Consider the following 61,070-nt stretch of genomic DNA (forward strand, 5'->3'; position numbering starts at 1 on the left):
CCAAACAAGCAGCAAATCCCATCGGTTCTGGTTCCGTATGTAGCGTATAATCCTTCCTTCTCTCCGAGGCGTCCCTCACACGGACAGTCACTGTAGTGGATTCTCCTCGGCTCTTTGGAGAGCTGCAGTAGCAAGTGTCAATAGAAGTGAAGTGTGCGAATGCGAGAGATGATAGACTGAGGTTAAGAGGTGTCAACACAGAAAGAGAGAGGGCTCAAGGACTCTTCACCGGAGACACTGACACTCTCCTCAACCTCCACTCTGATTAACCCACTCTAAAGACAGCATTTAGACACACACACACACACACACACACACACACACACACACACACACACACACACACACACACACACACACACACACACACACACACCGTGCTAGTTCTTGAAAACACACTTTCCAAGCCCCAATGTCTTTCCTCAAAGTCACACACTTCTCTGTGAGGCTAAATCTCATCCGTGTCTCTGTGTCAGACACACATCAGCTCTGAGGTGTGGAAACCTGAAGATGTGTTGTTCACAGGCACAGAAACTCTGAAAGGTTCTGGCAGCCAGGAATGGATTTGTTACACCTCTGATGTGCTGTATATGTTCAGCCAAGTGTAAGACACAACAGTGCCATCCCACAGGGCTTGGTAGCTGTCAGGTGGTCTAGTGCGATATACAAACTGCAAGAACACACACACACGGTTGCATACATTGCCATCACATATGAGTCCACTGAACCACCCACTTCAGTCGGACTGTTTGTGTGACATTGTCACAAAGCTCCCGTGATCAAGTGTGTTGTCCTTAAAAGCGCTACACTCATCTCATCTCGAGAAAACGGAAAGCACAAAATACATAATCTTCATTTTGTTAAGTACCCGTTTCTTGGGAACTTTATTAGAAGATTTTAAATCGGTTCATCTCCTGAACTTGGCTCCATATTATAAGAATACAGTTTGGTGTTCATGTAGATTTTGATGAAGTAAAGTAAACTATAGCTCTGTCCTGCTAGTTTTTCTGAGTTTAAAAGGAGGGTTTGGTTTGGGAGCATTGCAGGGCTGCTTCTCCAGAATAACCCAGTTGTTTAATATGCACACAGTGGAGTTCAAAAGTCTGAGAGCGCTAACGAAGATACGTCAGTTTTTGTTTTAAATTGTATGAAAAAAAGCTTTATTCAATTCAATTCAATTCAGTTCTATTCAGATCAATTCAAATCACAACAACAGTTGCCTCAAGACGCTTTATATTGTAAGGTAGACCTTGCAATAATACATACAGAGAAATACCCAACAATCATATGACCCCCTATGAGAAAAGTGCTTTGGCGACAGTGGGAAGGCAAAACTCCCTTTTAACAGGAAGAAACCTCCGGCAGAAACAGGCTCGGAGAGGGGCGGCATCTTATTGCAATTGATAATATCTGCTTAACAATTTGAGTGAAAAGTTGAATCCCAGAAAAGGAGAGACATTTTTTACAGTATTAATCCTTTTCCACTGAGACGCATATATTTTGAAGATGGAGCATGTCTCGGAAGAACTGAGTGCAGTCAATTTTCCAATAAAACATGTCCAACTCTGTGGTAAAAAAGAATTCCCCGACTTGAATATTCCCACCACCATTTTTTAGTCTTTGTTTAAGTCATTCTCACTTCTGCTTATCTCATATCATATTTTAGCAAACCCAGATCTTTTTGGCTTTGTTTCTCCTCCTGAGAAGTTATTCAGTGACCACCACAAAATCTGTTTATTTAGCAAATTCTGTAAATTTGATTAAGTTATTTTTGATTTCTTCGTGGACGGTGCTTGATATATTTATTTTATGGTACCGAGGCAGCGATTTTCAGCATGCTCGGTGTGGACAACTTTAAACTGAAATCTGATCTAATTAATATGATTTTTTTTAAAGGATAATAAATAAACAACAGTTTGTTGATGCTCTTATACTCATCTTTGATCCAATAAATTTTAGCTTGATTTCTTTATTATTGCTAATGACTGGAGAGTGACTTTCTTGAGGAATGCTAGAAGGAGTTTGAGAGTCACCACTGGAAGCTGAAAAGGACTGCCACTGCAGAGAATAACAGGACTGAAACTTTCTTCTGATGTTTTCCACAATCATGACGCCCTTGTTAAACAATGCTATGCTGGAAACTTTAGGCATGCATTATAAACAATTAGGCTACTGCTGCAGCTTGGTATTTGAACATCTCTCTGACGAGCAAATCAAATCCAAGTGTGTAGTGCCTCAGTGAAGGGAGACGAGTCGAAAGAAATTAGACCTTTTTATACAAAGATTAAACTCTCCTAAAGTAAAAGGATCTGATGGGCATTTTGTTTGCCTGAGTTAGAGGCAGAGGTCACTGATAATCTATACAGAGTCATTGCTTTTTTCTATGATTAAACATTTCAAAGGGCACAAGGGGTCGCTGCACGGCTGATGAGTATGAAAATTATAAGAATCATATTGCAATGGCTTTTGAAGTCACCAGATTTAAATTCTTCCACCAGATCTTTGTGAGCATTGACATGTATTCTGAAAAAATGCCGGTCCAGGCCGCCATCAGATATCTAGATTTCTCTATAAAGAGCAGCTTACATTGGTTGGATTTGGATTCATAATTTTACACAAGACCTAACATAATGTGATAACACAAATAAAATAACCCATGCACGTTGCACAGTGAAACAATGTGCGTCACGATGCACAGCTGGTGCTTCTGAAGATGAGTAAGAATATTTATTTTAGTACATGCATTGCATTTACTACAGATTAATTACTCACTGTTAGCGTTCTCTGCTGTTCATGAAGTCAGTTTTTTGTTTTTGCATTCTGAGAAACAGGCTCAGTCTCACTCGTAACCTTTTTTCTACCAACAGAAAAATAGTCAAGTCAAATTTATTTGCATAGCACATTTAAAAGACATTGTGTGTCACCCAGAATGATGACCAGAATAACAATGTAGTGATAAAAAATATTATTAAATGATTATTACAAAAATGATGACTAAAAAATTATTAAAAGATAGCAATAATAACAATGACACCTATTTTACTGAGTATACAGCACTTGTTTCAGTCACACCACATACTGAAAACCTGCATGCAAATAAAGCGTAGCAGTTATTTAGGACATAGACGCTTTAAACAAATCTATAAAAAGTCCCATTTGATTTTCATTCATCAGGCGAGTTGTCGTACATATTATTTGTGTGTACGTTACAAGGTCAGCGTATTCGGTGCTGCTGGGCTCAGCCCTGCTGTTTTTGTCCTCCTTAGTGTTCAAGCAGTTCTCGTGACGTGCCCTCGCTCCATCACTCTTAAACATGAAAGCAAATGGCAGTTCTCGAGTGATCAGAGAAAACTGCACAGAAATAGAGATATAACACACACACTTGTGAATGCTATAGATCGCAGAATGTGAGAACACTGCATGCGTCAATACCTAAATGAAGAAAGATGCTGATGTGAATGCAGATATATGACTCATATCTGTAAGAGTTGACATGCAGGCAGGTTCATGAATCTTAATAATCAAAGACGAGAATCAAGCAGCTTGAATGGCATTACCAAGATATGTCAGCGTAATGACATGTGAGTATTTAAAACAAATAGTCACGCTGACAGCGATGGACCAACTGCTGACAAAACCCTGTGTCTCTTCCCATCCCCTCCCTTCCTGCCTCAAACCCTGTGAGGTAGAAAATATGGAGATATGAAGAGGTGGGGATGGAGGGAGATAAGCTGAGGCGGAGATAGAGACAGGTGAAAGAGGTAAGGGTCATAGCACATGCTCCTCTTGGCCTTCTCTCGCCAATGTTGTTTTATTAGCCCTGTCAGATTGTAATTTACCCGACGGTAAACATACAGAACGGGCTTAATTAAGAATTTTTGAACGGGGATACGGTCAAGTCCGGAAACATTAGAGAGATGCAACCGGGTGTCGTAAAGATTGATTGAGACAAAGGATGGAGGGACATGGTTGGAAACAAAGGGTGGAGGGAGGGGGGTGAGAGTGGTGAGCATGTTACACCGGAGGGGTATTCTTGTGTTGCTCAGGGCAGTAGGGTGAGATAAGTTTGGAAAGATAGGGACAAACGATTTTTAATGCATTAACAACCGTGATGTGCGAGGCAATAACAAGGACAAGATCGGCGTTAAAATGTTTGACATCCTGCTTCGAGATCAATGCATCCCGGACAGGGCACACAGACATAGGACGCATATTCACCTCAACTACTACAGATAACACACACACACCTTAACAGGGCACAGAGCTTGTGGGTGGGTCCACGAGTTAACAGCCTTCAAACCTCAGGGCGATGTGTAGGAAATAAAAAACAATACCTATATCCACAACAATATCCGCAGGTAAAAGCATCTTTAAATCAAAACAGAGAGAGGGAGCATCTGGAGTCGATTGTTGAGAGCTGTGCGGACCATGTAAAAGGCCAGCAAACTAAAAGAGTAATGAGCCTATCCATATCTCCCCATGGACCTTAAGTTTGCATTCAATACATTATTTACAGCTGAATTTTTACGGAGGTATAGGTTCCTCTCAAGGGTGTTTACTGACCGGTGCTCTAACTGCTCTCCATTGCCTGCAGTTGAGTTGGGTAACGTTTACGAGTAATGCTTGTATCTCCGTGTTTACAAGCCTGCGTGTGTATTTGTAACATGCATACGTGATTCCAATGTAGATCCCGAGCTGAAGAAAATTTGGAAGAGAGGGATAAAATCTCAACTTTTTTTGGTGCCAGATATAAATTAATAAGCCTCGAACAAGCAAAAGGCAAATTTAAACAAAAACTAGCCTCTTTAGAATAATAATTCTTTGGGTTTACTATCAAAGTGTAGATTTAGTTTCTCATTTAGTTAAGATTAATGTGTTAATCGAGCTTCTGAAAGTGAAATGTTTTTAAAATGTTTTGGAAATATATATATCCAGGTGGCTGACTGTTGAGGGGTTCAGGATGAATCGTTGTATAGTTTTGGACTATGTTAAACTTTTTTTGGGGGGGGGGCCTGATGACCTGGTGACCTGATGCTCAATGTTTGAAATCATGTAGCACAAACCAAGTGTAGTATACTGTGTCATTACGGAGGCAAACATGAACAATTGCATTCTGAGCTTTACGTAAGTGACTTGCTTTAAAAGCTAAATTTATGCGATGACCTACAAACGAGATACTGGCAAATAAAATTCCTGCAATCAAAGTACATAGTTGTGTAAATGAAACATGAGATTAAGCGTGATTTCAGATGCAGGATTCTGGTGTGAAATATTTGTCTGCATGCTCTTTTTAAAGCGCCGTCTCTAGATCTGAAGGATTTTTTTTATAATAAGCCCCCTCCTCCTCTTCTTCTAGCCGCCAGAATACACACAAGCTGCTGTAGCCTGAGAAGTCCTTGCTCCCTTTGTCTTTGTAGTTCAGCATCTCCCGTCCAAAATACTGTAACTTCTGGGAAACAGGGAGGTCTCAGTTCTCTGCACAGAGAGCTACACAAGCAGAAACTCTTTCTCCGGCTCTTTATGACGCTATCTTTCTCTCTATGCCTTTGTCTCTCCCTTTTCAAATAGACTATTTGTCATCTCTGAAATAGAGCATTTTAAAAATTCAACCTGGAGCCAACCCCCACCCTAACTCCCCTCTATTCTCACTCTCAATTCCCCAGACTCTGGCCAGCTACGATCAATAGCCTATTGATCAACTCTCTCCATTCCCATTACACACCAGTGCCAAAAGAGCCAACCATTTTCCCTGAAAAGCTGAACTGGGCCACATTTGCAATGGTAAGGTTTCTCTAATTCCAGCGGTTTATTATTAAATGCATACAGCGTATGAGTGCTTTGGTGCTCTGAGATGTTGAGTGGTGAAAATGCCAGAGAAAGGACCTCCGTAAATGCGTTTACCTTTTAATTGAAAGATATTTCACTGTGGTAAAGCAGAGTATGGTTTTCCACTTAAGTAAAATAGGAAAGGTGAGAGCATTACCACATACGTAGAAAGTAATTCTTTTCCCAGTTGTTTCTACTTCATTTCTCTCCCCCGCCCTCTGTCTTTCTCCTCTCTCTCTTTCCCTTTCTCGCTCTCTCTCTCCATAGACAATGCTACGGGCAAAATCAATACTGGAAAGAAAAAACAGAAGGCATATTTTTAGCCTGTTATTATATGAGCTGTATGAGGAAAATAGTGTTTGTGGGAATGACAGAAATGCCAAGGTGCTGATAAGAAGAGGATTGGGTGGGGGAGATACAAAAGAAGTGAAAGAGTGAGAATGATGGTGGTGGTGGGCCGTATAGGGGAGAGTCTAATGGAGATGGATCAAACGAAGGTGGAGATAAGATGGGGTAACTGTGAGAAAATGGCTGATGTCTTGACTGGCGATGTAGCAGCGTGGTCGGCAGCCGAGCGGCTGCAAAAAGATGTGACGGCGAGATTTTTCTTAAGGATTTTTAATGTGTAAAATCAGAGCAATCTGTTCTCTTATTCTTTTATTTTGTTGTCTTGCATTTCATTCATAGTCATATGCTGTTTTCTCTGTCTTTCTCTGCTCCTCACCTCTGAAAATAAATGGTTCCTCTCCGTCTTTATTACATTTAGAAGCAAAGATAACCTTTATTACTTAGAACATCTTCTTATGCAGCCTGACTCCACCTCTGAGCATGTTTGTGCTCTCTGTGGATTGCTTTATACTCAACACAGACTACACCACAGCCCCCACTTTCACTCCTGCTGCCAGTAGCTTTCTGATGGACTCCCCTCTCCCTAACCTTTTTCCGGGCTCGCTGTCAGTCAAGATCTGGCTCTCCTCTCATTGGCTAGAGATGCTCTGTTGATCAAATGGCGGGCTGTCCAATTGGCCGAAGAGCTCAGGGGGGAAGGAAGGGATTGATTTATCTGTGGTATTAGGAGATCAATTAATCCCCATTGTGTGTGCCAGCACAGATAGTCCGATGTGTCTTATTTGGTATGGCTTGTTTCTGCTCAGCCAAGATAAGAGTCTCTCCCATCACTTCCCTCTATGAGCAACAAATCAAATCAAATCGAAAGGGATGACGGCACGGAGAGGGTTCCTCCCTAGGCTGTGGCTGGCTGATCACAATAAGGAAGGGCTATCGATATGAAAAGTAGTCTGTGCAGAATAAATGCTGCTCATCTGAGATGTCTGCCCTGTTGCTATGACAATGCAAGGGGGGGATAAAAACATTTTAAATAACTTGACTTGCCTCGTGACCCCAGTTATGATTGATTAATGGCATTTAATTCAAATAACACAGCGGTAACAAGTTGCATACAGCTAGTCCTGCAATTATTAGTTAGTTAAAGACCACGTGCTTATAAGGCACATTTATCAGATAAAAAAGGTTGTCTCCAAAAGCAGTCTCTGTAGTTTCTTCAGCCTCACTGACAGCAGAAGGACCGTGCATTATCTCTGCTCGCTCATACTGTAGCATCTTTATGAGGGTCAATCTTGACATCTGTGCATACACGTGCAAGCAGCTGACCTACCCTTAACTTAGTGTTCAGCTAGCACAAATGTAATAAATACAGTTTTGATGATCAATCAATAACTTTTCTACTTGATTTTTCGTAATGATCGCATTATTAACTATTCCTTAATTAAAACAAGTCACAGGCAGATGTTGGCCCCAGCTTGTGATGGACATGTTTGACGATTTTCTGACATTTTGTGGACCAAACTCTTGATCAATGAATCGACACAGGGTTCGGCAGCTTAACCAATAGCAGAAATTAGTTGCGCTACTACATGGGGCATATCTGTATATAGCACATGTAAAGAACAGTAAGAAGCCAGGAAACAAACTACTGTTTTGCACACCTCTAAGTGGGAAGGCAGTCATAGCCAGAAGAGGAAGAGAGAAGGGTCAATGGACCGATAGTTGCCGATACTCACTCCACGATGACAATGAAAAGAAAAGGTAAGAGAGACCAGGATAGAAGTGGGTGCTAATTCCTACTTTTCAGTTTAAATAAAGATTGGAGCTGGATAAAAGCCATTAAGGGAGAAATCAGACAGGGCATGCTATGTAGGACAAGAGCTGACTGCAGGGAGGTGAGTGGTGGGATCGATACTCAGTCGATGCGCTCAACACCCAGTTCTGCACACACACAGACACACAGAGGGGCATGTGGTGTTGCCGGGCGTCTGCGTGTTTGTGTGTCCATGTGTGTGCGTGCAGCAGTGACTAATGGAGAAAGAGAGGGAGCCCGGAGAGAAAGAGTGCATGCAATATACAATTAACTCTCTTTTGAGTGAGGGAATATTAAACACAGGCTGCTTGTGCAGACTGTAATTTGTAGTGATAAAAGTATTAAAGTAAAGCACTTGGACAAAGATGGAAGGGTGGACAGCTGCAGAGATGGATTTATTTTCGGAGGCATGGTACAGTTAACAAAGATAGATGTTTCAAAAGAGTGTCTTCAGACCGAACTGGAGCCTCAATACGACTGCAATCACTCTGCATCCTGTCCTCCCCTCCTCTCCTCTAGCTTTCTTCTTCTTCTTCTTCTTCTTCTTCTTCTTCTTCTTCTTCTTCTCTCTCTTTCTTTTACCTTCTCAGTCCCTCCCTTCTCTCTCTCCCCCTTGCCTCCCTTCCTCTCTCACCCTCTCTCTGTAGAATTGATTGACTATGTCTCCTCAATCCATCTCTCCCTCTGTCGCTTAGCAACGGTTGCTCGATCGGGTGTGTAGGGTGGGAGTTTCACTGAGGGAGGGGTGGGTGGTTAGGTGGAAAAGAGGTGTGGGGGGGCACGTATAGTTGTGTATATGGGTAGTTGGGGGGGGGGGGGGGGTTAAACCAAAAGCCAGTGGTTCACATTTCCCTTTCACACTTTGCTTCTGAGGTTTTACAACTTACAGTTTACAAGAAAACAAAATGATACTGGCAGAGAAATATTTCACCATTTACACCGTCTCATAAAAGCAGACATGAGCTGCACTCGCAGTAAACCAAAAAATGTTTGATCTCGGAGCCAGAATGACTGTTTTGTGTTTGTGAATGTTACAAATCCGACCGAGCAGTCCATCACTTTCCCTGAAGCTGTGTCACTGTTTCATACAGTGAGCCGTCTCTGAGAAAATACAAAAGCACAGCGGACTGAGCCTGCACTTTAAATTTATCAACGCCTCCTCTTCCGTGTCTCCACAAAATGAGAACGGAAGAAAAAAACAAAACACTTGCAGTGTTCAGGCTCTAAATACAGCATTTATATTACTTTTTAGGTCACATGGTTGTGCTGTGTCCAGTTCCCTCACTTTGTATCATAACCAGGATTCCTATGACAAGATTTTCATGCAAATCAAAATATTTCCACTATCTTGGGCACAGTTTTTATAAAAACACGGGGAGTGTAAAACCCCTCTGTCCATGAGAGTTAATGTGCGCGTGAGTATAAATTGAAACAAAAGGCTAAAAGGTCTATGTACAATCCCCGAATTAACATGCATGTGGGAATTAGAAAAAGTGTTGTGCGAAAAGCATTGTTCTGTTTTTAAGACCTTATCCTTTTGATCTACACTTAATGTCTGATCCCCTTTGAGGAAGATGTGTAGACTATTCTTTAAGCCTAATAAATCCAGCGTGCGCAGTACTTAAGAGGGGGAAAAGCTGTGTAGTTTAAAACCACAAGGGCAGTGGGAGAAGAACAATGTATAATGCTCTTAACTAGCTTGTGAGATAATACATACACATTACAATCTATAATCATTTTAATCTACAATCTAAAAAGCTGAATAAATGTATGGACGTATTAGCTAAGGCCTATAGGTGATGTAGGATAATACACATCGGCATTGTTGTCTGTTTTGCCTCTAATCCTGGAGTTAAACCACAAAAATAAAAATGTCTGTAGATTAGGGAAATCCAAACCTATATGTATAGAAAAATTATAAACACACCGTACTATGTACTATATACCTTACATCTATTAAACAGGTAGCCTACAGTTAACATATGCACATTTATACACACAGTTCTGCAGACACACACTGACGTGTGTATTGCTCACAACAATTATTCCACCACTTATATCGTCAATCAGATACACACAGCAAAGGACTGCAAACACTAAATAAAATAAATAAATCCAAAGGCACTTGAGTTTGGTTCAAACCGAGTCACTTTACTTGTTGTTCCGTTTATCTATCTATCTATCTATCTATCTATCTATCTATCTATCTATCTATCTATCTATCTATCTATCTATCTATCTATCTATCTATCTATCTATCTATCTATCTATCTATCTATCTATCTATCTATCATAGAAATACATACTAAAATTATACTGCTTCATAAACACAAATATAAAGGCAGCAAGTTTAAATTTAAATTAAGGACTATGGGTTGCAATGGACACACACACACACACACACACACACACACACACACACACACACACACACACACACACACACACACACACACACACACACACACAGATAGTAGTATCACTTACAATCTTAGTCCCATAGCAGTCAGTTACAGATGCGCACACCCACGCAGCCCCCCCAGGCGCTGTGAAGTTCCCCAAATGTTCTCTCAGTTTGCAGATTAATGTGAATGAGTAAGAAGTGTAATTTAAGCGTTGTGCCTTTTCCTTAATGTATTATATATATATATATATATATATATATATATATATATATATATATATATATATATATATATATATATATATATATATATATATATATATATATATATATATATATATATATATATAAAATAAAAGTTTTTTGAAAAACAGTAGAGTTGTGCAGTAAGTTTCATTTAATACTGCAAAATATATATTTCCCCACTTTATATAAATGACATCCTCTCAGAAACGCTGGGAAATAATTTCACGGTGAAACATGAAAGAAATTCAATAGCTTGTCTCTTTTACTCGGTTTCGATATTTTTGATAAGACCGGAAGTGCACAGACTAATATTATATGCACAGCAAATGAAACAAACGAAGCTGTTTAACAGGTTGAATTCTCTCTTGTTTCGTGTTTGCGTGTCGTGCCGTCATCACACGCAGCATCGTGGTGTTGCCAGCAGAAGTTGGATGAATCCGAGAGAAAAAGCGAGTTAATCCGTATAACATTTAGCCCGATCAGATCGATAGTGTATTGAATGTGTTTGTGATTAGTAGCTCTATTGATTGCAGTGACATCACGTGAACATACCTGAGTGATGGTTATTTCGCCAGGCTAGTTGGAATTAGAATATATCTGCAGGAGTTAAATGACCTTTAGGATTTTTTTAAACTTTAGTATAAATTCTGGAATTTTTTTTCCGGGTGCCGTTATTTCAAATTGCGTTTGTTTTAATTAAATCACGTGACAAAGACGGGCGGAAACCTTTGAACGCGCTTTTCCTGTTTTGTTGCACGCCATGTAACGTAACCGAACTTTCTGAATGACAAGAGACACACAAGGAAATTTCAGGAAAGCGTGGACTATCAAAAGCTAAACTAAAAACAGCTCTAATACAAATAATCTTTTTTTTCTTAAAAAATCAAATGCATTTTTAAGCATTTCATCTCAGAGTCTGCTTTATATGTCTCAGTATAATTTATGATAAAACCATATGAAGACGCAGCTACCGTGCTGGTTATTGATTAGTCTTTGGGGGGCATATCAGGCCTGTTTTTGGCATCTGTTGTCCTAAATATTTTTAGAGGCGAAGCGGCCTGCTGTACGCTCCGTTTCTATACAAGTTTGTTTTCATGTCTATTGAAACCGAGAGCAGAGAAGAAACGTGCGTCCAATTCTTTCTGCCAATCGATCAGACTGCGGATAGATCAATATGGCACCAGGGCTATTGATCACTATGGTCCTCTATTGCTGGACGCTTTCAAATGCAAATGTACCTAAATAATTATCTATGGCAACACACTAATTCCTTAACAAACTGCAGGCAAACGCTTTACAAACACAGCTATTCAATGTGCAAGCCATTCTTTTTTTCAGCATTTAGGTCTTTTAAACTTGGCTGCAGAGCTCTGACTGTGAAACAAACTGTTAAACAGTGGGCTGCCGTTTAAAGATTTAACAGGACAAACATGGAACATTCAAAATGCAGGGTGACATTGATTTGGCCTGTAGCTTATTGAAACTTTACAGAAAATGTTTGAAGGCGAGGCTGTAAAAGTTAAAGGTCTGTAGAAAAAAGATCAGGTTTATAAAATTAGGACGAAAATCCAGCACTGAAAAAGCACCGCGTGCACAGCTGAGCGACACAAACGCTGAATAATTGGAATACATTTGGCGTTTTGCCGACCATGTGAAATTATGATGTCGTATTTGTGACTGTTTAACAGTTATGTCTCTCTCTCTCTCTCTCTCTCTCTCTCTCTCTCACACACACACACACACACACACACACACACACACACACACACACACACACACACACACACACACACACACACACACTTAAAGTAAAGCCACTGGCAAACAAGATACATGTGGTAAGTTTAGTCTCCAGGAAGGCCACACCGGCGCGCGCGCGTGTGTGTGTGTAGCTACTGGGATGAGTGCAGCAGAGCCCCGTCCCGCTGACTTGCTCAGAGGCCTGATCAATGCGACATTACTAAACACTGCTACTTAACTTTTGCCAATAGCCAGTTTCAAGTAAATATACTTTAGAATACATTAAGCGTGATGCATCAGCCACGGAGTCATTCAAGAAGTCATGAAAAGATTAGTCTGTCTTTATCGAGTGATTCCTGGGAAAATAGACAAGCTTACAGAAGCGCTGGGCCGATTCAAAAAACAAAAAGTCTTTGTGTTACAATTACATAAAATGAAATTTTGTCTTGGAAATTTTCTCATGTGTGGCTTTGTTTTAAAAATAAATAAATAAATAAATAATAATAATAATAATAATAATAATAATAATAATAATAATAATAATAATAATAATAATAATAATTTTCGAAAGAGAATTTCACGCAGCGAAAAATAAATTGTGGTGTGCAGTCTGCAGTTTCCAGCACTCAGACACATGAGTAGCAGGGCTTAAACTGCTTCCTGTAATGAAAATGCCTGTTGACACAGGTCAAACACATCACTGGACAGACGTAACTTGAGCCTTTTTCACAGGTTACATTTTTTTGGCCACTATCGATCTTTCACAAATACATTGATCGAAGCTCCGGGTTGAGGGTTCACTATTGATTAGTTGATCAGCAGAGGACAGCAGTGCTTAAAGATAAAAACAAAACGCTTTGAGGCCTCATTACAGACTCCAGCGGTGACTTTACAAACTCACACATACTTTTAGAAATGTTTAACTTTTAAAAAATATAATTTGATGTTAATAACAAGGAAATCAAAACACACAAACATTGCTGCACAATCGTTGCGGTGTGTGTGTGTGTGTGTGTGTGTGTGTGTGTGTGTGTGTGTGTGTGTGTGTGTGTGTGTGTGTGTAAAGTCGATGCCAACGTGGTGCTGAGGCCACCGCCTCGCCCGCTATTATTAATATGAAATAAATCACCGGGTCTGCGCGGCATCGCCCCAGTCACACCGCAGGTATTGACACAGTTAATATTTCATATTGTATTTGCCATAGGATATGCTTATTTAGGTATTCGAAAAGAGTACATTAAAATACAAATTAAAACTAAGCTCTAGGCGGATGCATGGATTTTTGAGGGGGGTCTGGGGAAATGGCTGTTTTTTTTTTTTCAATTCAAATTTTATTTTGGCTTTCTGTGAACGAGGTTTGATGAAGTAGCGCAAAACTAAAGAACTGTCTGGAATACGCGACGTGTCCTGATCACTTCACTTCCCCACGCCCTGCTGGAGTCGTAGGCCTCACCTGAGTAAAGATGACCCGCACATGTGGCCTAATAACAGACTCAGATTTGAAAGAAGACTGACAGACGAAGGGGGAGCTTTAGCTATTGAGTTTACAAGTTCTTGGTGAAAGCATAAAACTTTTCAGCGCGTTGTTTTGGGTTGTAAACCCTGGTGAATTAGGAGCAGGGAGCCAACAATGAAAGTTAACATCCATCACCACCGCGACCAATAAGCTGCTCTGGCCGGCTGGCTGAGCACAGATGACGGATTCGCTGCTGTGCGGGCTTCGGTAATTCATTTTCGATAGCAGTGGTTGCTGGGATCAATACAGGGACATTAACCCAAGCGGACACTGCTGTTCTCCTGATGGCACAAGCCAAAAGCCACCATCCCCCGTTGGCAATCAGCAAAGACACAGTTTTTAGGGTCATCCTTTGCAGGAGAGCTGTGTGCCAAGGCCACGGTGTTGTGATATCACAATTCATCGGTGAAGTAATGGATGGCCGTGACCTAACAGTTGGTAAACACTGCTCAGGGAAATTATTTTATGCAATTTGCAAATGATTAGTGATGCCACTTTCTGGAGTGTTAGACTATTTTTTCCCCAGCTTCGGGTCGAAATCCTAATGGGCTCATTTTACATAACATCGGTGTAAATGCCATGGCTCCTCACTTGATAACTGTGTTCACAGAGTGCAGCAGCAACTAACGACTTACACGGGACTGCTGGTTACTGCACACACACACACACACACACACACACACACACACACACACACACACACACACACACACACACACACACACACACACACACACACACACACACACAGAGTTTACAGATTTCACAGAGGTGTTTATGTTGTAATTTTAGGAGATTAATGAGCAAATTTCATTCTATGTGTCCTCACACAACTGCATATATAGACTGCACACGGCAGTTTATTATATGCACCTATTTATCTATTTATTTATATAAAATAAATTAAATGTATTACTTATTCTTATTTTATTTTATTTTTATTCATTTATTTCTTTTTTTTACTGAACTTCACGTTGCCATAGACTCATTTGGTAAATTTTGGGCATTTAGTGACGTAACGGAAAATCACCACTGTAACAGGTCATCAAGTCAAAAACACTGTGCGTGCTTTAACAAATTGATTATTGAATTATTAGTTATGTATGCGACAGATTTTACCTAGTGACAAGCAGCAGTACACAACGTACTAAATGTACTTGGTGCTTATAGTAGCTGAAAAAGTATTTAACGACCTCAGTGAAGTTTTATGCTCTCCACTACCTATTATTTCTCCCATTTCACACAATCCAATCACTCGATCTCAACAAGCTGCTATATGGTATCCATACTGCGGGCCTCTGCAATAGGCACCAACCTATCGATGGATCCCCTGATCCATACATACGCTGATATTGATAGATTGCTGAACTGGATTGACACCAGCGAGCACCAAGCAAGTTTTACGCAGAAGTTTTGAAGGGATATCATGTAGGAATTTGTGTGAGAGAGTTTGATTTTCGTGGCCTGAATTCGTGGAGCAAAGAAGCGAAAGGGGTCAAAGCCTGGAGGCAATGATGAAATAAAGCTCGACAAATTTATTCAGAAACATTTGCTAGAGGAAAAAAACCCCCAAAACTTTTCTTTAAAAAAGTTATGAGTATAAGCAAAAATTTCAGATGTGTGCTTTAGGAAAGTGGCTGTAAAGTAAGTGTCAAAGGTCAGACACGGGTCTTAAGGCTGTAATTCACACGTTTTATTGCACTGTTAAATATTTTATTGTCTATATAAACACAATCCTTTGAATATGTAGCACTAAATAGCGCATGCTTAATTTACAGTTGGAAAAACCAAGACTGTTAGGCATGACTTGCACTTCCAGATGTGCTTTTTTACCTGCCCTCGTGATCTGTTGTGACATGTTTAACCTCCAACACAGCTATCACATGTGCTGCTGGCGCCTGTGAAACACTTTTATCAGACAAAACAAGGAGCGGGTCCTTCTTATCCATCTGAGTGTAAATGTTGCGCATTCTGTCTTTTATCTAACGCGTCTAACGCAATCTTTTCGAGGATTTGAGGGTCCACGCTTTACAACGCGAGCGAGCCCTGACACGGGGGCCAGTGACGTCAGATTGGCCCCAGACAGGGTTCGCGAGTGCGAGGATAGGCCACGGGGGCGCGCACTTACGCACAGGCTCAGGCTCGGTCTCATTTTAACAGGAGCGCGGGCACGTCAATATACACACAGCGAGCCGAGCAGCGCTTTGGGTATAGTAGAAGGTGCTCAGCGGAGAGAAACCAGGCAGGCGCAGACACCTTCACGCACCAAGCAGCGGTTTGTTTGGCGGCCGGGACCCGATCCTTTAAAACCATGCTGGATTGACTGCGGAGAGGCAACTCCAATCAATGGCTTGGCTTTGAAATCGTTTCAAATTTATTGGAAAGGAGCGCGAGATAGAGCGACAGAGGGAGTGGGAGAGAGAGGGAGAGCGAGAGAGTGGCGCGAGGGGTGGAAATAAAGATCCTTTCAACGATGGAGCTGACAATGGAAAACATCGGAAATCTGCACGGTGTATCTCACTCCCATCAAACCAGCGACTTAATGAACTCCCCGCACGCGCGCCAGTCGTCGGCGTCGCATCGGAACTTGGTGTCGCACGGGCGGTCAGCCATGGTGTCCAGCATGGCCTCGATACTGGAGGGAGCGGGGGACTATCGCCCAGACCACGCTTTGTCTGGCCCCCTGCATCCGGCTATGACCATGTCGTGCGACTCCGGGATGAGCCTGAGCAGCACCTACACAACGCTGACGCCGCTACAGCACCTGCCCCCCATATCCACGGTCTCGGAGAAATTTCACCATCCACACCCGCATGCTCACCACCATCCAGCACACCAGAGACTTGCAGCTGGGAATGTCAGCGGCAGCTTCACCCTGATGAGAGACGACCGAAGCCTCGCCTCTATGAGTAACCTCTATGGCCACTACCCCAAAGATATGTCCGGGATGGGGCAGCCCTTGTCACCCCTGTCCAACGGGCTCGGGTCTTTGCACAGCTCCCAGCAGACTCTCAGCGCCTACGGTCCCGGAGCTCACCTCTCCAACGACAAGATGCTCTCCTCGGGGGGGTTCGAGTCTCACGCAGCCATGCTGTCCAGGGGTGAAGAGCACTTGGCCCGCGGTCTCGGGGGTCACGGGGGCGGGCTAATGACATCCTTGAACGGTATACACCATCACAGCCATCCGCACTCTCAGGCAAACGGATCCATGCTCTCAGACCGAGACAGGCAGACGGTGGTGGGAGGCGGGCAAGGTGCTGGGTCAGGGCAGGTGGAAGAGATAAACACCAAGGAGGTGGCACAGCGAATAACAGCAGAGCTCAAGCGCTACAGCATCCCCCAGGCCATCTTTGCTCAGAGGATCTTGTGTCGGTCCCAGGGAACTCTGTCTGACCTGCTGCGGAATCCTAAACCTTGGAGTAAACTCAAGTCGGGCCGAGAGACGTTCAGGAGGATGTGGAAGTGGCTCCAGGAGCCCGAGTTCCAGCGGATGTCAGCGCTGAGGCTTGCAGGTGAGTGAGGAGACAGCCTGAGTGATGTGGAGGGATCAATTAGAAGTCAATGTGGCGAGACTGTCAATAGCAGCTCAAATAGACATTAGTAGAAGTTATTAGTCGATTGTATCGAGTAAAAGTTCATCATGACAGTTGAGGTGTTAAATGTTTAGAGAGATCTATATTTTGATTGATGCTACAATGCACAGTAATATAAACATACATTGTGTGATAAACAAAAGAGAAGCGCTGTCTGTCATAAACAGACAGACTCCAAACCAAACCGAGTCTGCTCAGACACTTTTGGCTTTACGCACGTTTACGCACGAGTACAGTATGCATGCGTGCATCCATCTTCCTCTGTCTCACTCTCCCCCCCCCCCTCTCTCTCTCTCTCTCTCTCTCTCACACACACACACACACACACACACACACACACACACACACACACACACACACACACACACACACACACACACACACACACACACATGCACGCAGAAAGAGGCGAAACAAAGGAACTCAGAGCGAGAAGTGAAATTGATTAAATCTTACTTGAAAGGTAAACGCTATACTTTGATATCATTGTGCCCCGAACACCCAGTTTTATTTATTTAACAAACCTCATCTAATTCTTTGGCTCTCTCCTTGTCAAATATGCGCGTGGTCACAAACAAGGATCGTCTGAGGCCTGGCCAAAGAGCCTGGGGAGCATGACCTCCTATGGATCAATATTCCAGGTCCAGGCGTCCCCTTTCAGAGTAGCGCAGTGATAAATGATCGATCTGGATCTGTAAGACACAAACAGATGCGTCTTTCTCTGGTCTGTGTTGTCCCCTCTTCTCTCTGGGATCTCTGTCTACTAATTTGATTTAAGGCCTATTTAGTCATTGTGCTGAGAAATTGTTTATTGCTGTTTGTGAAGTTATATGAGATCTCAGCTTAACAGGACAAATACTAAATGTGGCACAAACCCTCTCTGCCTCAGCATTTCGGTTTTCTGAATGGTTCGCCACTTTGATCCATCGTTTCGATTTTTATCGCGCAAAGATTGTCACATTAAAGGCTGTGATTTGAACCCAAATCTCTGCCTACTTTAAAGTCTTTAACACTTGCAACCTGATTAATAGGATATAAATGAAAACAAGCTCTACGGTGGAGTTAATACAAAGATGTGAGTGAAAGGTCCCCCATCATTGATGTTTCTGTAAAGGCCTTGTTTAGACGCGCTGCTCTTCCAAACGTCAATCAGCGCTTCTGCGTCGTATTTCAGTGAACAGTTCAATTAAGCAGATATAGTGGCATATTTTAGTTCCAGTCAATGCCCTATTGAAAAGCACTTAATGGCATGTAAATTGTTCCTTTGCGTATTTAGTGGGGTTCTGGTAAATAAAGATTTAAACACTCCACAATTGTCTCTTTAAGTGCCACTGCTGTTAAAGCTAATTGGGCAGTGGGGTTTTATATCTTCCACACCCGGCACCAGGATAAAACCCTCAATTCAACTAGCGTGCTGGAGTGGCACAGTCCTGTGCAGCACACGGCTGCCGCATATTTGAATGTGCTCAGGTCCAGGACAGACTAGAGGTGCTCAGTGGTGAACGAAAATAAGAGCTGCACTGTTTTACCACATTTTAGTTTACCAGAAAGTGCAAATGTTATCAACATTAAATGAATAAATGAAGTTTATTCGAAATTGCCACCACACAATTAATAAATACTTCTTTTTGGAAAAAGCTGATTCTTAAGCCTTCACTGTGCATCAACCTGCTGCCACAGCAGAAGCAAGGACACTCTAGGTGGGTTAAAATGACAAATGACTCGTATGTAAATGCAGGGAGCAACATTTTACTCATTGCATTTAAAATCACAATTATCCTCGGCTTTCATGTGGGTTGGGAGTGGGAGTTGGGGGAGGCGGGTGGGGGTTTGGATGCTGAAAGTGAGGCTGGGCCATACTCGCTCGGCCACATCAATCAATAAATTCAAATTACTATTCCAAATTCATCACAGTCACACGAATCAATGCAGCTGCCCTGCTTAGCTAATGCGAAAATACCAGTGTCCGCGCGCACACACATGACAATTCACTGCCGACAGGAAAAGCAGAGCAAAGGTGGGCACGTTTGGAGGGGGGATGTGTGTCCTTCACGCTTAACATCTCCTAATGCTTTCTCCACTTACCGTGTTCTTCATATGCAGACCTGTAACACACTGGCCACGTAAACAAAAGGCATTTCCACACTCTGAACATATATTATGCAGACGGCTGTTGTGTAAGCGGGCAGCTTTAAGAGAGACGCGGGCAGAGTGAGGTTTGGGGGGCATTTAAAGATCGCATTAACGATGAAAACAATTCGTCTTTGCATCTGTGTTGAATTCCACACTCCATCTCAATGTATTTGGTCGAGTCAATACAGCCCTGATCGATAAGGATAGCCAGTGCATCTATCAATTATCCCGCCTCAGCACTCTCTCCCATTGGTTTCTCCCCTGGAGCAGAAGGGAGGGGGGGAAGGCGGGAGCCGGAAAAGGTTGGGAAAGGGGACAGCTGGTTTAAAAAAACGCCCCTGCACATATTTTTCTTTCCTGTTATCATGTTCTGTTTGTTTATGCGGTGTATAATCCCTTGTTTGTTCTTTGGGGGTTCGTGCACCCGGGTAATGTTCACGTTTTTCCAACAGATGTTGGACAACACGGAAAATATCATCAGAAAAAATACATTCCTACCTTCCAGGAATACCCGCTTCGTTTCCTTCCATTTACCAGTGATAATGTGCCATGGCATGCCAGGGTCCCCCCTTTCTCTCTCTCCCTCTCTGTCAAAAAGAAGCGGTTCATTTCCATCTAAATGGCCGGAGCACGTGCCAGGGTGTGGAGGTCAAGACCCACAGGACACAGAGGAAAAACATTGTCGAGAATGACGGTGGGAGGCCTCTATTCATGTTTCAATGGACTACATGCAGTTTACACAGGCCTAATCCTGGAGCTATACTCCAGCTCATCCACCACCATCCCCCCCATCAGCGTCACTCTGCGCCCTTTCCTCTCTGCACTAATCCATTCATTTTCCTGGGTAAATATATGTATTTATTAAGATCCCCAGCCCATTTCCATTCCTTACAACGCACGGTCTTAATTTTGGTTAGGGGTTCATCATTTTGAGATAAACTCGGGCTTTTATATCAAACTGATGAATTCTGGGTGTTTTGTATATTTTAATTAAATTGTTGCTTTTCTTTAAATTAAATCGATGTGTGTTGGTTTGTGTGTGGCACACAGAAGGTGGTTAAAGCTTTGTGTTTATGTCCACAAAGCGTTTTCCTGCTGGTCAGTTTCTGGCGCTGTCCAGAGTGCTGAAATATTTGAGGACAGTCGAAGGTGGTGATCTGGAGTTTTCCAAATACATACTTGATACCGTTCTTGTGGCCTCTAAACACCATTATTTCATCCAACAGCTTCCACCCAACGATCAATATTACAATCCACAATCGCGTCAATCACACCACCACGCATCCTACTTTCCAGTCCAGCACGGAGCCCATCGGGGTTTCCATTTAAATCACATCTTCAGCTTCTTTTAGCAGCTGCAGATACAAAGTGGAGGTCATCTTTATTTTGGGATTTTCACGGAAATATCCTGACGTAATAAAAATGCCTAAAAGGTGTGATGTTTTTGTTTTTTTTAATCTAGTATAACGGGTTTCACTGGTAGAAACATTAAGAAGTGATTGATGAGGGATAATCTCAAACAGCATTTTTTTTTACATGAAAAGATGGCTTGATGCTGGCCTGCGAAATAATCGATTGGTACGTTAATAATTGATGTATGAGGGGAAGATAGGGGAGTAAACAGTGCAGCTGTGGTTTCAGAGCTTCGTTGTTCGTTAAGCACAGCATCATGTGCTGTAAGTACTGAGACACGCGTGTACAAGCATCGCCTTTTCAATCCCCTGGTGGGAGGGCAACAGTCATTTTCTTGAGGTTATACCTCGAGGCTATTTTGTTTAAATCCCGAGTTCAGTGAAGCTCACTCCAAATGAAATGACATTATCTGTAGCCTCGTGTGGAGAGGCTGGCTGGACTCCTAAACAAACACATTTAGAGGAATCCTGATGTTCGAGTGTGAAATGAGGACTCATAATAATGCACTGCTGGAGTCATGCTGGAACTGCAAAACAGCACAAAGCAAAACCATATACGTTAATTCCCACAGGATAGTGTTTTACCACCAGCACCTCGCAATTGTCGCCTCCTCCATTTCTTCTCTCCAGTATGTGTGTGATCGGGATGCAGAGTGCGTCTGCGCCAATTGTTAAGGCCGATCTGGTGAGCCCTGAATCTGTATCGATTTCCATTCCCCGGCATCTCCTTCCCATCTCTGGAGCTGCGCCATGCGGCCATGCAACCCCCTCCATCTCCGCCATGCAACCCCCTCCCTCCCATTAACAGCTCACCTTTCATAACACATAACAGGACGAATCTTACGGAGCTGTCAAGTGAAAGTCTGAGAGTTTGGCTTCCCTTTAAGGCTGTGCTATAGTGGGATTAGCAGCGAGAGACGACTCACAGTTCACAGTCGTTTAACCTCTTTTTGCTCATCACACATCCCACCCACACTGGCCGTCCCGCATAGCCGGCTCTGACCACGTCGACCTTATTATTCAAAATAATGTCATTTTAATAGAAATCAGATTAGCCTGACTGAAGCCGGAGCCCGCGTCGTCTCTCCCACGTCTTCACCCGTTCCTCTCACAGCGCGCGCACGTTCCAATTCACACGGGGTGCGTGGTTAGCAATTATAAATGCAGCAGCGCTCCGTACAGTCTCCAATACCGTCTCTTCTATTTTAGATGATCAATTCCTACGCTGCTCAGTCGCCCCCTCTCCAAACCAGATCGATAGGAGAGAATGACCTTTAAATCAAATTGCTGGCAGAGTCAACGGCATGCACGCGGATCGCATCAGAGGGTTAATGGCACCGCGCGCGTCCCCTACTTCCAAGTAAAAACACAAAAGGTCCAAAGCAAAGACAATCCTAATTTAATCTCGCTGTTCGTGCACGCGCTTTGGAGTTCAATAGGTGCACAAAAGGATTTTAAATGTGAAATGAGCTAATTGTCAGTGGAGCTGAGGCATGATAACGGACAATATCGCCGTTATAATGTCGTTATAACAGGTGTTATTATAACAACACCTTTTATAATGACACCGCGGGCCTTTGTCTGCAGGCTGTGGTGGTTTGCATAAGAGCATCAGTAAGTGAGGACTCCAAAGAGCAGCTGGTGAGCAATTAAAATGTTGACCGGAGTTATGTAACGCCGGGGTGCCCCCGAAAAAAAACCACATGCTCTGCTAGCTCCTGTGCTCGTGCACAGTGCCGACATTTCTGCCAGGCGTCTTTTCACTCGCTCCAAATTGTTAATTTTATCGTGATCTGTTCAAGTTCGTCATCAGCCCTGATTTATTCCAGACAGTGATTCGCTGTGCTATTTTCCAAATGTCTCTGATACTTCAGGAAATAAGTAACAGATTACTTTTTTAGGGGTGATTGGGGATTTGAGTAACCAAAACCACCGCTAGTTATAAATCAGTGTCCAGCGGCGTCGAAGCAGCAGCGATTCCGCACACTCCCCTCTTATCTGGCGCTCTGACAGGCCATCGGTTATTAAAGGCCCGATAATGGCTCGTTTAATGCGCAGGATAAGAACAGAAGGCAAGGACACTGTCCGAGCAATTAAAGACGAAAAGGGCGGATATCCATTTGATCATTGTAAGACTTTAAATAATAATAATAAAATAAAAAGTAATATAGCATCGCATTAAAGGAGATCCATAAGGTAGAAAGACAGATTATGAATTTGAGTGAAAAACTCAAATAAGAAATAATCGCAAAAATTCATCTTTTGTAAATTTGTTTCTCTCGCCAAAGGGGAAAATATTTGACAGACACAAAAGAAGATTAAATGATTTAACTGACATTTAGCTCACACTGTAAAACAGTTTGTAAACAATGTTTTGGATGTAAAAATAAAAATAAAATAAAATAAAAAATAGGTAAAAATCATATCTGGGAAGAAAGAAAGAAGCCTGCAGATGGTTCGTATGTACGGAGCCTTAAGTCTTCCTAGGGTCGATCACAACCAAACCGCAACACACACACACACACACACACACACACACACACACACACACACACACACACACACACACACACACACACACACACCGCTTATCGTACCCACAGATGCAACCCGAAACTCCGGTTGGGCAACCCCACACAGATCAACAAAGGAACAAAACGACTGTGAAATCAATTGATGAATGAATCGATGTCAGCCTTTGCAGCCTTTGTGTTACATGTTATTAAATATAACGAACTGCCTTCGGGTTTAAGCTAAAATTAATAATTTGGTTAATTTGTTGCTTTGGTGAGGGACGTGAATGCGCTGACGCTGCATTTCCGTTTTTCAGGATTTCTGACTTTGAGGCGTGTGTGAGAGATTATTATAGAATATCCTTGTGTATCAAAACAAAATTATTATTATCATCATTATTATTTTTTTATTAATATTATTACTATAAATTTTATTACTGCTACTGGTATTATTATTGAACTACCGTTCAATAATAATCGCTGCTGTTTGCTGATCAAAAACTTTGCACACAAAAATAGAAAACCAGTTAAATAAAATATATTTTATATCTTACTGTACAAAAATAAAAACCTAAACATAATTGACACACTTATTAAAGTAAAACTCAAGCGATACATCAGTGTTAAAAGGACTACATAATATAAAATTAAACATTACATTCAAAATGTGCATTTTGTAACAGATAAAGACACATCGCCTTATTTTATTATATAATATATTTTCTCCATTTTAATATCCTTTGTCTTGCATTGGAGAGAATAAATCAGATAAATGCAATTACATGGGTGCAATAACGGGCTGGGAAATAAGGGCTGGAAATATTTGTGTTGACTCTCTCTTCGCATGATTGAGTGAGGACGGTATTGAACTGAATCTGGAAAATCCTGCATATTGAAAACCTGTCTGCGTCCCCGTGGAGAGTAAACAGTATCATCCGACTGCAGATCAGTGTGATGATTCTCCTGCGACAAATAAAAAATTAGCAGAGAAGTGACAGCTCGGCGGCCAGCTGACATTTGAAGATATTTTGTTTCTGAGAAATCAAGTATATGAAACCCTCAAATGGCGCACAAATGTGCACACATCCACTCAGGAGTGCAAATATAAAAATAAGGTAATTAAAGTCCGCAGATCCTGCCAGTCCCGCGAGATTTAAAAGTTGAAAACAATGGTGTGGGATTCGAACAGAAAACAAAGTCGGTAAATATTCTTTTATAATTTTCACCCCACATCTGATTTACAGTAAATGATCGTGATGGTTCAATATTAAACTACATGGTTATTTAATTAATTAAATGCTGATTCGTTTTATGAGAATAATTTGCTGCTGGGGTGAAATTATATAAAAAAAATTAAAGAAATTAAATAGTTTATCATTTCGACTACTTAACAAGATTTAACATAAATATGAAAGTTAATTTAACAGAATTCAGTAAAAGCAAAATTTAACCAAAAAACCTCCAAAAATATTATTTTTTTTAAAGAAAAAAAATAAACTCCCACCTGTTGTTTGTGGGAAAGCATCCCTATGGCCACCTGTCTGTACATTCACAGTAATAATAAAAAAAGAATCATGATTACAGCTATCACACATAACTCAAGCAATTATCACTGAAATCGATGATAATCACAGATAAGATTATCACTCTAACAATGGACCCACTCATAACAATAAATGGCGCGTGCAGAACAGGGCTGCTATTAAACAAAAAAAAAGTAATGCGGGGTAAATTTCAGCTCCGTGCTCTCGGTCCAGCGCTTAAATGGCTGAGTGCTTTTAATTATCCAAAACCTCATAAGAAGCGTGATGATCACAGTCATCAGCCTCGGCTCATTATTGAATGTTCTTAGCGCTGCGCAGTTTCTTGGGTTCACTAATAACGAGCTGGGATGAAAACAGCACCGAAAGAGCTTTTCGAGCATCTCAGGCTGACACGGATCTTTAAAAAATGTATTTTTAAAAAATCCTCTAATTAACACGAAAATCCAAATTCCAGTGCATGCATGAGAGTGTTGTGAGAGCTAATACAGCAAATCTAAAGGTAAAGGCTAGCTTCAAACGTTTCAGGCAGCAGAGAGTCTCGCGGACTTGAAGGTGGAATGTGGGCGAAGGTGTAACTGAGTTCAGGTTGAGTGTTATTGAAGGGCTAGAACAGAAATGCCTCGCAGCTGAGTCGCAGGAGAAGGCAAACAAACAAATTGTGCCGCTTTATCAGTATATTAACACCAATTCTCACTCATTACATTAAGGAGTATTGAGCAGGAAGTGTTTTGGCCTGGCGAGAGAGAAAGAGAGAGAGAGAGAGAGTGACAGCTTGGCACTTCCCTGCAACCGAATGCCACAGTCTGCAGAGAGGGCCGTGTGGATATATATGCACACTGCTATCAATCTTTAGAGCAATAGCCCATGCAAAGCAGCAGAGACGTCACTTAATAAACAGGCCGAAGCTTTAACGCCAAACTGCCCAATCACGCATGCTCCATGTGAAGAAGAGTACAGCTACAAGCAGCCTGCATAGATTATTAGTGAGGACAGCACTGCATTCCAACAATAAAGGGGAGGCACTGTGTGTGTGTGTGTGTGTGTGTGTGTGTGTGTGTGTGTGTGTGTGTGTGTGTGTGTGTGTGTGTGTGTGTGTGTGTGTGTGTGTGTGTGCATACATATAAAGGCACCCAACCGTAACCCGTAAACATGTTTATTGGTAAATTAATTAAATCAGCATACGCTGTTGACCTCGTCTCCTTTCCAGGGATCACAAACAGGGCCAACCAGAGAAGTTTAGAAAACAAGCAGGGCTGTTTCTTTATGCAGATGTGTAATCGTGGTTTCATACAGGCACAATATTAGGCGGTTTGACTTTCTCATTATGAGCAGGAAGGGCAGCGATGATCGATAAATGATTAATGCTCCAGATGAGCTCACATCTGCAGGGATCGAGGAGGCCTCGTGAAGACAGCTGTGAGTATTCAGCCGGGCGCAGAAATCACAGCTGAAGCGGGTGATGATAATTTACTCCTTTTCCTGCTCGGGTTTCAGCAGCACAGAAAGCTGGATCATCACTCCGCTTCCTGCCCGGTGCGCTCTCACGTCTCCAGCCCCTTTCATGAATCTCCTCTCCAGGCCCACTCCCCTCTCCGAGGCATAATTAATTGGACGAAGTGAATTTCACACACGAATTATTCACGAATCTATCGATCGATATTGGACACCCAGGGCCTTTCTCTTAACCTCGCTTGGTTTGTCGTGAAGCAAAGAATATTAATGTCATCAGTGGAAAAGAAATGAGTCTAACTTATACCGTTTTCATCCGCGCATAAAGGCATTATTAAAGAATTCCATATGTCTGGAGGCACGGGTCAGTCTGCGGGGACATTCGCTGACATTCATGAGGATTAACTGGACTTCCACTGCGTGCGCATATTCATGGTCAATGATATTACACCTGTGTAGCCTGTATATGATGTACGTGCGTAAAATAGCGGCACGCGGGACAAACGTGGCTGTGAGAATCAATCTTTCTATGTTAGCGAGGAGCTCGAGGGATTCTTCCAAAGTAGGTCAGCTCCTGCTCTCAGCTCCAAAGCGAGAAATAGAAATCTCATTTCTCTTTTTATCAGCATCACGCGCACCTCTGAAAACACCCAGCGGCAAATCAGGATTTCTGCTCCTGTCCGGCTGCTCTTTGTGCATGAGTTTATGTCCGTCTCTCTGCTCGGTGCCTACTGTAGCTCTAAAAGCTGCAATGATCGATTTTTTCTTTTCTACGCCGAGCTTGGTTCAGTAATCAGGGCCCCCTTCCTCACCGATCGATCGATATCGATTACTAAATCCAGCGCCTGTAGCAAAGGCAGCGCGCTATGGCGCCCCGTGCAGCCGGGCCACGACGAGAGCGACACCTACCGACAGAAACGGAACAAAGCAAGCGGTCGATGAGGTGGCAGAACGTGACTATCCGGTGGAGAAGATGTGGAGAGAGTCCGGGACTGTGTCAGCTTGCTGTGGAGGCACATTAAGAGAGAAACACTCGTCCTGCTGACTCTGCATCTTCCCCACGCACAGGTGCACTCACGGCGAAAACGTTTGGATGTGTGTTTCTTACCTTTTAGGCATTGGAGAGAACATTTAACCATTAGGAACTCTTTGAGATATGATGCGGTTTGATAAATGAGAAAACATTTTTGAAAGCGTTTAAAACATTAAAGCTGTTGTATTTGGCTGGATGGGATTTTTACAGGGGTCCTATTTTTGGTGTGAGGTTGTGTGTGTGTGTCTGGACAAACCACACAGGAAGAAAAAAGTTAGACAGGAGGAAGTAAAGCTGCTCATACCAGCTGGAAGCTGCATAAGATGAATGGAGAACTGAGTGTTGTAATATATATTAAATATCATCATCATTATTATTATTATTATTAACCTAAAGACAGTAATCAATCTATATTGATAAAAATGGAAGAAGCTGTACTAAAAGCAGCAAAACCCATAACAAAAATACTCTTGTATGAGATGCAGTCCATGCTCATGTGTAACGAGGAGCTACATTAATAAACACAGGTATCTTGGGAAGCGTATTTAAAAATCCAGCTTGAAAAAACTATTTTAAATGAAGCTGAATGTTATTTAGTATTTTTAGCTTTTATAAGAAAAAATGATTAACTCAGCACTCTTCACGACCATTCCAGAGGTTCTGTGTTTCGAATAGGAGCAGACATGTCACACATGTCAGCACTGCTCTGCTGCTCCTCCTCGGACTTCAAAAAAGCCCGGTGGAGCTTAGATACATGTTAGGCTCATTGTCCTACTGGGAAACGAATCCTCTTGCACACACGTTTAATCCATACTGTCTGGCATGTCTCTGATGGGCTGTATGCTTCTCCCCGATGGCCGTGATGATCCAGTACAAGTTGTCGAGTATAGAATAAATAGAGATTTCATCACACCTGGAAATGTTTGAGCACTTAAGCTTTATCACTGGAACCTTGATGTTCAAACTCTGACGTGACTGAAAGAGTAATTCTCAGCAGAGTTTCTTTATAAAGGAAGACACAAATGATGAACTGTTCATATACATTAGAATGAAGTAAGCAGCTCCATTTATTGGGAAAAAGAAAACATCTTAAATATGAACTTTTATCGGTTTAGGAGACAAAGAAATCCGGGATATAAGCTAGCCTGTCAATATTTATCCCTGGAACTACCAGGTGGGATTTACTTTGGCATTTTTAGAGTATCTTCAAGAAAGAGAAATACAATAAATACATGATGATGTAGTAAGAATATGCTTTCTCGTTGTAGTCTTTCTGATTCTTTAGTGTCCTACTTTTTTCTTATTGTGAATCATTTCAGACACTAAAGAAATGGCATCCTCCTCCTCCCTTTTCTCACCATCATTACTACTCTTAAACCTTTAATAAATCAAAGTATTATACATGATGATACGCTCGCTGTTCGTACAAGCATGGACAAATTTGTATGTGGCATATTAGCATGTTTGCCTGATATATATAGCAGCAGTGTTGATGTGAAATATGAATATGATGGATGCGCAAGTGTGCAGGTTAGACATCTGTAGTAAACAGATTGGACTGCAATGGCTGATCAATGGGCTCTGCTCCACTGTAATTAGACACACAGCGCCACTGCTTGGCTCCAGCCACTTCAGCATAATCACAGCCTCCTCACACACACACACACACACACACACACACACACACACACACACACACACACACACACACACACACACACACACACACACACACACACACACACACACACACACACACACACACACACACAAGGAGAATATAAAAAAAGAAATCTGTCCTTAAATGCATCAAGACACACACACACACACAGCGTGAGAGTGAGACATTACTGAAGGCGAGTATGAAAGTATCAGACAATACCAGCAGCAGCAGGTGGAGACCCCATAGGGATGGCATCTTTCCCGCTCGCTTTCTCTCTCCAATTTGCTCCCGTTTTATTGAGACAGTAGGGAAGCTGAGAGGGACACACAGTGCGTTCTGGCAGGATTCGATCCTCAGTCAGCAGGGGAACATGTGGCTGCAGAGGTGGTGCCTTAACCTCACACACACATACACACACTCCTCCTACACCATCTCTGGGCGCCATTTCTCCCTTTTACCTTCCACCTGTCTGCTGCTTTCCACCCGTGTCCTACAAATACTTACAACACACTTACCTACATCCCATTAACTATTAATTTCTGCGTTTGCAGCACGCAACCCCATCACCCCCTCGGACACCCTCCCAAACGTAGAAGAGTACACTCAGCGTGTTTTCTTTTGAAAATTGCTCTGTGTATGGGAAGGGGCTCATAGCAGCCAGTGCAAGCACCTCTCCAGTGTTTGTGTTTGGGAGGGGTGGGGGTGTGCGGGGGGGGGGGGGGGGGGTGTGCGGGGGTTATAAATACCCTCTCAGAGCTCAATAGAGTGGGCTCCAGTGGGCTCTGTTTGAAGTAGCAGACTGTAGACCTGCTGGGGGGGGGGATTCTGACCTCAGTCCCTACAGAGAACCCCCCAATTCCTACAGCAAAGTCGGTCAATATCTCGCTTTCTCCTTCACTCGCAACCCCTCCCTCTTCATCTCAGCTACTCTCTTTAGTTCTTGCACACACTCGCGCATGCACGCACATACACACACACACAAACACATACACACACACACACACGCTTTGTCTTACTCCTGCTTCTTTTCTGTTTTTCTCTCTCCAACCTATTCTTTCCCTGCATTTGCCCCTCCTCTATCTTTCATTTCCACACACGCACACTCAAACACAAAATGCTTACTTTTGTGCAACAGTCACTCAGTCCCCCATTGCGACTCAAACTGCATTAATATTGAATCAAACAGCAGTGTCTCCAGCTAGCAGGCAACAGCCAGTGCGCCCCCCACCCCCCCAATCTCTCTCTCTCTCACCGCAGGCTGGGTCCCTGTCTGCACTCTGCAGGATGGAAGGAATAGTCCCACTGGGCAGGAGGCATGGATTAGCTTTAAATCAACTTTAATATGGCAATAGAGATGGAGCCATAGCATCTCCACTGGTGTATGAACCAGTTTTATGTGTTTAAGTACAGGGTAATTATAGTTTACGCACTTTACTTCCCTCCACCTCCAGCTCTCACTTCATGAAAATGATCACTTTTGTATATTTACCTTGCGTTGTGTTTTCTTTCTCCTCTTTGCCTCCCACTCTCATTCCCATCCCTCCCACCTCTACCATCCACACCAAGCCTGCAAGCGCAAAGAACAGGAGCAACACAAGGACCGCAACACGGCGCCCAAGAAACAGCGTCTAGTCTTCACTGACCTGCAGCGCCGCACACTCATCGCCATCTTCAAGGAGAACAAGCGTCCATCCAAGGAAATGCAGATCACCATCTCCCAGCAGCTCGGCTTGGAGCTCAGCACCGTCAGCAACTTCTTCATGAATGCTCGCCGCCGCTGTGTGGACCGCTGGCACGATGACCACGGTACCAGCCCCGGGCAGCCAGGCACCTCTGCCACCACCTTCTCCAAGGCCTGAGAGAAGCAGGAGAGGGCCTTCGGCGGGCCGAGGGACCAGGCCGGAACAACAGGCGACGCTGGAAATTCCCTGCGAAGCCTGTCTGTAACAGCCCTGCCAGACCCGGAGCGCCTGAAGGTGTCCTCTACACGATATAAAAATCCTTTGTGCCATGCAATCATCTTTTACATCAGTTAAAATTTCAAGCTCTCACCTGAAACAAGCATAATCTAAAAAGGTGAAGTGTGAAGTCAGGTCCACTCTGCATTTCTCACACACAAGGACAATCATTGATTTTGTCTTTTTTTTCCCTTTTTTTTTGAGAGAAAATAATTTTTATGGCATCTGACAAAGCAAAGCGACACCAAAGATTTGACGTTTCTGTTGGGCGGTATCTACATGATGCAGGCCTCCTCCTTCACCACCCAAGTAGCCACTGATTCTGCTTTTTCCTCTCAACTCACCTCCTTTGTGTCTGCCTCCTCGCTGTCCCCCCCCCCCCCCCCCCCCCCCCCCCCACACACACACACACACACACAGCGGCACACGGAAGCAACAAGGGCAAAAGAACGGCAATAAATCTGAAAACAGAACAGCACATAGCCTTATTATCAGAGCCCCATCCTGCACACACACAAGGCCGTCATGAAGAAAACAACGCAGCCCATGAAAAAAACAACAAGGCTTTCCAGTTCTCTGCCTCTACCTCCCCCCTCCTCCTCCTCCTCCCGCAGTCTCCTTCATTCCTCAGCCAAAGGTATTCCCTGATGGCCAGCCATTTCAGAGAGCAGCTCGGCCTGATCATACGGCAAACTAATGAATTGAAAAATGAATCGATGCAGACAGAGAGGGAGCGAGGCCTTGACCCCCTCATGAAGGTGAAACTCAAGACACTCGCCAGTAGATACTCAGGTCTTCCAGGCCCAGGTCTCGTATATTTTTTGCACAGATGTTGGGAGGCCTGCAGGGAGACGTGTCGTTGTTACTCTTAGCCTGAGCCCAGAGTCTGCGTTTCTCTGACCAACAGGAGAGGCGGGTGAGATGTCTGGACATGCTCTTTGTTCTGCTGGGAGCTTTTCCTCTAATCAATAACTGAGAACCGAACGATGACAACAACACGCTCGGGCATCCAGCCAACTACATTACAGCTGCATAGGAAAAGCAGAATGTAAGAGGAGCACATGAGACCCAGTGGAAATGGGGACACAAAGGCCTCACTACAGCAGCAGCAGCAGCAGCATTAGCAGCATCAGCAGCAAGCACACCTCGTCAGCCTTGCCTGCGCTGGCAGAGCAACAGTGCCCCCTGCTGTTGAAAGCAGAGACCGGCATCCAGCAGAGCAAGGGGGGTTCAGAGTGGAGAAGAGGGAGGGAAGAGCCACTAGATGCTGAGGAGAAGTCATGGCACAACACGTTCAGGCCTCGCAGCTCTTTGAAGGCAGATCAATAGCTAACCATTATCCTATTTTTGTTCCTCATCCAACCAGCACTGGTGAAGCCGGAGGAGGGGGATGGTTAGCCTGAATGCTGAAAATGCAGGGATTTTGCAAAGGCAGGGATTTATTTGGGCAATCCAAACGGAATACAAGAAAATTACACAAAGAGAGGAAGGGGAAAGTACAACAGAGTAAAATGTAACAGAAAGGCATCCTAAGTAAGACACATCAGTGGTGCAGTGGAGGTTTCATTTAGATTAGTTTTCAGAGGTTTTATGAAATCATTGATTTTCCATTCATTCATTTCATCTGCTTGCAGAAAAAAAAAATTCAACAGATGTGATTTCTGTCAAACCTGGTTATTCCCACACAAGGGTTATCAGTAGCTAGCCCAAAGCTAAACACCACACTCAGCTGTTAAAATGCTACAACAATTAGTGCCAATGCTTACTGCCTTAATGCGAGTCAGAGAAAACGGTGCGATGGTTAACACACGGTTACAGTGCGCCCTGCAGATGATGGGCGGTGTGTGCCATAGTGCCCAACAATCAGCTTTTAACTGAATGAAATTATACTTTTTTAGTAAAAGAAAAGAAAAAAACAAGAATCTGATTTTAAAGGCAAACAATAACCAAACCTCAAATGAGAAAGACACCAAACATACAGTGCAACACAAAATGTTTCCAACGCATAACTGGACACATTTTGAAGCAGAAGAAAATCTCTCATTCTATCTTTGGTTCTCTACCTCCTCTGTCCCTCTAACCCCATTTCCCCCTCCAACCCCTCGCCCCCTTCCTCTCTATATTGATGCGGGTATTTAATTAGTACCATAGACACAAAGTTTCTATTTCTTGTTACTATTGTGCTCTGTTGTGCATAAGTATGGCACCTTGTTGATAAATCAGAAACAAAAAAAGGAAGGACTTTTTAAAAGGGAAAAAAGAAGGATGCAAGGACTGAGGCCAACGAAGGACGTGGTTTTGTTTCTTTTTCTTTTTTGCATTCTGTGTGAATATAGACCTGCAGGACATTTACCACAAGAAAGAGAAAAGACAAGAGAAACAGGGAGCTGCTGAAGAGAAGAATAAATGACAGACACTTTCTCTCCTTTGGCATTTCGTGTCGGAACTGTGGTACTCTCAGCCCCCCCGCCCCTTTAAAGCTGAGCCCTGAGGATGGGGTAAAATTAAGAGGGACAAAACATGACCTCCAAATGTCCTGGCTGACTCGCTATGTTTTATTGGAGGGTGGGGTGGTGGTGGCGCGGGGCGTTTACGCTTGGGACTCCGTAGTTATCTGTGTGGTCTTAAGATGCAACTGTAGCATTTCCAACAATGTAGTCAGATTAGCAGTGCAGATTAGATAAGAGGTGGTCATTGTAGAGGAGCTGATCAGGAGGTACTGACTAACTTCACGTTGCTGTAAGCAGTGAGTTAACGTCGCCAAAGGATGATGAGCTTAAATTGACTTGTGGTATACAGTTCAGTGAGCATAGATAAATAGCTAGATTCAGCTTTAGGAATGACACTGACAAAATGACGTTTGTAGTAGTGAGAACCAATGTGGCTACCTCACTAAGCTGAGTGGTTTGTGAAACCGCCACTAATACCAAAGATACTGCAGCCTACCAGTCACAAACTGCCTAGGGGGACACAAACCAAAAAAACGAGAGCCCCCCCTCTTTGCCCCAAACTGTTACAAACACACTTATGATATTATGCACACACGCACACACACACACACACATGTTCCTACTAACAGCGCAGTCAGACTGCATTGTGCCACATAGGAGGAGGTGGCTGCCTTGCAGACAGAGTTGAGTGCCTTTTCCCTTCAACCACGGGTGGGACTGCACTGGACACACACCCACACACCAACACACACACACAGATGCATGCATATAGCGGCATACCCACTTACAAGCGTGTGCTCACACAGACAATGCACCCATAATTGGATGGACAGAAAGGGGGGCCAAAGAGAGGGACACAGAGTGGGGGCTGTGTCAGCATTTTCTCCCATATTGACTTTCCATCTTGATACACTAGAATACAAGCACTTTATCATGTAGAAAGTCTATAAAACATTTTCTATACGCTATTTATTTGAAACAAAATTATATGTTACTCCTTAATCTGTCGGAGTCTTCGTTGCCGTATCGTCGATCTTCTGCTAGCTCTCAGCCTTCGTGTTTCTCTTTTGCTTTCCGCCCGGCCTGCTTACGCTCTCGGCCGCTTTACCTTCCTCACATCAGAGATATTTTTGTGTAACAGAGAAAGAGAAGGGTAAAGAGGCGGCGGCTGTAAGCACCCAGAGGGCTGTTGTTATAAAATCTTAAATGCCAAATGGCTTTCTTTCTCCCCACTGCGTGCAAGCACAGAGGCTGCACTGGAAAAGTGTGGAAGACTCGCTGACAGTTTATAGACACACACTCTCTCCTCCCTCCCTCCACCTTGTCTGTCCAGTCAACTTTCCCCCTGGCTAGTGCTAGGACTTGGTAGGCGTGTGTTGACAATTAATTCTGAAATACCTCAAAAACCTTTCATGTAAACTTTATGTAATTTAAACTGAAAATAATACTGCTAATGATAACAATGATTATGAAAGTATGATACTATGATAGTTAGTTTTGGAACTTGTGACTTGAAGCTTTATACTGTTAAATTCCTTTTATTCGTTTGCTTATTTTTCTCGTACGTTCTCTCGTTTGTTTTTTGCTACGGCATGTACTTACTGTTTTCATAAAGGAAAAGACATTGTGAATGTTTCTGTGGAGGGTCACGCGAGAAAAAGAAGAGACAGAAGAGAAGGCGAGAATAGAGGGAGACGAGCGAGAGCTGCTCGCTTCAGATGTTTAGTTCAAAGCTCTCTCACAGACGCCTACATTCAAAGAAACAACAAAAAAAAAAGAAAGAAAGAGAGAAAGAAATGACAAAAATGTGATTTGGGTTGAATTATAAACCAAAAATTTGATGTTAAACCAAAGGAGGAATAACCTTATATCCATTGTTAGCTTTCTTCTGCCTTTCAGTTGTCTTTTCTCTGAAAAAACAAAAAGAAAAAAAAAACAGTTTCACAGTTACTTCTGAAGGTTCCTGGGTGTGTTCAAGTGCTCCTGATGTTCTTAGAATATTAAAGACCAGCACCTCCTGTTGAAAAGAAGGTGCACTTTTTTTTCTTTTGTGCATGGATATTGTATAACTGTATAGAAACCAACAGGAATGACCTGTGATTTTGTGGGGAGAGGAGGAGGATGGAAAGACTTGGGTGTGGGGGGAGAAGGGTGGGGGTAATAGTTTGGTTATCAAAAATAAACAAAACAGGGTGGGAGGATTTGGGTTTTAGGCGTTGGAGGGGTCTTTGTTTTAGAATTTCTGTCACTGTTGGATTCACTGGTTGTGTGCATGTGTTGTTGCAACCCTTCCCCTTTCCCCAATGTTTCTTTGATGTATATAAATCCAAACAGTAGGGGGCAGTGTGTGCTGGGGGAGGTCAAACTCCTCTCCTCCCAATCAATCGCATTCAATCTTCATTCCTCAGCTTGCGGTCCTCACTCGGGTCCTGAAACGTGTGTCTTGCTTTTCCAAAGACAGGCTGTTTACTTGGAGTTAATCACAGGGACACACTCAGACCTGAGCGGCCTTCCGATACCTGTACGTCTGTCTACATGCTTTCCTTCGGTCTGTGTACAATGTATATGTGTTCATTTCTACTTATGTGGAAGACTATTTCTATTTTCTGTTCCTTTGCTATGGGTTGCAATATTTGTCATGCAAAAATCTGAAACCATTTCTTACTGACCGACCAACCGCAGTACCATGTGGCAACCGATCATCCCGCCTGAAGTGTCGTCCGCATCTACTGTCAAACAGCATATTCGTGTCATTTCTCTGTGGGATTGAATAGGTTGCCGGTGGGACTGATGTAGACACCCCCAGTCACACTGTGCTCTCCCTCTTCTGTTACCTGTTAATCAATCAGAACCAAGTGTCTTTGTGATGGTAGAAGACAATCAGTTTCAAAACAAGAAAAAAGGTAGAGAGAGGGCAGGCCAGAGGAAGGGAAGGACGGAAGAACAAAATCACGCGGAAAAGAGGCTCTCTGAATCGTGACATGCTGTAGTGCCCGACTGCCAAACGACTGCCCCACTCACTCGTTCATCCTTCGTCCCATCTCGACCAGATCTCACAGCTCAAACCCCTCGAACCGACGATCGCATGACCAGTTCCCCGCCACCATTGTAGTCCGACGCAGCAGTGCAAAAAAGAGCTGTGGTGCAAAGACCATGTTTCCCATCACCCACCACAATGTCCTGCTAATGTAATGACGATGTAACCAGCCGCGAGGAATTAAAAAATGGCTCCGGTTGGTGGCTTTTGCACAGAGAACTATGCAAACACCTGACCCCCCCAATCCTAATTGTTGCTGCTGGGTCAGAGTGTAACCCTCAACCCCCTCTCCCTTCCATCCGCGACATTTAAACGCTCCCACTCATTTCGACCTTCACAGCCATTTACTCGGCCAATTAACCAATCCCATGAGCCCAGTGTGGGCGGAGTAACCCAGTCACTCAGGTTATGGTGAGAGTGGCTGGGGACACAAGAGCACTACAGCATCCCATGTTTCACCACACTGAGATCACTTAACTTTACACGAACGCCCCAAACTGCCACTGACATCAAAATGGAGTCCATGCTGATGTTTGCAAGCCGATCCACCACACTCATGGCTCCATCGTTCTACAATGTTCGACTGTCTTTGTCCCCAGCGCCAAGGAAGGGCCACAATCAATGCAAAGACACTTTCATTGTACCTACTTAAGTTTACAAAGTCGTCTGGAGATGGTGGCTTATATTGCACTCGGACAGACAGACAGACAGACACACAAACAGACACAGGCACATGCTGGAGAGGGTGAGTCTGCCTTTTGAGAGTGTTTGCTGAAACCAAAGATGAAATCAGAGGTATGACAATCTGGCTGCCAAACCTAGAAGACAATGTTCAGCTCTACGGGTCCTGTGATTTCCCGGCCGTGTGGACATTCCACTTATTGCACTTAAACACACACACGAACACACGTGTACATGCACATACCCCAGCGTAAACCCGTCACACATCTCCGCACCCACATAAACGAGGGAAAAACCCACTCGCGTCTATTCAGAAAGCCTTTTTTCCCCTCCTCCCACTGCAGAAGCCGGAGAGCCTGTGGAGGACTTTTAGTTTCATTCTAGTTGAGACTTTTGAGAAGGAGAATAATCTGAGTAATAACTGTTACAGAAAAATAAAAACTTAAAAGGATAATATGGGTAAATTGCGTGTTTTGAAATAAATTAACAAATAAAACAATTGTAAAACAAGGCTATGCTGTCAGTTTATTGTGTTTGGTTCGATCCTCAAAGGAAATCCGCTGTAACCTCAGCAGATGGAGATTTGATTTTTACCTCTGTTTGAACAGATCCAAAGTGCCATGCGAAGATAATAAACAAGATTTATGATGCATAATATATTTTGTACATTATATCATTAACTTTATTTCGAAATAGCATCTGTACAATAGTGTAACAGAACTGCCCACAGAACCATACGCAAAACACTGAAAGACACAGAAAAGTTTGCTGCAGGAGCAGACGATAGATGTTATCTGTTACAAAAACTTTTAATGCAGCTCTCCATTACGTATGTTTCACACAGGCAGTCGCTTTTCGCCTTTGAGACAGCGCAGTTATGACTTGCAGTCACTTTCTCATGTGTGTCGCTGAGGTGATGTGGCGTCCGGACCCAGCTCCCTGAGAGACAGCATAAGAGGAACGGCGGAGAGGCGTCCCCCTTCTGAAACGAGACCTCAGTTCCACTGACTGATGGGATACACTGTGGACCTGGGTCACAGAAGGGGAGAAACATATCAGCGACTGTTTACTTTATATAAGGTTTTTGGGGGTGTTTTTTGTTTCTTTTAACCCAAGAGTAACAAGAAACTCAGTAAACTGAACCGGAGATGATGGCTGGGCATGTCAGCAGCAGCTACAACTGCAAGCATGATCTCCTTTCTGTCTCCAGTGTCTTCTTATTAAAGCTCCTTTTCTCTGGTCCTCTTTTCCCTCCTCTGTCTCTCACGCTCTCTCACCTCTGCTTTGGACTTGGGCACCAGCACAGCACCTGTAGGTAAGGTGTATCTGTGTCTCTGTGTTGTCCGGTTCCTGTCTTCCTTGGGTGCATCGGCTAATCAGCATGCTGTGCTCACAACCCCTTTGCCAACCCACTTCTCAACAGACTCTCTGTCAACCTCTGTGGTCTGAGGATCCCCTCGTGCTCCATGCAGCCTTTGTTGAATCCCGTCTCTGATGATTTTCTGATCATCGCTGCAACTGCTGCATTATTCAGTAATTCTTTGAACTTCGCTCTCTGGTCTAGTGTACTGCATCTGAGTCTGCCGGTTCTTTGAAAATAAGCTCACAATAAACTGCAGCACATGACTAGAAAACGATCAGATAATAACAGAGAAAGAATAACTTGAGATTGGCAGAGTTTTTACGAGCTGCTGCAGGTTGTTTGGCGTGGTATGCGCTGTGATTGTTGACTGTGAGGACAAAGTTTCTGTGTGTTTCCTGTCAAGAGCTGCAGTTTATGAGTCTACAGTTTTTCTCAGTTTTTATGGCCCTTTTTACACCTTCTCTCTTTTGACAGAGAGATGGCATAAACTGAGCAAACTGTGAGATATGGAGCATGACATTCAGTGACTCGAAACCTAAATGGACATACAATTTACATTTTTAGCTTTTCCTTTTGAGAAGTATTCCCTTTCAAAAAGATACACAAGTAGATCTTCCGTTCATACTCTCCCATGCACAAAAAGATCACCTTGTGTTTGTTGTGGGCGTTGAGGATGACACTGAGGGCGTGAGCAGTCACTGAGGGCAAAACAGCTGTCCAGGCAACAAGCAGAGCTGTGAGCCACACAACTGGATCAGTGAAGGCGTAATCAGACGCACCTGATAAAAGGACAAAGATAGAGCAACTATATCTTTAGACAGAAATGGATAGAGAGCCACAATTTTCTAAAGACAAATTGAAATCAGCTCCTTGTTATTGCATGTTTTCTTTTTTGATTTTTAGTCCAACAATGGGATGTTATGTGACATCTTAAAGCAAAATCTCACAAGAGTGACAAACAAATAATAATAGGCCTGTGCTGAATACCAAGAAATATATATTCCTTGGGTGATTGCTCAAAAAGGAAGCGGTTGTGGGTGATCCTGGTACAGATGAAGAACAGCCCCACGGAGACAATTACAGCTGCTATGTTGAACTTGGTCCAGTGTCTGGTCAGCAGAATAATCTGAGACGTGGAAACACATTAAAGGATAAAAGTCCAACTGGATATGCAGTACAGTGTTCATGTCAGAAAGGAGACCGAATAGTAAACATTTATATAATCATATAGTAAGTCTATACGAAACAATGGACCAGCAGATAGTTCAATTACTGTAAATAAAAATTAAATTATATAATTACGTTTTCTAAGGTCAGATCATTCCTATTTAGATCAGTGTTAGAAAAAAAGAAGAAAAAAATAATTACATTCAGATCACCAGTGTTGGGCAAGTTACTTTGAAAAAGTAATTAATTATAGTTACTAGTTAATTCTTCAAAAAAGTAACCGAGTTAGTAACTGATTTACAAGATTCTAAAAGTTATTAATTACTTGAAAAGTAACTATTGCATTACTTTAAATAAAGGTTTCACTCTCTGGGGTCCAGGGTATAATTGGCCATTTTAAACACTTTTGATTTTCCCTCTACATTTCACCTTTAGAAACTATTTACTTTCCCTTGTTTGGTATCATCCTTTTCAGCACAACCTCACGTGTCTGAATTTACAGTCATGTTTTCATTTTGACATACTGTATTAACACAATTGATCTAAAATCAGAGAAAAAAAAACATAAAATCCTAGTAGAAAATGTTACATATGTTACTGTGATAACCACAAACATGTTTATTGAATCATATTTTATAACTTTAAATGCAAATATAAATTGTAAATTTTTTAATTAGATGCACAAGTTTTGCGAACAACAAAGTTATTTGCAGCCATTTTCCTTTTACCCTTTTTTTCAAACCATTTCAAACTATTTACAGAACAATCAGCTGTTCTGGATTCAATAAAATGCCGCACAAATTATTTGTGCCGCTCCAAAAAAATAATTTCTGTCCACTATAAAGGAGAACATCTCAGCCTGATACCTGCAGGTCTGACAGCAGGTGTATCACTCCTCCTGTTTTCTACCTGGAGACGGCAGTCGCCTCATTGTTCTGACACTCAACACAAAACTATTCACAACACTACACACTAACTACACAACACAACGTCTTGATGCATGCTCAATCATCCAGGTAAGTAATAGGGGTGCAACGATACACAAAATTCACAGTTCGGTTTGGTTAGATACTTTGGTGTCACGGTTTGATATTTTTTCAATACAAAAAAATGTTCATGCCTTTTTAATTTGTCATTTATTAAAATTATAAATATATATTTTAACTCAAAAGTACAGTTTTTAAATTTAATCTTGCTGAAACAACAAAATAATAATAAAAATAAATCTATCTGATCGAGAAATCACTCATATTTGGAAAAGAGAGTTTATTACAGAGAAATGGCTCTTTCCAAAATAAAAGCTATGCTTCTTCTGGGCTATATTCTCAGCAGCATATTAAACATATCAGGTCCCCATAAGGAGAATCATGTGCTAACGGCTGTCTAAATGACTCGGGTAAAGTTTGTAGCATGCGTGCTTGTTGTTTTTGTCTGCTTCCACTTGTCTTTGCACTAGGATGATGTCGGTGTAAATGTGCAGTCATATTCGTTGTGTTCCCACTAGTGCTGTCAGCGTTAATCTCATTAAAGTGACATTAACGCCATAACGCCGCAAATCTCCGTTAACGAGCTACCGCGGCACTCGACAGTGCAGCCTAGGCGGAGTAGTTGAGCGCAGATCCACTAAGCGCTCAACACAGATAGCATCTTCAGAAGAAAAGTTGATAAAGTAAATAAAAAAATTCGTATTGTTCGATACATATGCGTACCAAACCGAAAGCACTGTATCAAACGGTTCAATATCAATACGAGTACTGTTGCACCCCTAGTAAGTAAATCTCCAAAAGTTGATTCTGTTCATCTGAACGTAGCGTTTTCAGTGGGAGAAACGTTTTGTCACTCATCCAAGTGACTTCTTCAGTCTCAGCTGACTGCAGGTTTCCCCAATCTTATAAACAGTACATTTGCATAATTACTGAAACCAGCCCACTGAAGGAACAATGGGCTGGGAGGTCAGTCCCTTCATCATAATTATGCAATGCTCATGAGAATTTGCAGAATTCAGAATAAGAAGCCTGCAGTCAGCTGAGACTGAAGACGTCACTTGGATGAGTGACGAAACGTTTCTTCCACTGAAAATGCTACGTCCAGATGAACAGAATCAACTTTTGGAGATACACAAGACAACACATTAACTACACACTCCAAACACGCTAAACGTCACAAATCTCTCACATTTTAAAACTCGCGCTCTCTCTCTCTCTTTCCCCCTCTTCCTAAACAACCAAATGTCATGGTGCCATATCATTTTTTGATTGGTCGACATGGTGCATTTTTCCACCAACACAAACGGGCTGTTTTTTGTTTTGTTTTTTTATTTTTTGGTCATAAGCAGAGAGTGCTTTCTAACGCTCTCCTTAGACAGTAAACGTGGCGAAACTATATATGTGTGTATATATGTCTGTGTATATATTGTTTATTATGACTCTGGTTTTACGTGGTATATATCACCTTGTTGCTTTGTCATCTTAAAGTGGTCGTGTGATTGTCTTACCACGACTATTTTATTCTGCCTCAACCAAACAGCAGCATTAATGTGATTGTTTTGCCCCCTTATCTCCAGGTGTTGTGCCAAAAAGTGATCGTCTGCCAGAAAGTGATTGCCTTCAGCGGGAAGGCCTTCACTTTTAATGATCGCTTTCAAATGATTAAATATGTATTCCAACAGTGGCTATAGATGAATAGGTAATTAATTATAAAACATTTTGTAAACATTATGAAGTTTTCATAACATAACATTCACAAAAAACTTAATTAACTATCTACAAAACATTTAACCGTGGTTATTATAAATATAAATCAGTTAAAAATGTTACACTTTCTGTTTCACTGTGACAACTGCATCTATGAAAAAAAGAATAGAATAGTCCTTTATTGGCATTGCCCATGTACACACAAAACCATAAGACATCCTGACCTCAATCATGGCAGTGAACGTAACTGCCATGGAAACCGTGATCGCCATCGTCTGGTAGTCAAAGACCGTGTTGTCGAAAACGCAGAGCGGGATGAAGGCGAAAACGAGCGATGCATACACAGCATGCAGGAGTGACAAGGACAACTTGAGAGGGCTCACGAGCTCATGTCTCTGTCCACACTTGTACAACTCGGGAAAATTTAAGCTTTTTTCTGCGCTGACATCCTAAAAAAGAAAGAGGCGATTTTTATTGTTTAGACATTCACACTTATCTTCTTTTAGTTTAAAATAAACTCTCCAGCTCACCTGTTCAAAAAAGGCCAGGCAAAGAATTGGGTATGCACTGTAGAAAACCGTGTATAAAGCGATGAACCATGATTCATACAGAGACTGTGAGAGAAACGTAATTTTTTGAACCTCACTTCATGCCGTGACTATAAGGCTTTAACTGGCATAATTTAATATCTGTTTTTGTCTAACCTGAGCACTGAAGCCATTGAAGAAACCAAACCATAGATGCACAAGGGCAAAACTGCAGGTCTTAAACAGGAAATAGCGCAAGAAGAGGGAAATGCGGCAGTAGGACCAGCGGCCATGGACGAGAAGCAGCCGCTGCAGAAACCTGAACTGGGCCAATGCAAAGTCTGCATTCTGCACCGCCTGACCTCCCTCCACTCCTGCCAGACCCACACCAACATGAGCCGCTGGTGTTGAGGAAAGAGGAAGGAGGCAAATGTTAAAACATGAACACAAATGATCAGAGCACACTGATTTATTTTTACTTTTTTATATTGTAGAACTACAAATAAACCCTTACTCTTGATCATATTGACATCATTGGCACCATCACCAATGCTCATGGTCACTGAGCTGGTATGTTTTCTCACCAACGTGACGATTTCGGCCTTCTGTGCAGGTGTTACGCGGCAGCACAGCACAGACTGACAATGTTCTGCCAGGCTCATGAATGTGGCCCCCCACTCTGGCCTCTGGTCAAACTCTGTCTGGGGAAAACAACACAAATGCGTAGATGCAAGGGAGACTTAAATAACAAAGTCATTTATTATGGCTGATGCAAAGTCCAAGATACAAAATCCAAAAGGCAATAGACTCAAAGAGGACGTTAACAGATGCTCAGACAAAGAGTGAGGGGAAGGACTGGACTATTTATACACAAGAGGGTAATCAAGGAAGCAGGAACAGGAGGGTAATGAGACAAAACTGAGCTTAATTTAGACAGAGACAGAGGGGGGAGTAAAACTAAAGGTATGAAACAGGAGAGAAGTCAAAAGTAAAGCAAAACATGATTAAAAACAAGGAAACACAGAAATTTGAACTTTACAGAGGAGATAATGCAGGAAGAAAACAGAGGAACTAAGAAACTCTTTAAATACAAGCAGTAACTAACGCAAACTGAAGGCACAAGTACTAGTGAATAAATGAAGATCAACGCTAAATGATCAACAAAACTAAGAACAGAGAAACTATGAAGGAACCAATCAGAATTCTCAAAAACAACAAATCCAGGCTTAATAAAAAACAAGAACTGAAATAAAGAAATAAAGGCCTGATAGTAACAAACAGAAGACTTTCTAGAGTTTAAAAAATTACTTTAACCACCTCACTGTACATAACCCTACAACAAAACCCTCGAAGGGGACTGGCGGCAGCTCCCGGGCCTTGCAGATCCTCATGTACTAAATAGAAGTGAATGAGTTAAAGAATTGAAAAGTTGAGAGAGGGTGAGGCACGAAAACGAGAACGAACAGTTTGTAGAAGTGGGGGAACAAACATAGATGAGAACTGGAAGCAGCATGTTTGGAGTTGTGGTCCCGCTCCTGAAATTCAGATAATTTATCTCCAATTAATGTAAAACTAATGATTTCTTGTTTGATCATTCCACTGGGCGCAAGAAATTAGTCCTAAAAGAAGAAGAAACAGAAGAATCTACTGCTCAACACCTTTTAATATCGCCTCTCCATGTCTCTGCAGAATACAACTTCTCATGAAACCAAATCGTCCGCAAATCATAAGATTTACAAAACTTTACATTGTCTATGTATAGCACAGGTTGGTGTGTTTACCAGCTCAGGTCCGGTGAGGACCACGGAAGTCTTTGCTACAGCCATCTCCTTGTCTACAGCCCACAGCTCTGTCTGTCTGGGCTTAAAGAAACTGACCCGTGGATCTGGGGACTGGAGTATCTGTCTGCAGGGGCAAACAAACAAAGATCAATGGGATGGTGTGAGCGTGTGTATGTGCATGTGGTTGGATGTGTCTGTGTATTTCTAACACTGCTAACCTCAGCTCGTCCCATTCTACTATTCTGCTATCAGGATCCAGTAGTTTGCAAGAATATCCAATATTCACTGCAGTCTCTACAAACACAAGGAAAGAAGTCACAGATGGAATCAGAATAACACAGAAACCACTGTGAAACTTTATTTTTATGACACGTTCAGAATTTATGCCATGCTCCTTGTTGTGTCACAGCTTATCATAATACCTTTTTTGTCTCCAGTCAGTACCCATACTTTAATCCCGGCCTCTTGAAGTAGAGCAATGGTTTCAGGCACTCCATCCTGAAGTCGGTCCTCAATTGCCGTCACCCCCAGCAGCTAAAGCAAGACTTAATTTCAGCATCCATACAGCATATTCACATTTTTAAATATTACATACATATTTCATACCACAAAGTTCTATGACTATGCCCATAAAAATATGAAATCAGCCCTTTAAATTAGACTAAAGACTTCTTCCGGGGAAGAGTGCCTACCTGTGCATTTGTGCGTGCCCTAAAACTCCTGCAATGTGTTGGAACAGACATCCTTCAAATTGATTATCATTTTAGAGAAGCAACCAAAGTCACAGTGAGAAAGACTGTATTGCTGCAGGCAATAATGTTATCAATGTGTTGTGTGCTTGTTGCATGCACTGCAGTTCATGCAGTTTCCACAAAATAGTGATGCAGCAGAGAGCAGACTGAGAATAAACGACGCCATCACAAACTACCAGACTTTCAAACATCCCCAGTGTTTGTTATCTTAATTAACTGTCTACAAATATCTCTCAAAGGTATGTTTAAAAATGCAGTTTATTGAACAGTTTCTGATGCATAAAGTGCAAGAACACTGCAGTGTTTTGCCTCAAATCCTCATGCAGTTAACCTCTCAGCTATAGGGGAAAATACACAAAAAGCTTACGGGTCTGACCTGCGACTTTTGCCCCCTTTACTGATGCAGGCAAATTTTCTGTTTTTAGCTTGTGGTGATAATGCTGAGTGGACTGTGGTCAATCAACAGTTTCTTGCAAACCCAGTGCAGTTTGGTTAGACGTTTAATCACTTACAAACATGCTTCAAATCAGTAATCTATTTGCTGTTACTAAACCAAACAATGGGCAATAAAAATAATAAACAAATATAGATAAAAAGAAACACATTTGCATTTTAATATAGAATATTTTAAATATTATGAAACGTAAAAAGTAAATTAAAATTTTGGACGTCACAGTGGAACTCTGTTTTGATGTGCCGAGCGTGGTAGGACAACTCATGACTGACCTCAAGCTTTGCATGAGATTCATTCACTGAAAATGGTGTATGGTGAAACCAGATCTTTGTGATTGTAGTCTAAAGTTGTATGACTGCATCAGAGTCAAAAATAATGTGAGAAACCTGGTCAAGTTTAACCTTATAAAACAGGTTTTAACGAAGAAATTTTTTTTTTAAATCAGTCTGCGCTCAGCTCCACAAATGCGAAAATAAATTTTGGGGAAAATAAAGGGCTGAAATCTTTAAGCATTAACATTATTAGAACCCTTTAAATGAAGAACTGACAATATATAAAACCACACTGAGCACGAGCCCACCTGCAGGTCCATTTCCATCTCGTCATATAATTTTTCCAGCAGCGCGTCACGGTCGCAGGTGACCATGGTGGCAGACTGAGCCAGAGTTTTGTTCCACTGCTCCCATGATGCTTCAGGAACAGATCGAACCGCAACGCACAGTGTCCGCAGACAGGCCTCGGCAAACAGCTGACAGAAGATAAGTTAGATTGGTTTTTGATAGGCTGACGTTATTTACTGAGTAATCCTTCAGGCAGAACTGGAAGAAAAAAAACAAGCGATAATCAGGGATGCCTCAGCTATCTCATTAGCTAGTAACGACTGGTTGGATCCGTTCTTGAAAACCTACTAATCATTGATTAAGAGCCTTCAGTATAGTGTGTAGATGGTTTGATGATGTGACAAATGATAACTGTAGTGGAAGATAATGTAGTTTTAGTCTGTGTAGACTTGCACACATCGCAGTCACAGAAATTTGAGAGCAAATGCAGAGTACGTGATAACTGTTAACAGGACGGAAAAAACATTACGTTAATTTAGCTTAGCATAGTGATTCAAAACAGGAATGCTTTACCTCTAGAGCTCTTTCAGTCCTTTCCTGATGTGGAGAGTCCTTCTGCAGTCTCTCCAGGATCACTATATCTGCCCCTTTACAGTACAACTTTATTCCACCTTCTGGCTCCCGCACTAAAGGCAAAAAACCCCCTCTTAGTATGGACTAAACAAAAGGATGTCTAAGAAATAACAAAAGGCTGTTTGACTTAGAATCAAACCTGTGTGAGCCAAATGAAAAAAGCTATTATATGCGTGTGTTTAACAAGAGCTGCTCTCACCCAATACAGACATGCGTCGCCTCTGACTGGTGAAGTCCAGCAGTGCAAGGAGCTGATACCTGCGAGTGACGCCCAGCTCTGAGACAACAATAAAATCTCTCGCCCTAGAAAGAAAGACCCAGCCCAGCTCTCTGGCAGCACCAACAAGTGCTTCCTCATCTGGGGACGCAGCCTGGTAAACTGGAGTCTCTGTGGGAACGCGGTTAGTGCACAAAGGAGGAAAACATGTTGTCTTCCAGAAAAGGACCACAGTTATTCTGCCATGCACATTCAGATTAGTGATTTACAGGTTTTCTTAGATAATAGCAGAGAAAAAAAACCTTTAATCTTTATTTAACTTTAGTTAAGTTGACAAAATTCACAACTTAGGTAAAAAACATTACGGACTCACGACATGTGCAAAGCCTTACGTTTCTTCCACTCTGTCATGACAGTATGGCATAAAGCCAGCGCTGTAAGGAACTGTCTGCTGAGCGGACACTGGTTCCCTCTAAGTCTGTCCACGAGGGCTGGGGCTGACATAAACAGGCCACCACAGGAGAAAGGATTCCAGCTTAAATCCATGGGCTGCCCAAAGGCGGGGAAAGAGGTAGAATATAAGATGATATCATTTCAAACATATACTGAAGGATCTTTAGGGAATACCTTAGAATAAGGTTAAGTACATATAAAAAAGTGTAATTGTTTACCTCTACATCCTCTGCCCCGACTGAGGCATCACCTGTAAATGTATAAAATAAGACATTTATTTATTAATATATATGTTTTAAAGAAAGAAAAAAGAAAGTGTCATCTGTGGTGAAGGTTGGTATTAATATTCTCCTGTGGTGGTGAATGTTGGGGTTACTGTTGCACTGAGCATGTTAGGAGTCTCCGCTGGCCTTTCTCGAGGGATGAGGTTTATGATGTAAGCATCTTTCTCCAGAGTCGTCTTTGTTCAACTGTAAATCTTTGCTGTCTAATTTGAACTTACCTTTACCTTGTACGAGTTTTTAATGAAGGAAATTGCTGCAAATAATAACTCAGCATGTAACCTCACACATTACTGGGCACAGGCTGTACTGTTGGACCATTAGTTGCTAACAAAGTATTCTTAGGGGAACAAACTGGGTCATTGCTGCTAAAGTTGTGTCACGCTGATGAGAAAAACTGATTTAAAGCTTTCGTGTGTGACTTTGTATCAGCGGCTGAGCAACAAAGACACGCAGTTCTTTCTGTGCTACTTCTGTGCTACTTTAAGCTGACTCCAAAAGTGAGTCGATCCCATGTTTAAATGCCAATTTTATTAATATAGCACATTTCACTACACCTAAACTCATTGTGCTTAACACAGAAGATAACAACATAAAAACCTTTGTGGGTTTACAAAGCCTTGAGGAAGTGCAAACAGCAAAAATAAAATAACAATTGCCACACTTTATGACATTAACCAAAATTGCTAATCTTAACTGACAACTTCTATCTCTCAACCAATCCAGACATGGTGGCTTCATCCAAATAAAAACTGCATAACTGGGCACTTTGCAATTACATTTTAAAACACAGATTCTAAACATCTGTGCAAAATCATCTGATGTATTCTCTGTTAATGAGTTTTGCTTTTGTAAAGCAGAGTATTTGGCTTGTCCAAACATCCACCTGCCCATGTGGCATGACCAGAACATGGTCTGGCCTGCTTTAAGCTGAAAAATTAAAATATCACATTAAATATAGTGTTTTGTTTAGTCACGACACACTTTCAGGTCAGTAATCTGTAAAAGAAGGAGCTCTTGTTACCATAGATTTCCCCAGCTATGCAGCATTGTCTGACGAGCAGGCGATTCTGGGTTAGTGTTCCAGTTTTGTCACTCAGCAGGTATCCCACTTGGCCGAGCTCCTCGTTCAGTGAGGTATGCCTAGCCTGAGCCGGTTTGTCTGCCTGCTGCCAATACATCTCCAAATCCCAGCCAATAAACAGGCTGTGGACCGTGTGGACCAGCTCAAACCTGCAGGCACACACACATGCATGCATAATAACCCAACACACGCACGCAGATGTGCATACCCACTTTTCTCCCCACCCACAAATGATTGCAGTATTGTAGATGGAACTAACGAGATGTAGAGGGCTATAGGCATGGCTGGGCTGAGAAGGATGATGTAGCTCCAGTAGATGAGGAATCCGGTGTAGACAGCATTGCTGTTAAACACCAGAGCAGACAGAACGCTATTCTGTCTCATGAGCTGAGCAGAAAACACGCCACTGCCAATGGCAAGGAACAGAGCTGCCAGCAGCACACACAGGACTATCTAGACAGAGCACAGACACACAGGGTATATAAAAACTGCAGAAAATGTCTCGTGGTTGTTATTCTCATGCCCTCCATGCACTTACCCCCATCACCACTTTGTTAAAAACTTTTTCCATCTGAGTCCTCTTCAGTTTCACTTTCCCGCTGTTCCTCAGGATCTTCGTGTCTGCGCCTGCCGTTAAAAACACCACTATTAGATGCTATTGCTGACCGGGCTGATTGAGTAGACGGTCAAGCAGCCAGAGGGTGAGAGTTCAAGCCCGCATGTCAACAAGCTTCTGCTGATGTGCCCTTGAGCGAGACGCTGAATTCCTAGCAGATCCGGGGGTTTCTGACCCCGGTGCAGGGAGGTCAGGGGAAGAGAGAGTTTTTCTTTGCAGGGATCAATAAAGTATCACATTATGTTTTCCGACGATGCTGTCTCAATCTCGCAGACTGTGGAAAGTCGCTGAACTTTGTGTGCAGAAATGACAAAACCATTCTAGGGCAGAAAACTGATTTGAACTCAGCCCTACAACAGCAACAACATGCAAGCTTTGATGGAAGCAGGTTATGTCGAGTGCGAGTTTGCTTAGAGTTATTGTCAGGCTTAACTGGGGTTACACCAGTGGGCAGCTTCAGATTAATAGTATGAAACTCATCTCTGGATAAATTTGATGTACTGATCTGCTTAACCAGAACGGGAAGGGTCAAAGCTATGGAATCCGTGACACTTCTGCCTCGTCCAATAATGTCAAATCAATGATGACTCAAAAGACAGGAAGAGCCTATAATCTGCCAGACGCCCACAGCTATAAGAGTGAGGTAATCAGGACCATTATTAGCAGCAGATTGTATTCCTCATAATAACATTTGTCATTGAAGTGAGTGGAGGCAAGAGTGCAAGGTGAACATAGCAGATCTGGGAACATTGTGTAAAAGTGATATCGCTGTGCACTAAAGTAACAGTTTTCTGAACACAGATGACATAGTTCCACTCCTCTTTCCCATCTAAAGAGTACCGGTGTAGATAGCCAAGCCGTACGCAAAGGTTGTGTTGCGTAGGACTGTTCCCCTCAGCAGGATGTGCTCGCTGTCCAACAGGAGACCCTCTCCCCGCCACTGCAGCTGACCTCTGAAGGTGTACAAGCGGTTGTTGGGTTCCTCACAGCGTACAACACCTGGGGGAAAAAAAATCACATTAGATCTCACTCTTACTATTTGGTTTTTATAAATGCACATCTGTATTTTTAATAAAAATAGGTTTATTCACCATCAAAGGAACTGAGGGCCTCCTCTGAGGGATTAGAGGTCAGATCTTCGTGTGTAGCGCTGAGCGCCTGTCGGTACTTGAGGTTGGTTTCTCTAAATGAAGAAAAAAACGGAAGTGTTCATTACAAAGTCAAACAAAAGAGCATCAATACACTGAAAATACTGAAAACACAAATTAATGTTTTGGTTATATGGATGAGGGCAGTCGTACGGTCTTAATTCTGTAGTTTATGAGTTCAATAAAAGACGATTTGTATGCACTGACACATACAGTCACACCTCTGCCTCCTCTATTAATAAAGATGTTACATTTATGTCATGTTTTCAAATTTTCTCCTTCACAAACATTTTTTGACGTCCATATTTGAAGCATTTTTATTGTCCTGTTCAAAGACTTAGAAAATGTATCATTACTGTTACTGTCTACTTTAAGCATCATAAACGTTTCTGCATTTACATCAGTGTGTGCGGTGCCAATACATTTTAAGAGAATTATTCAGGGACCGGACTGATTGTGTCTCTTTACCCATCTATATCAGCCGTCTCCACGTAACACAGACTGTGAGGCTCTGAGCTACATAAAAGAAGAAGATCGGCCTGGGTGGGAAAACAGAAAACATTAAAACAAAGCAGAGAGGGTGATGAGGGCGAAGGTGTGGAAACACAAACTGACACAAAGCACGCACTAAATCCAGTTGGATCCAGCTATCCTAAGAATATACTGGGTTTTTTTTTTACCGTGTACTGTATTTTCTAACAATATTATTGTTATTATATTCTCGAAACAAGGACAAATAAAAATTGCTGCACATTTCTACGTTTTATGAATCAAGAAGCTCACTGGGAAGACTTGGTCTTTGTGGATCCGCAGCACATCCCCCACACACACGTCTTTCCACTTCTTCATTTGAAAACTGAGACAGAGAACAGACGAGAACTGAACGATTGAGAAGAAAAAACCCTTTTGAATGGTTTTCTAGACAAACTCAAGCAAAATGTTTTAAAAAGCAACACATAAAAACATAATTAGTAACCAACATTCAAATTAAAGTTTTGTTCAGGGCAGGAATTTACAGATTCATACTGTTTAATTACAAAAACAATGAATCATCTTTACACTGGTTGTGTTTTTTTGTGCATTTAGTTTGTTAGTTCTTTGCAGGACAGCGATGATTACATGAAATAGTACAATTCTTCTGTAATATGTGTAATATTTGCAACATAATATTCTCAGAAACAGTAGAAGTTAAAAAACATGTGTCATTAAGAGGCTGGTCATAGTTCTTATCTTTCAATAAGTGGGGAAACTGCTCAGTGCATTTGCCCTGCTCTAATGCGAAAACGGGACTATCCAGGGATTCACTCATTCACACTTCATTAGAGGTTCATTAGAGGTCTGTTTCAAAGTGGAGATGTGTTGGCTCCTGAGAGAATAACCCCGCCTTTGTCCTCACCTTTGGGAAATGAGAATGTCACAGGGTCTGGAGTTAATCTCAGAGTCACTGCGTCTTCTTGCCTGTATCGGATGTAGGGAGAGAAGGACGGAGACAGATGGAAGGAGAGTAAAAGAGAATGAGCAATTGCTGGGAAGCATGACAAGGGTGGAGGGTAAGAGTGATGGACAAGGAGCAAGCGAGAGGGAGTGAGGGTGGCCATGAAAGGTTGAGAAAAAAAGAGGAGAAAGGAGAAATGCCATTACGGGGCTCTACAGTGACACCAGCTGGGAGATTTACACCCTCCACTAAATGATTAGTCAATAGAGAGGGGTCAAGCAAGCATTTCACCCAGAGCTGTTAACGACCGTAACTCAGCGATGCACTTAACCAGGGAATTCTCCATGCAAAACATCACACCTGCATTTAAAAGGAAAGGCTTTAATGATGGGAGAGATAAATTAATGCTACTGGGATGACTGGTTCCGTCAATGAGGAGAGGACAAGGAGTCAATGAGGACAGTGAAGGAGAGAAACAAGTAAGTGGCATGGGCATAAAAGCATGCGTGAGCCCGGTCACATACTTATATTCAAACTCCTTTATCTGTGTGAGCGGAAACATGCAGCTCAGAGAGGGACGGGAAGCCTCACCATGTCGTTGCTGAGGTCTTTCAGCCCTCTCAGTGAGAGAATGGAGATCAGCGGGATGATGGTGATGTACCATGGTACTGATGAGATGGCAGGGACACACTTGAAACCACATGCAAACACAAGCACGCGTCAGCCACATCATCCAGATAAAGTTCCTCCACCATTAATATAAACTATGCAAAATGCTTGCAAATGTCTGCTGAGTTAAGTTCATTTTGACAAGCTACATTAACCAAATACGAGCTGGTTTGTGATCACGCTCACTAGTAAAAAAAAAAGAAAAAGTGAAATATAGAAAATTAGCAGCATGCTATATCAGGTGTAAAATGTAAAAATGTCAGCATATTAAATTATGCATTTGTTAAAGCTGAGCTGACAGAAGCACACAAAGCAGGATTTTTGGATTCATAGCATGTAAAAACAAAGCAAGACGCCACAGCAGAGCCTTCATCTGACCTGCAACACCAAGATGAGGAGATAATAGACATTGGCTGCTCGCTGGAACTGTTCAAATAGCGTCAGGGGCAGGAACGTCAAGGGGGTGTACTTGTAGCTGCGCACCACATTGTCCTGGCAACCGATGCGGAGAGCCATGGAGAGGGGCAGGTAGAAGACACACATGCAAACATCAGCGCATCAGCCTGACTCTGAATGTATCAGCAGGTGTAAGGTTTTCGTGTGGGATGGCTGACTCACAGCGGATCTCCCCCAACGGAAGCACAGAAAGGATTTCTTCTGTTTTGGTTTGTGGTAGTGGCGGCTGTTTGCTCTCACCTCCCATGTGAAGCCTGTCAGAAAAACTCTGTGATCTTAGACAACATTTACATAAAGTGATTTTTATGAGTCATTTTTAACAGTGATTACAGATGCAAAGAATTTCCTGCACTGTGCGTTTTCATGCAGGTGGATGCTGTATAGTACCTCTGTCAGTCCTCTCCTCATATCCCCCACTTAGAGTCTTAAGAAAGTTAAAAAAAATACTCAAACAACATCTGCTAAAGAAACTTTATCTACTATAAGAAAAAAAAAAATCAGCGTGGATGTGAAGGTTGCAAATCAAAACTGACATCCAACTGCATTTCTTTCTGGACGGATCTTATGAACACAGATATGAATACGGTGTCTGAAATAAAGTACAAAGATCAAAAGAGACGTACCAGATTCAGCACTTTCATTGACCATGATGTTGATGAAGACTTGGACGCTTGCAGACTCCTGTTTGCTGCTACACAAAGTAGAAATATGTTTTATCAGCAGACATGCAAACTCATCGCAGTTCAGTGACCACACAGGCAGCAATTTGATCTGAATAGGGCTGAGCTCATCAAAATAACCTATTGGAAAAGTAGATTTCACCTTCTTTCACCTTCTTTCACCATGTTTTAGTGGAAAAAACACAAAAACAGAAACATATTTACACTTGAAAAAACACCCAGTTAGAGAGGAGATGATAAATGGTACGGAATGGCCACAGCAGGAATTATGATTTATTTCATTTAATCATTTGAATATTATTGCGTATCCAATGGATACGGGAGATGTGCTGTGGAACATTCAATCCCTTCGGTAGTACATTCTTGGTTTATCAGTCGTGTACTTACACTTTGTTACTGCTGATGTGCTGATTTAAAAAGACTACCCAGTTCTCTGTAAAGCGTACTCATACTTGATTAACTACACCGTGGCATAAACAACAGGTTACTAAGGCAACCTGAGGGCAACAGCAGGCTGACACATGTATGATAAAATACTGAGACGAGTACCTGATCTTCCTGCTGAATCTGGAAGCTAACGAGCAGTCCTGGTGAAAGAGGCGCGAGGATGTTCGGATCCAACCAGCTGCATTAAATCTGCAAAGTTTTACTAAAACAAAGAAAAAACAGACTCATCAACAGAAGATTTGTATGCTAAATTTTACCTGTTTCTAAGTAACAACCATCTGGGCCATTTAAAAAATTGGAAAGCCATAAAGTTTAACTCGTTTAACTGCTCCTCACTCACAGAGTTACAGGTAACATGTCTACAAATTAAGGAGTACTTTACTGTACGTTCCATTTAGAGTATTGCTCTAATATCTTTCACAGTACTTCTACTGTAATCTCATTTATAGTATTTTTACTCTGTTTTTACTGCACTTTTATTGTATTTTCCACTGACACTGATTATAGTATTTTAACTGTGAACTCATCTATAGCATTATTACTGCAGTTTATTTTATGGTACTTTTTTCTGTATTTGTGCTAAAAAACGCTTGTGTTGTGTATTCATTTACAGTACTATATTTTCATTTACATCATTGTTGATTATTGTGAAATATTCTAAAACTCTCATTTTTAACCTGTAAAAAACATTTGAATTGCAGTCCAGCGCTTTAAACTCAAAATTGAACCCTAAAAGTGAGGTTCTCATATAGATTTGGACGTAAAATATGCTTTTAATTGTAAAATATCACTTTGAAATTATGAACAGTACTTGCTTATTTAAAAGGAACACCGACTATTTCCACTTGTGGGCCTCAGTAGTGTCTCATATTAAAGCATATCATTAAAAATCTATTAAAGCACTTTTATTGCTTATAAAAAATACTCAATTTAATAAACAGGAACCCTTTTTCAATAAACACTGTTATGCAGGGGGGAAAAAAACACATAACAAAAAACATTAATAACTAAATTTAGTAGAATTTGCCATCTCATGACCATGATTCTTTAGCAATATTGACTTAATTTGGAGAAGATAAGAAACAACTTGTCTTTTTCATCTTTTGTGAACTCTGAAATCCTGGAAACAAACTATGAGCAGATAATTTTGTCTTTTTTTTGGACATTTGGTGGCCGCTAACCAGCTCATGTGTTCCTTACCAGCTTGCTAGGTCGTTTATGTAGCAAGATTCAGCCATCACCTGTTATTCAGGTGTTTGCGTCTCTCATCCTGCTAGAAGACAGACTCATCTTGGGCTGGATTTCATGATTATAATCTTTGTTATTCTCTGGAGGGTCACTCTAACAGAACTAACAGCAGGAACTGGTTCATTTGCCACTATCTCAGGCCGGAAAGCACAACAAGAGCAACCAATAACAGTTGGAGTTCATCCACAGGACGGAAGACTCACTGGAAATGTTATTTGTCACAACACTGCCAATCCCACAAATAGAATCGAAATCTGTGAGAAAAAAGCATAATATATGCACAACACCTGACACCATTCCACTACACTGTGTGAAAACATGTTTAATGAACCACCTTGTTACAAAACAGATGATAAACATTGTGGGATGTCTCAAGAAAAATAAGGCAAATTTTAACTCTACACCTCAGTTTTTAAGAGTAAGTCTACCTGCCCTTATTACACATAAATGACATGTTATAGAACCCAGTGAATCTCCTAAGGCAAAACATTCACACTGAGTATTTTACCACATTATTCAAGCAACTTGTCAAGATCTATGAATACTTCAGCCTTTGCTTACTTTTCCATTCTTGCGCAATGGTGCTGGAATGGCCACAGTAGGAATAGCGGTTTATTTTATGTAAAATCATTTGAATTATTAATTAAATCTCTGCAATTTCTACTGTTTACAAAGATACCAATGGGCTGGATTGGATATGGGAGATGTGCTGGACGTTCACACCCTTCGGTAGTACGTTCTTGGTTTATCAGTTGTGTACTTACACTGTGTTATGTTACTTATAAATCCCTGCTGCTGATTTAAAAAGACAGTTCTCTGTAAAACGTACTCATACTTGATTAACTACCCTCTGACATAAGCAAAAGGTTACTGAGGCAACCTGAGGGCAACAGCAGGCTGACACATGTATGATAAAATACTGAGACGAGTACCTGATCTTCCTGCTGAATCTGGAAGCTAACGAGCAGTCCTGGTGAGAGAGGCGCGAGGATTTTCAGATCCAACCAGCTGCATTAAATCTGCAAAGTTTTACCAAAACAAAGACAAAACAGACTCATCAACAGAAGATTTGTATGCTAAATTTTACCTGTTGCTAAGAAACAACCGTCTGAGCCTTTTAAAAAATAAGAATAACAGAAAGCCTGGGAGAATATTAAATTCTTTTCACTAATCATTAATCCTGTTTGTACTGCTGTGAACAGTAACTCTGTCATTCTTAAGTAATAACATATAAACATACAGTTTTCTTTAAGTCACAAATTTACCTCCATTGTCTGCTGCACAGTCCACGAGCCTGTGTAAAAAACATTACAAACATCTGTTTAGCTTAGTCATTAATACTGACTCCACAGACCACAACCAGACATTAACACGAGTGTTTTCACAACCATTCTTCAGCTGCTTTACATAGCTCAAATCTGCGCTACCTGTCTCCCTCCTTTATCCCTGTGCAACATGACTCCACCTTTCTCGTTCTCCCATGTGAAGACTCCAGTAACAGACTGTACTCCCCGAGCACTGTACCTGAGGAAAAAGAAGGTAACGTAGGAGGGGCATCAAACCCTCACATGCATAACAGATCACTGTTTAAATCTCAAATGTGAATAAAGCACAATTAGTGATTTTAAAAGAATCTAAGCCAAATAACTTGAATGAGCCAGAACGTCCTCATGAGGATATGACAGCACGGCCATTGTGTCAGCAGTGGGAGTATCAGTTTACAGGAATGTGAACGCTGTGAAACTTTCAGATAAGGCAGGCACAGCCGACACACAGTCTTTCTTTCTATCTGCAAAATACTTTTAAATGTGCACACAAATTAAACAGGTGTCAGTCTCCGAGTGCTGAGTTTAAACAGCGGCTGAATTAACGATTTTTTGGTGAATCCTGGCCTTGAGTATTTGCTCAATGCTCTATAAGCAGATTTTCTTTTTCTTTTTTTTTTAAAGCTTTATTGCCTTTGCTGATATTTGCATATGTATGTATTTGGATCTTAAGCAATCCAGCTCAAGTATGAGCTCATCCATTTTTCTTTGATAGTTTAGAAAACCTAATGTATGTAAGTAAAGGAACGTTTTAAATTATTTGATATACACCAGTCTTCTCCTGTCTCCTCCTCTTATTTAGGGGCTTTCTAACAAGTGTTTTGAACTTCCTCATGAATCTAATGCCACCTGGTGGAGGTGAGCACCCACTGCAGATCAAGCATCAATTGAAGGTCAAAAAGGGTGAATTTATAAACAGTGGCAACCCCGAACAAAAGTCAGTTTGCTGAATTGATGCTCACTCAATGTCAGTTAAATGCACTTTTTGTGGTTTCATATCTCTTTGTCTCCATTGCTCTTTCCTAAGTGAGGTCCCCCCCACAAACGCCACACATCTACACCTGAAGGTGTGTGTGTATCTTATTTCTTATATGTGTCTCTATGTGAGTGCGTGTGCATATCTAGGGCAATCTTTCCTATCTATTTTTACAGCTGGGCTGCAACGCAGAGTGGTTAAGGTGATGTGCCAGTGGTGTGGAATGGGTGCTTCAAGGCCTCCACAAACAAATGACAATCGATAGGCCAGACTGTTCCCACCAACAGTTTAACCGTTGGCCAACACGGCTGCAAACCTCAGAGCCATTAACGAAAAGTGGATTTGTCTCTTCGAGCCTGCGGGTTTGGTCAAGGTTCAAGGCAATATGTCAAAATACGCAAATATTAGAAATTACAGCGTTTCAAAGTCATGCAACACAAAAGCTTATGTTACAAAAATCATCAAAGTAAATAATGAAACGTGGACATTTTAAGCAGAAACGTGCTCTCCTAAACTTCACATTGGTAAAAACACTGCCAGTTACGCAAAGATGAGGCCTTGATACCAGACTGGAGGTCACTTAGTGGTCACTGATAGAGCTGGACTGCTAAAAATAAAAAATAAACAAAAAGCACATTATGGGGTATTGCTCATGTATGTATGCATGCTAGCTGCCAACAAGAACCAGCCTCTGTAAACATTAGTGATCCCTTTATTTGTTTTAACACCTTTTAAATACCCAGAAGTGACCAATAGATAAAGACATCACTTAATATTAAAAAAAAAAACCCTATTTAGATTGCATCTTGTTAGATTCACAGTCTTACTGCGGTAGTTAGTGAGAAAAACAGATGACAAGTTTAACTTCCTCATATCTTGCTCAATACAAAATGGAAACATGCAAACTGCTAAACCCGAAGGGGGCTAAACACTGCAATAACGACCGCAGCAATCAACACACAACTCGTTTCAGGAGATTATAATGGTTGATGTGCTGAGCTCTAAAAATGGCAGATTATGACTGAAATACTTTTAAATAAGTTAGTTACTTTGCTGCTACTTGACAAAGCAAGGGTGCAAAGTGATAGGTTGTTTTAGGCTGACTTTTATTTTAAACACATCACAGTTACAACTTTATACAAATCTTACACTGACAGTAAAAACCACAGGTGGCAAAACAGACACATTCATTATCACTGCGCTATTTATCAAATAGTCGGGGGGGGGGGGGGGGGGGAACGCCCAGAGCTTTTATTACATGCCTAATGTTTCTGCCCTGGTGTGTGTTCTCATCTTCTACTGTATCTCACAGGATCTCAGCAGTGCATGATCCTCAGGCCACTCATGTATCAACAGCACAGTAAGTGTGAGAAAGCCCCATGTTGTGGGAAGCTACACAATGCCCTTATTTCTCAGGGGCCTACATTACTACTGTAAAGTTGTCATGTGACGCTGTACAAAAGTCACACTGCAGTCGAGTATGAGGAGGCGATATCCTCTTCATACTCGCTGAGGCTCAACTTCCTGTAAAAAGTGGTTAACAGCTGAGCTGTGAATTAAGGAGTAGGAATCAGGCCAGCAAACATCAACCTCAACAATCACACAAATTACCTCCTTGGAGGGGTTTGCAGAAGACATGGGGTCTGATATGACATACAAACTCACCTTAAATAGGTCAGGTTAGAACCAGAGCAAAGCAAAGGGGACAGGAGCTTGTTAAAAGCAAAACATCTGTGTGTGTCTGCGTGTGTGTGAGTGTGTGAGGGGAATGGGGGTGTGCGGGGAGTAGGGCTGACATAACAACAACAACAACATCAAAGTTTACAGGAACAAACTGATTAAACTAACCGCCCCAGTGATGACTCACCTGGTGGTATCACAGTGAAGTGAACTGTGTGGGTGCACTGAAACACGTTAGTAATGGTAAAACTGTGGTTTGGAGGGTGCTGCTTAAAGTAGGGGTACCTGGGCGAGAGCTGATTTGAAAAACAACCAAATAATATAACAAGTTTGTACTGTGACTCCCTCAAAGTAAAAACACTGTAAAAAAATCTTTCCATTCTCTCTCGCAGTACTTTTGAGACAAAGGCCCACGTGTCCAACGATTTACTCAATTCATCATTATGACAAAGTTATTACAGTAGTATTGTCTAAACGAATCAGTAGTGGTAAACAGTTCCACTAGCCATATGTTTTTTCTACATCTTATCTATCTGGGCACTAGCTCTGAGTGACGTTTGAGTGACTTTGATGATAAAGATGACCATTTATTGAAATTTCCACCATTTATGCTCATTTCCACACATCATCGCTTGTGTGCCCTGGAATCCTCGAGTGTTTCAGCATTAATCACAAGTAACCCTCGATTAGCTTAGCCCCTGCCATGGAATAACAGATACAACTCGTTTTTTCTTAGGACTGCACATAAAGGGATCTCCTTGACCTCTGCATTGGCTAAAGTCTGCTGCCTGCATATTCAGACAGCCGTCCTGACAGACACTAACGAAGGAATATGAGTTGTGCCTGAGTTAAAGTGGAATTATTATACTCATATCAATCTCCATATTATTATTCCTGTACAATAATAACAACAACAACAACAACAACAACAAGAGAAAAACCCCACTTAGCTTACTTTAACCTAGCTGATAAACACCCCCACAAGCAGATGAAAAAACCCAGCATTACATCACAGGTCACTTTCCTTTTTTCTAGCTTCTGCCTGTCTATTGCAAACCACCAATAAACA

General features: G+C 42.0%; 2 protein-coding genes across 4 annotated transcripts; one reads left to right on the top strand and one right to left on the bottom strand.

The window, feature by feature from the left end:
• The first annotated feature begins 15,950 nt into the window (after positions 1-15,950).
• onecut3a (one cut homeobox 3a) lies at positions 15,951-38,336 on the top strand. Of its 3 annotated transcripts, none has more exons than XM_080878407.1 (2): positions 15,951-17,402; positions 20,069-20,729. In XM_080878407.1, the coding sequence occupies exons 1-2, from the start codon at positions 16,364-16,366 to the stop codon at positions 20,233-20,235; spliced, it is 1,206 nt and encodes a 401-aa protein (XP_080734533.1). In that variant the 5' UTR covers positions 15,951-16,363; the 3' UTR covers positions 20,236-20,729. The 3 variants fall into 3 exon arrangements, with proteins under 3 accessions (XP_080734533.1, XP_080734534.1, XP_080734532.1); XM_080878408.1 differs by lacking the exon at positions 20,069-20,729 and adding an exon at positions 38,201-38,336 and having other exon boundaries at positions 15,953-17,402; XM_080878406.1 differs by lacking the exon at positions 20,069-20,729 and adding an exon at positions 30,797-31,564 and having other exon boundaries at positions 15,955-17,402.
• On the bottom strand, positions 38,245-57,706 carry atp8b3 (ATPase phospholipid transporting 8B3; the record flags this gene model as incomplete). Its single annotated transcript, XM_080878405.1, has 31 exons — positions 57,448-57,706; positions 57,286-57,314; positions 56,953-57,039; positions 54,875-54,974; positions 54,269-54,336; positions 53,808-53,899; positions 53,568-53,681; positions 53,112-53,210; positions 52,482-52,543; positions 51,869-51,941; positions 51,554-51,624; positions 51,029-51,120; positions 50,778-50,936; positions 49,860-49,948; positions 49,581-49,774; positions 49,262-49,470; positions 48,175-48,206; positions 47,896-48,052; positions 47,486-47,674; positions 47,227-47,339; positions 46,674-46,841; positions 45,310-45,421; positions 45,106-45,181; positions 44,888-45,011; positions 43,621-43,807; positions 43,284-43,507; positions 43,110-43,193; positions 42,804-43,028; positions 39,707-39,845; positions 39,368-39,498; positions 38,245-38,385 (listed from the first exon to the last, which is right to left on the bottom strand). The coding sequence occupies exons 5-31, from the start codon at positions 54,291-54,293 to the stop codon at positions 38,245-38,247; spliced, it is 3,381 nt and encodes a 1,126-aa protein (XP_080734531.1). The 5' UTR covers positions 54,294-54,336; positions 54,875-54,974; positions 56,953-57,039; positions 57,286-57,314; positions 57,448-57,706.
• Positions 57,707-61,070: the final 3,364 nt, after the last annotated feature.

Source organism: Rhamphochromis sp. 'chilingali' (genome assembly GCF_963969265.1).
Source record: "Rhamphochromis sp. 'chilingali' genome assembly, chromosome: 3".
NCBI lineage: Eukaryota > Metazoa > Chordata > Actinopteri > Cichliformes > Cichlidae > Rhamphochromis > Rhamphochromis sp. 'chilingali'.

What these genes read in the sequence shown, in the direction of transcription:
- onecut3a (XM_080878406.1), top strand. Translation starts at nt 16,364, where the DNA reads ATGGAGCTGACAATGGAAAACATCGGAAATCTGCACGGTGTATCTCAC. An exon ending in GTCAGCGCTGAGGCTTGCAG is followed by an intron (nt 17,403 to 30,796) that starts GTGAGTGAGGAG and finishes ATCCACACCAAG; the next exon opens with CCTGCAAGCGCAAAGAACAG.